The sequence below is a fragment of the Crinia signifera genome, chromosome 19 (genome assembly GCF_055691185.1).
Source record: "Crinia signifera chromosome 19, ASM5569118v1, whole genome shotgun sequence".
Lineage (NCBI taxonomy): Eukaryota > Metazoa > Chordata > Amphibia > Anura > Myobatrachidae > Crinia > Crinia signifera.
Window position 1 is genome coordinate 7,407,623 of NC_139226.1, and position 72,089 is coordinate 7,479,711.

General features: G+C 50.4%; 3 protein-coding genes across 3 annotated transcripts in view; 2 read left to right on the forward strand and 1 right to left on the reverse strand.

Moving 5' to 3' along the window:
• The first annotated feature begins 10,406 nt into the window (after positions 1 to 10,406).
• UBXN10 (UBX domain protein 10) lies at positions 10,407 to 13,679 on the forward strand. The gene is made up of 3 exons (XM_083161937.1): positions 10,407 to 10,565; positions 12,291 to 13,079; positions 13,462 to 13,679. Exon 2 carries the CDS (start codon positions 12,300 to 12,302, stop codon positions 13,053 to 13,055), a length of 756 nt encoding a protein of 251 aa, XP_083018063.1. The 5' UTR covers positions 10,407 to 10,565; positions 12,291 to 12,299; the 3' UTR covers positions 13,056 to 13,079; positions 13,462 to 13,679.
• A 945-nt stretch (positions 13,680 to 14,624) lies between these two features.
• Positions 14,625 to 28,893, reverse strand: LOC146042028 (ATP-dependent RNA helicase DDX19B). Its single transcript, XM_083161936.1, has 12 exons — positions 28,741 to 28,893; positions 26,658 to 26,715; positions 26,179 to 26,262; positions 22,642 to 22,777; positions 21,888 to 21,980; positions 21,557 to 21,659; positions 21,121 to 21,235; positions 20,143 to 20,320; positions 19,830 to 20,067; positions 19,579 to 19,741; positions 16,423 to 16,614; positions 14,625 to 15,827 (listed from the first exon to the last, which is right to left on the reverse strand). The coding sequence occupies exons 1-12, from the start codon at positions 28,795 to 28,797 to the stop codon at positions 15,766 to 15,768; spliced, it is 1,479 nt and encodes a 492-aa protein (XP_083018062.1). The 5' UTR covers positions 28,798 to 28,893; the 3' UTR covers positions 14,625 to 15,765.
• Positions 28,894 to 59,458: 30,565 nt separating this feature from the next.
• The window catches only part of VWA5B1 (von Willebrand factor A domain containing 5B1), a 125,550-nt gene continuing 112,919 nt past the window's right edge, over positions 59,459 to 72,089 (forward strand). Inside the window, exon 1 of the mRNA XM_083162406.1 lies at positions 59,459 to 59,597. Within this exon, the coding sequence (XP_083018532.1) occupies positions 59,596 to 59,597 (2 nt within the window). The 5' untranslated portion in view covers positions 59,459 to 59,595. The remainder of the gene's footprint in view (positions 59,598 to 72,089) is intronic.

Here is a 72,089-nt window from a genome sequence, read left to right on the forward strand (position 1 = left end):
CAGCAACTCAGCCTCCATATCACCACTCCCCAGCGGGTGTGGATCAGTTGGTCACAGACATTCATTAGGTCGACATATGTCTAGGTTGACATGCAGGAAGGGCGACATGAGTCTAGGTCGACATTGGTTAGGTCGACAGGGTCATTAGGTCGACAGGGTCATTAGGTTGACATGGGTAAGGTCGATAGTGAAAAAGTTTTTTATTAAGGCCCATACACACTAGACGACTTTCAGCTGAAAATCGCTCAAAACAGCCGTTTTGAGCGATTTTCACCTGAAAGTCGCCTGGTGTGTATGCCCCCCCGACTGCAGACTGGCGATGATGCGCGCTCCCGCATCATTGCCAGCAAGGTGGGCAGTCTGCTGGTTTTACCAGCACATCTAGCGATGATGGCTGGTTTTTCAGCCATCATCGCCAGGTGTGTACGCAGCGCGGGCTGAAAGATGGTACACTTTCAGCCCGGCTGACCGCCCCGCTCCCTCCCCCTACTCCCCCGCCAGATGCAGATCATACTCACCGCCGCTGAAGCACCGCCCCGCTCGTGTGCCCTGCTCTGCCCGGATCCATAGTTCTCCAGGCTGCAGCTGCTCCCGCCCGCCCCTCCAGGCTTCCATCCGCCCTGCTGCCTCCAACTTGCTCCACACGGAGCATACTCAGGGCCGCCAAGAGAAATCCTGGGCCCCGGTACAACAACTTCCTGGGGCCCCCACGGACGGAGCTCCCGCACACTCTGCGGACCCGTTGTTACGCCACTGCTTCCAAGGTGGATACACGTACAAAAATTTACACTGTAATGCCTATTACACCCATTACATATTATACCACATGCCATAATGCTCATTACACGCTATGCCACACACCAAAATGCTCATTGCATATTAAGGGGTTAACATTCTCTGCCAGGGATTAACCTGTCTGCCCTGATTTACATGCTCTGCTAGGGGTTAACATGCTCGTTGCAAAGGATTTACACATACCCTCCAACATGGCCCATTCCATTAGTTACAAAATGCTCTGTTCCTGGACTTCCCTGCCAGTGGCAGTTACAGATGTGAGCCTGCAGCACAGTCCAATATTCAAAAAGGGGGGGTCATACAGTATATACTGCCACCCCAAGCATCACTGTCCTGGACTCACTGGCAGTTGATGTGACTGCCCCTCTTTGAATTTTGGACTGTGCTGGAGTCCAACCTCTGTAACTACCACTGGCAGGGAAGTCCAGGATCAGAGTATTTTGTACCTAATGGAATTGGGGGTACTTGCCACCAAATAAAAAAAAACCTGTGTGTCCAGACCAGGGCCCCCCTGACAGGCCCGGACCCGGGTAAATTGTACCTGCTCCCCCCCTCTCTCGGCACCCCTGGGCATACTGTACACTGGCCACCAATGCTATTAGCCAGTAATATATACATTGCTGGCACAGGCCAGCAATGTATATATTACTGGCACCACTACCCACCAATGAATATTTATATATTGGCCAGTAATAATATATACATTGAGTGTGTATGGGCCTTTACCCTTATGTCTTAGAGCAGTGGTTCCCAACCTTTTTTCTCTCCCGTACCCCTTGATTCGGCTTTTCATTTATAAGTACCCCTCCTCTCAATTTTGAAATTTCCACAGTACTTATGAGTGGAAGTGAGCGGTATGCGTGTCCTAATATTAAGGAGTAGCCGTGGACTAGTATATGGTCAGGAATCAGGTCCGTCTTTGTCTGGCCGCTGGCTGTGTATTGTCTCCAGAGTTCCGCTAACGCCTGTAGGATTAATGCTTCTTCCACCCATGTCAGTGTGGGGCAGATGTTCACAGGTAGCTCTCAGTGAATTGCTGGTTGGGCAAAAGCACCCGGAGACACTGATGATGCTGCAGATGGAACTGGAAATGACACAACGTGGCTTGTTTCCATGTCAATGGTAGACTTCTTTTGCCATTGGGAGACTTTTTCTTCTTCCGCCATTACCAATATTATTTCCAAGTACCCCCAACTGGTCTGCAGAGTACCCCCAGGGGTACTAGTACCCCAGGTTGGGAACCACTGTGGTAGGGCATGAAATACCACCTGTCACCACATGTTGTGTCAACATGAACACCAAAACGTACCATCACGTCCCCCCGCATGGTTCGCTGCGCTCGGCACACTACTTTATCCTCCCACCACACCCTAGTGGATGGTAGGGCATGAAATACCGCCTGTCGGCACGTCGGCTCACAAAAAAAGGTAAAAAAAACCCTATGTCGACCTAATGACCTTGTCGACCGAATGACCCTGTCGACCTAACCCTTGTTGACCTAAAGTCTTGTTGACCTTACTACATGTCGACCTAAAGTCATGTTGACCTATGTGCATGTCGACCTAGTTATGTCGACCACTTGGTGGTGACCCAATGACCGTATCCCTCCCCAGCACCTCCATCTTGTCTACACCATGCCCCCACCCCCACACCTCACAGCTCGCTGCCTACATTGCCTCCAAATCACCACGGTTTCATTCCCAAATCAGTGGCATCTTCCCATGATACGCAACGCTCTGCAGTGTCTGCAATGTCACAGAGTATTACATCCCGTCTGCCAGCCAATTATGCCACAGAATGCTGCTTAACCCTTCAAATAACAAACTGAAATGAAAATAATTGGTCTTATATGTGACACTGAGTGAATATAAATCCTCCCAACTCGCTGTACGCACCGGATAGTGGTGGCGTTACTGCCATATATTGGGGGGTGAAGGTAACATATGGGGGGCCACATAAGTTTAATCACTTTGCAATAAGTGCCCGGTAGATGAAGGATTCTTAGGCCAAGTAGCTCCTGAGGCACCAAGATGATAAATGGTTTGTCGTTAGCGGTTTGGCTTCCTGTTTGCGCCCTTTGGGGACTGGCTGGCGTTGTGATATTGTGATGTGTACTGAGCGTTGTTTGTATGCTGCTTATAGCTGAGAGGGGAACAGAGGAGGGGACCTGTCTGACAGGTAGGTGCCGAAATCAGGAGCTTTGTACCTGGAGGGGTCCAGTATCACCCATCTATCTTCTTATACCGGGCAGATGCTGTGCGGGCAGGTACAACCCATACATTATACACCCAGGTGTCTCCCTAATTATAGTAAATGTGTAACAGAGGCATGGAATTGTAATACAGGTCAAAAGGTCGACATGGCTTTAGGATGACAGTGTCATTAGGTCGAAACAAGCATTAGGTCGATATGAGGAAGGTAGACAGCAAAATGTTGACATGGGGTTTTCACAGTTTTTCACAGAACTGCACATGCCATGCTTCGGGCACATGTCGGCTAAAAAAAAAAGTGAAAAACCCATGTCGACCTTTTGACTTTTGACCTTCCCCATGTCAACCAAATGCTTGTATCCAAACTAAAGCCATGTCGACCTTTTGAGGGTGTCGATGCTGTTGTCATGTCAAACTTTCAGTATTCTCTACCTTTTCATCCTGTTGACCAATTGGTGTCACCCTATTGGCTGTCTGTCTTTTACTGTCGATCTGGATGGAATCTTACAAATGAAACGGTGTGTGCTCAATAGATTGATCACTGTTGGTCGACAGCAGAAGGCTGACACGTGAAAAAGGTCATTGGGTCGACATGCATAAAGGTCGACATGTATTTTTCATGATTTTTTTCCTGTTTAAACCAACTTGTTCATACGTTACCATCCCAGTGGGCATAGAGTGGGAATATAATACTGTGCTGAGCGCAGCGAGCCGTGACGACACACTAACACCGTGTCCATGTCCACAGATGTCGACATAGACACCAAAAACCCAGAGAAACTCATATTGACCTTTTTCCATGTTGACCTTTTGCCTGTGTAGATCTTTCCCAATGTCGACCTAACATGTTAACCTTTTTATGTGTCGATCATCTGCCTGTCGACCAATAGTGATCGACCTATTGACTGTCAACACTCAATGAAACATTGCACACTATGAGGAGGGTGCAGTGCGTGCCATTGTCACAGTCACGTGGGGGATTGCCGGGCGTATTCGGGGCCTAACGTTCCCCCTTTGCTGCCCCCGGAGCACAAATGCAGCTTCTCTACAATTGTAGCTTTCATTGCGAATAAGTTGCCATTAGATGTTGATGAAAGTCAACAGCACCACCTACAGGAAATGTGAAGTACTGCGCCTAAAGGTAATCAGAAACTATTTGAATTGTCTCATTTCATAGGCTAGAACAGGGATCCTCAAAGTCAGTCCTCAGGACCCCACACACCCGGCAGGTGCACAGGTGCATTCACTTCTCACTGACACATTTTAAAAGATTTAAAAGACCCACGGGTGGAGCTAATTATTTCACTTGTGATTCTGCGAGGAGACCCGCAAAACATGCACTGTGTGGGGTCCTGAGGACCGAGTTTGAGAACCTGTGGGCTAGAACCATATCGTAGAAATCAGTCAATAGGGTCAAAAGGTCGACACAATAAAGATAGACACATGCAAAGGTTTTATATGAGTTTTTCAGGATATTCTTTTAAAACTGCCTTGAGCTTTCTTCACCATCCATGTCGGCACAGAGGGAGAACCTGTCGACCTTTTGGGGTAGGCCGATTGACTGTTGACCTAAACACAGCTCCGACCTGAGAATAATCCCGACTGGAGCTGCGGTGGAAAGTGGCCGGTCCCGGGTCTGACCCAGTTTGGAACTGAAATTGTTACCATATACCCTGTAGCAGTGGCAAATCCAGGGGGTGGGGGGAGGGAGCAGCACCGGCTGCTCATTACCATGAATTGTGCAGAAGAACAATGAGGAATATGGCCAGCGACATTATGTATTTTTACTGTTCCTTCATGGGCAGAAAAAAGAAAGCTGCCACTATGTGTCGCTGGGAGGATATTAACCTTCTCCGCCAAGCTTACAAACATTTAATTAAGTTCCTGATCTCTGCGAGGAGACGGAACACTGGATGACATTTTTGACATTTAAAAAGAACTTTGAGGTCTGAAAAGCTGAAGAACAAAAGGGTAAATATCAGATGATAAGAAATAGCAAAGAGAAGATCTCAGACATTATTCTATAATTGGCTCCTCTGCGGAGGGGCCGGGCCTTGGAAGTCTGCGAGCGGGCTGTTCTGGACACGGCAGAAGACGGTGGCCCTCCTCCCAGCTGTGCCCTTCTGTGTGGGTGGTGGGGTGAGAGCTATCATCTGGCCGATAAGTGTCCTTCATCATTATAATACCAAACACACAAAAAATAAAGCGGTTCTTCAAATAGACGCGATCACAAACAATATTGTATGATACTGTCCTTACACGGGAGGAACAGGGAGAAGAGGATAACACAATATATAATCACTCCGATATCTCTGTGTGTGAGGAGCGCTGAGGTTCTTAAGGCCCCCATACACTATGCGATTTTCGGCCGATTTCGGTCCTTTGGGCCGATAAATCGGGTGAAATTGGCCCAAAATCGCATGTGTTTGACATCTGATCTGATGCGCGGTCCCGCGCGCATCGAATCGGATCACGGCGTCGGACCTACAGAACATAAGATATATCGGAATCTGAGCCATCATGGGTGCTTTTTAGCACCCACGATGTTCAGATCCGATATATCTTTATATACAGCCCCCCTGTCTTACTAGCAGCGCCCCCCCCCCCCCGCATTGATGGCTCCCGGCGGAGGTAGTGCAGGCGGGGACCACAGGCGTCGCAGAGCAGAGACCGTCGGCGCGGCGGGAGAATAGGAAGAAATCCTATTCAAAAGACCGGGCGGCTGCTGATTGGCTGAGCTCTCAGCCAATCAGCGGCCGCCCAGTCTTTTGAATAAGATTTCTTTCTATTCTCCCGCCGCGCCAACGGTCTCTGCTCTGCGACGCCTGCTAGTAAGACGGGGGCGCTGCGGGGGACACAGATTTGGCAGTAACAGAATCGGGCAGGAAAAGCTGTCAGAGTGTCAGCAATGGAAAAAAAAAAGCCCATACAATGAATGTGTAGCCTGTGATTGGCTGAGCGCTCTCTCAGCCAGTCAGCAATTGGCTGAGAGAGCGCTCAGCCAATCACAGGCTGCCCATTCATTGTATGGGCTTTTTTTTGGTACTTGTGTACTTTCACGGCTCCAATCGCATGCCATATGTAGTGGCATGCGATGAGATGCGATTTTCCCGTGGTTTTATGCATTTTTATAAAATCGTATGCGATCGCATTGCATGCGATCGCATCGCATGCGATCGCATGCGATCTGATGCGATGTCATTTTTCACAGAAATTATGGACATGAGTTGACATCATGTAAAATGAACCCCAAATGTCATTTTTCACACTGTACCACCTCCACTATCAACGCCAACCCGAAGCGTGGCAAGCGCAGCGAGCCCGCGAGGGGCGGCGGTACGCGTCCTACGACCTTTTCATACCCCCACTATCCACGTAGGCGTGGAGTTGATAGTGTGGTGAGCGCAGCGAGCCATCGAGCCCGAAGCGTGGCAAGCGCAACGAGCCCCGCGAGGGGACGCGGATACCTTCACAGGTATCCGTGTCCCCTCGCGGGCTTCACAGGTATCCGTGTCCCCTCGCGGGCTTCACAGGTATCCGTGTCCCCTCGCGGGGCTCGCTCCACCAGTGTATGGTTATAGGCGAGTGACTGGGTCACTGCATGCCACCTCCAGTGTATGGTAACGGGCCAGTGACTGGGTCATTGCACGCTGCCTCCAGTGTAAGGTGGTGGGTGAGAGATTGGGTCATTGCACACCACCTCCAGTGTATGGTTATAGGCGAGTGACTGGGTCACTGCATGCCGCCTCCAGTGTATGGTAACGCGGGCGAGTGACTGGGTCATTACATGCCGCCTCCCGTGTATGGTAACGGGCGAGTGACTGGGTCATTACATGCTGCCTCCCGTGTATGGTGGTGGGTGAGTGACTGGGTCATTGCAAACCGCCTCCCGTGTATGGTGGTGGGTGACTGGGTCATTGCATGCCACCTCCAGTGTATGGTAACGGGCGAGTGACTGGGTCATTGCACGCTGCCTCCAGTGTATGGTAACGGGCGAGTGACTGGGTCATTGCACGCTGCCTCCAGTGTATGGTGGTGGGTGAGAGACTGGGTCATTGCACACCGCCTCCAGTGTATGGTTATAGGCGAGTGACTGGGTCACTGCACACCGCCTCCAGTGTATGGTAACCGAGTGACTGGGCCATTGCACGCTGCCTCCAGTGTATGGTTATAGCATACTTGCCTACTTCTGAAAAGTAGTTTCAGGGAGATTATGGTTGGTAGCAGAATTTTGCACAGCGCTCCATTGAGGGGCCGTGTCATGCTCCACCCAAAGGGCGTGACTACTTCCATATATGGAGAAATTGTGGAAAAAGATTGTGAACGTGGCACCTAGAAGCGTGGGTGTGTAATTTAAAATGACTTATATCCAAATGTAGATGAGCCCCACAGCAGTTAGTAAGAGCTACTATACTTGGTAAAGTGCTGTGAAATGGTGCAGATGATTTAATGTAAATGTAAAAATGTAACAGTGTAAAGGCCCCCATACATTAGGCCGACTTGTCCTAGGGACAAGTCGGACCCAATTTACCTGCGAGCCGCCCGGCAGCTCCCCGGGAGGCTCACATACAATTTGGCACTTGATGTGCCATTTTTTACATGGGATAAATCGCATGCGATTTATCCCATGTAAAAAAAAACCCCGGGGAGCTGCAGGGCGGTGAGGAGTAGTGGGGGCGGGCAGCGGCGACGGTGGTGGTGACGGCCAGCGGTGGTGGGGGTGGGCGGCGGGTGCGGTGAGCGCTGCTGACCTGGCCGGGCAGTGTACTTACACATAGCAGCAGCGGGGACGGGCAGCGCAGTGGCGGCTATTATATTTTTTAAATACTTGTCAAATGACCGGCCGCTCTCTGATTGGCTGAGAGCTTTCCGGCCAATCAGAGAGCGGCCGGTCATTTGACAAGTATTTTAAAAATATAATAGCCGCCACTGCGCTGCCCGTCCCCGCTGCTGCTATGTGTAAGTACACTGCCCGGCCAGGTCAGCAGCGCTCACCGCACCCGCCGACCGCCCCCACCACCGCCCGGCCAGGTCAGTCAGCAGCACTCGCCGGTGCTCAGGGACCCGCTGCCCCGGTGTCTGCATGCATATGCCTGTCAGGTGGCAGGCATATGCATACAGGGAGGTCGGACGTGATCGTATGTACAGACCGTCCGACCTCCCTGATCCGGTCCGATGCGCACGGGACCGCGCATCGGATCGGATCAGATATCACACACCTACGATTTTGGGCCGATTTCACCCGATTATCGGCACAAAGTGCCGAAATCGGATGAAATCGTCCCAAAATCGCATAGTGTATGGGGGCCTTAATGTGGGCTAGGTGATATGAGGGAGATTGCTAGACTAATGAGGGAGAGAGGGAGATTGCTGCTATGTCAGGGAGTCTCCCGCAGAATGCAGGAGGGGAGGTAACTATGATGTAACAGTGTAATGTGGGCTAGGTGATATGAGGGAGATTGCTAGACTAATGATGGAGAGAGAGAGATTACTGCTACTGTATGTCAGGGAGTCTCCCGCAGAATGCAGGAGGGGAGGTAACTATGATGTAACACAGTCTAATGTGGTCTAGGTGACATGAGGGAGATTTCTAGACTAATGAGGGAGAGGGAGATTGCTGCTATGTCAGGGAGTCTCCTGCAGAATACAGGAGGGGAGGTAACTATGATGTAACAGCATACCCTCCAACTGTACCGGATTTGCCGGTACAGTACCGTTTTTTAACGGTCTGTACCGGCAAATAAAACCTGTACCGAATGTACCGGTTTTTGTGCCCAAAGCCGACTCCCCCAGGCTGTCAGTGGTGCGCCAAGCACCCGACACACCCAGGCTTGCCAAGCACCCGTTCCAAAGGGTGCATTGCGGGTACCGACTCCCGGACCAGCATGTGCGGCGTCGGCATGATGTCATGACGCACACAGGGGACACAGAAGTGCAGCAGAGATAGCTGCTTTAGGCTGAGGACTCCCGGACCAGCGTGTGGCCGCGGCGCGTCATAACATCATGACGCGTCGCGCACAGGGGACAGGACCCAGGACCAGGACTCCCTGAGCGAAGAGAAAGCTGCTTCAATCAGCTATCACTGACTGCACACAGCGTGGAACACAGCGGCCGCGGGACCCGGGTCATCAGGTGCAGCCAGCGGCGGCCGGAGGCTGGAGCACATAGGTTAAACTTTTTTTTAAATTAATCTCTTCTTATTCTAGTTACGTGCTGCAGCTCAGTCCTATGACATGTGATGGCTGCTGACATATTAAATAATGCATTTATTTTCAATCTTCTGCCTACAATATTATGAATAATCTGAAATGTAAAAAAAAAGATTATTCATAAGGGTACTTATGTAGTAACTGGGCTGCCGATTTTTTGATTGTATGCCTTAAGTTAAGGCATACAATCAGATGCGATGCGATGCGATATCGCATCGCATCGCATCCGATATCGCATCCGATATCGGATGCGATGACCCGATTTTTCCATAGGAATCAATGTTAAAATGATTCCTATGGAAAAATGGGTCCTTTTCATACCCCTACTATCCAAGTGGGCATGGAGTTGGATATAAACCTGTGGCGAGCGTAGCGAGCCACCGAGCCCGAAGCGTGGCGAGCGAAGCGAGCCCCGCGAGGGGACGGTATTCGCCCCCTCGCGGGGCTCGCTTCGCTCGCCACGCTTCGGGCTCGGTGGCTCGCTACGCTCGCCACAGGTTTATATCCAACTCCATGCCCACTTGGATAGTAGGGGTATGAAAAGGACCCATTTTTCCCATTGAATTCCATGTTAAAATGGACTCAGTCCATTTTAACATTGATTCCTATGGAAAAATCGGGTCATCGCATCGCATCGCATCGCATCGAATCGCATGGTCGCATGCGATGCGATGCGATCTCCCGATCCGACCCGATTTAGAAATCGGCAGCCCAGTTACTACATAAGTACCTTCATAAGTTATTGTAGGCAGAACATTGAAAATAAATTCATTATTTAATATGCCAGCAGCCGTCACATGTCATAGGACTGAGCTGCAGCAAGTCACATTAAAGGAATTTAAGTGCTCCTAAAGTTAAGAGTATCCCCTTATTAAAAAAAAAAAAGCCCAGTACACATTTGGAATGGAGGCATGACCACACCCCCATTTACCCATGACCACGCCCCATTTACATGTGGCCACACCCCCTTTCTAAATGTGTACCGATTTCTACCCTTCAGATGTTGGAGGGTATGTAACAGTGTAATGTGGGTTAGGTGAAATGAGGGAGATTTCTAGACTAATGAGGGAGATTGCTGCTAATTCAGGGAGTCTCCTACAGAATGCAGGAGGGGAGGTACTGGGCGGTACTAGGCGAGTGACTGAGTCATTGCACACCGCCTCCAAAAACATGGCGGCGGCCGCCTCAGTAGTAGCGACACCTACAGCCAACACGTGACTGCGGAGCGTCGTACGTACGTTCCCTGAGACCAGAGGATGCTCTGCGTGTGACGCGCTGGTTGTCCCGGGTAACGGACGATTGTTTACTGGCCGGACTGAGAGATGGCGGCGCTGGGAGCGGCTGAGGAGAGGTAACCTGGGTCTCCGTAATAACGGATCATCGGTAGCTGAGGCTCCGGGCTGGGCGGGGGAGAGTGCGGGGATACCGGCTGTATGAGAATGGGGGCGCAGGGGGATAGTGCAGGGATACCAGGTGTATGAGAATGGGGGCGCTGGGGGATGGTGCAGGGATACCAGGTGTATGAGAATGGGGGCGCTGGGATACCAGGTGTATGAGAATGGGGTGCTGGGGGAGAATGCGGGGATACCGGGTGTATGAGAATGGGGGCGCTGGGTGAGTGTGCAGTGATACCAGGTGTATGAGAATGGGGGTGCTTGTGATACCAGGTGTATGAGAATGGGGGTGCTGGGGGAGAGTGCGGGGATACCGGGTGTATGAGAATCGTGGCGCTGGGGGACAGTGCGGTGATACTGGGTGTATGAGAAAGGGGGCACCGGGGGAGAGTGCGGGGATACCGGGTGTATGAGAATGGGGTGCTGGGGGATGGTGCTGGGATACCAGGTGTATGAGAATGGGGGAGCTGGGGGATAGTGTGGAGATACCAGGTGTAGGAGAATGGGGGAGCTGGGGGATAGTGTGGAGATACCGAGTGTATGAGAATGGGGCACTGGGGGATAGTGCGGTGATACTGGGTGTATGAGAAAGGGGGCACCGGGGGAGAGTGCGGGGATACCGGGTGTATGAGAATGGGGTGCTGGGGGATGGTGCTGGGATACCGGGTGTATGAGAATGGGGGAGCTGGGGGATAGTGTGGAGATATTGAGTGTATGAGAATGGGGTGGGGGTGCTGGGGGAGAGTGCGGGGATACCGGGTGTATGAGCATGGGGGCACTGGGGAGAGTGCGGGGATACCGGGTGTATGAGAATGGGGGCGCTGGGGGATAGTGCTGGGATACCAGGTGTATGAGAATGGGGGTGCTGGGGGATAGTGCTGGGATACCGAGTGTATGAGAATGGGGGTGCTGGGGGACAGTGCGGTGATACTGGGTGTATGAGAATGGGGTGCTGGGGGATGGTGCTGGGATACCAGGTGTATGAGAATGGGGGTGCTGGGGGATAGTGCTGGGATACCGGGTGTATGAGAATGGGGGTGCTGGGGGACAGTGCGGTGATACTGGGTGTATGAGAATGGGGGCACCGGGGGAGAGTGCGGGGATACCGGGTGTATGAGAATGGGGTGCTGGTGCTGGGATACCAGGTGTATGAGAATGGGGGTGCTGGGGGATAGTGCTGGGATACCGGGTGTATGAGAATGGGGGTGCTGGGGGACAGTGCGGTGATACTGGGTGTATGAGAAAGGGGGCACTGGGGGAGAGTGCGGGGATACCGGGTGTATGAGAATGGGGTGCTGGGGGATGGTGCTGGGATACCAGGTGTATGAGAATGAGGGAGCTGGGGGATAGTGTGGAGATATCGAGTGTATGAGAATGGGGGCGCTGGGGGACGGTGCTGGGATACCAGGTGTATGAGAATGAGGGAGCTGGGGGATAGTGTGGAGATATCGAGTGTATGAGAATGGGGGCGCTGGGGGACGGTGCTGGGATACCAGGTGTATGAGAATGGGGGCGTTGGGGGATGGTGCTGGGATACCGGGTGTATGAGAATGGGGGAGCTGGGGGGATAGTGCGCTGATCATTGGCTGTGTGAGAAGGGGGGTGCTGGGGTGTAGGAATACAGTTAGGGGTGCAGGGATTATGATAGTGGAGACTGATTTGGGGGATTCTCTCCACTCCAGGTGCAGCAAATGAACATGGCCTCAGCTCCAACTGGCCTAAATGCAGCTGGTGTAGGAGACCCCTTCCGGAGGATGCATGTAACTAGACCCAAGTCTGCCAAAGGTCGTACCAGGACCACCCCACAGAGCTTCCCTCACAGTGTCCAGGAGCCTTACCCATGCAGAACTTCGCCCCCTCCAAGAGTGTCGACTGTAAAGTCCTCGACCTCTCCTAGGTTAGGACAGGATGATATACAAGAGATTCTGAACCAGCTTCCCGGCAGACCGCCATCTTCCAGCCTGAACCGTTACAGAGTGCTTCCGTCCATTGGTGCATCTGGGGGTGGGAACTGTACAGAGATAGATCTGGTTACCAAAACCAGTTCCATGAAGCTGTCCCCCGAGCGACAAACCAAGTCTCTATACCGAGAGCAGAGCCAGCCTGCGTCTAGAGGGGGAGACCTCGGTTCTGGTGACAGGCCGGTCAGAACGGAGGATGCCTTATTACCTGCACAGCTGCAGGAGCCCTCTGACCAAGAGCCCAGGCTCCTTCTGGCCATCAGATGCCACTGTGGTAAGAGGTTCGAACAATCCTTTAGGCCCTCGGACACGCTGCACACCGTCCTTGCTGCTGCCGAGGAGAAGACAGGGGTACCGTATAAAGACTGCAGTGTCGAGACAATGGAAGTGCCTAGGAGGAGGTTCCCCGACCTCAATCAGACCCTACAGCAGTGCGGGATCCCTAACAAGTCAGTTCTGTGTATCCACCAGGTGGACAGAGACTGATTCGGCCATAAGGTCCTGTTGCAGGTAATACCTGTGTATCACCAGCAGTTGCTGATTGGGGAGTACAATGTATCCAGATGCTTACTATACGCCAATGCATATTACCCTGTATGATAATTAACTATATTAAAAAGGAGTTTTACATTTTGAGGTGACCATGAATCAGTAGGTTCTAGTCCCAGCAAATGGTATTAATCAGATGAGCACGTATGTGTGTTTCCTCACATTATCTTGTCCTTTGGATCCTGCATGAGACCTGGGTGTCCGATGAAATCATTAATTTGTACAGTGTTAATTACATTTATACTACGACTTTCCAGTTGCTGTCAGTGCCTAGTACAAACGTTCCCAGCGCTCACATCTCAGTATTTAGCAGTAAACCTCCCATCTACGCTTTTCCCCAAAGGTACGGACCCCCAGCCCTATACTGACATAGCACGGCGAGGGACCCATGGCTACCAGTGTCTATGTAAGAGACCAACGTCACAGATCTTCCACCCAGGGGCCCCGGTTGGGATGGTTGCTGCTTCATGTTCAGCTTTTGGAATTGGTGTGCTGTGAGATCATTTGTGTGAACTAGGAAAATAAGTTGCACTTAAATAAAAAGACTGCTTGGAAGATCAATGCTTTGTTGTACATCGTGCGTGCTGTAATCTTAGGTCCTGCCTCACAGCACAGGGGGGCGCCAGTCTGCAAGCTGCCTATATAGGAGATCCTTATCCTGGCCGCTGTGATTCTGGAGGGCAGGAATGAGCAGCAGCCTTGATTTCATCATTTGCCAGCTCTTTAGCTATTGTGGCCTTCATATCCTACTCCCCCTGTACATACACAGAACCAGCACTGACATCTTTGTGTTCTAGAACACAGCCACACTCCAGTTGGGCCATTCGGAACAATCTAGTGGTCCTCAAGGATGGATAAGAGGTTCTGAATACTGTAATCCTGCTACACACGGGGCACAGGCTGGCCTACAAACCACCAGTCCTATATCCTTAAGAAGAGCGTCTGTCCATGCACCCTTCCCACCCTGGTGACCGAATCAATAGTCACACAGGAAAATGGAAAGCTACTTTATACAATCCTACACATAAGAAGCTTTTATGGACCCAGGCCAACCTAGTGCACACTCCCTTCTGACAGCGAGGAGGACACTAAGTGGGCAAACACATGCGGCGGTGTGTGCTTCACGATGTAGGGTAGATATCCTGGTGTACAGATCACCCATACACACATGGCATTCTGTGCCAAGCAGTGCACTTGCTGGGTAATACAACTAGATTAGCCTGCATGCGCTAGAGATCTGAGCGGGCGATATCGGGCACCTGGGACCACAGAACACAATCGTTATGACCTGTACATAGAAGTTGAGCAGAAATCACTAAGCTATTTAGACAGATCACTTAGAAAACAGACAAACATCACCCTGTGTGTATGCCCCTTTAGTATAAAAGTCTATCAAGCTCCCCTGTTCAGTCCCCTAGGTAACGACATTCTGTGGAACATGCAGTGGCGCACATTTGTCATTCCCCAAATACCATCAAGAACATTAGAGAGCACATGAGGCTAATCGCACATTAAACAGTCTTTATTCCAAACAGAAGTATAGAGAGTCGAGCAGCAATCCAATCCTCAGAGAGAAAGCCTCCGCGTGGACTTCTACATTTAAGCTAATTAAATCATTCATTTTCCTAAAATTTTAGGTTCATTTTTTTTTTTTACTTGGTAAAAGAATTGGTGCTTCTGTCCTGAAACAGATTTCAACCCAAAGATTAAAATATCAAACGGGATCATTACGAAAGAATTTAGGGTGCAGTTATGTCCCAACAGCAGGTCAGGGGCCCTTGTCCAGCGAGAGATCGGTACAGCAACTAGCCCACTACCCCCCACACCCACACAGGGGAGGAAGTCGCCAGGACAGAAAGTGGAAATTTATATACACTCCCGTTTTAGAAAATTATTGGCAAATCATCTATTCATAGAAAACACAGCATGATGAGTCAACATATAAGTAGGGGGCAGTCTACCCAAAAGCAAGCGATGGACAAGGCCATCTCTGCATGTTTGTCCCATTCAGGAATACAGGGCCACAGTGTGCTAAGAATGTAAGAGCCAGCTTGAGGGTGATGCAGAGAAATGCTACAACCTTTGTTTTAAATGTTCCCGTTTAAAGATTGCGGTTTGCAGATATAATTTCTTCAAAAATCAAATGCGGGAGTGAGGCGTAGTATGAAATAAATGGTTATAAAATGCAAGGTAAGTGTATAAACTAGGCTAAATAAAAATAAATAACTCAGAATAAAATCTAGATGCACAGAACGGCAGCTTGCCATAGGGTTGGCACTAGCCCCACTCTGAATGGCCGCTATCGAGCAACAGTCCGAGAAAAACTCAATATTTATAGGTAGGAAACGTGAAGCGGGTTAAAAGCAGGACTCGGTAGAATTCCAGGTCCTGAGGCAGAAACGTGCAGTCAGTTGGTGCCCCATTACTGCACTCTAGCAGAGCCCCGGCTGCATTCAAGGGGGTGGGTGGGTGACACAGGGTCCTCATTAAAAAAAATCATCTCAAATGTCCATCAAGCCTCCTCCCCAGGGACCCGTGGGAGGTGAACGAGGTAAATTTCCACGCCTGGTAAGACATCTGTTGCAGAACACGACAGGTAAGCGTCTGGCGTAGAAGGAAGTGGGATGACGTCACTGCGGCAGCTCGATCAGTTGGTTATTTTCTCAATCTCGTCAATGTCATTGGAATCTAGCTTCTCAATCTTCTTATCTAAGAGGAGGGAGGGAACGAGGGAGTTCAGCAAAACCAGCTGCTGCATCATTTACATAATAAATTAAATCCCTATTTATTCTGAGACTTTCAACATTCTAAACAGGACAAATGTTCACCATTATATGCAACGAAAACCAGTGTTTTCAGTGGAACGATTAATAGGCACCCAAAACTGAATTCTGCAGCTCGACGTCCATTGATTATCAGGGCACCCAAGACAATTCAATTACCCCATATTAATGTACATTCAGAGAGGGCTGGGGGGGGGGGATCAATAACTGTAAAAGCTGTAGAGCAATTTGGCCTGAAATTGCTCTTTAATAGACTGGGCTAAGAAAAATCAGGTAAATTACATGCATTTTAGATTAGCTCCAACCACAAGACTGCGCATCGGATCGGAGCCCCTAGATCGCCGGTGCTGTGCCCAGGATCTGTTAGCACTTGTTGGGATCGCATATGATAGATCACATGTAAAAGGATCGCATGCGGACCGCTGAGAGAATTTGCAGCAGCGTATGGCCACTCTAACCCTCCCCCGAAGTAGGCCTGGGACCCCTGTCACAAGTAACCGGGTCTGGACAGCAAGACTTACTGAAGTGCTGCTGGATTTGAGTCAGGATGTTCATACTGTGTTTGCTGTCCACCATATTGATAGCCATGCCCCTCTTGCCGAAACGCCCAGTGCGGCCTATCCTGTGGAGATAGGTCTCGTTATCTGGATTCCCATCTTTGTCCACGGGGAGGTCAAAGTTTATCACCACGGAGACTTGCTCAACATCAATACCTGGCGGAGGATGAACAGGTTTATACAGGAAGGTCCTAGGTAAAATGCTTTTCCATTATACAGTCTAGTAATGCTACAAGGAGGGAACTGGAGGAATATACAAACCCCGCACAGTTAGGGACATGGTGGGCATTGAACCCATGACCTCAGGTGACTTTAACATCCCCTTGGATAACCCCGCTGATCCTGGCACCTCCAAACTCCTCTCTCTCTGCTCCTCTCTTGGCCTATCTCAGTGACTCCCACCCACATCCAAGGACACTCCCTCGATCTCGTCTTCTCTCGCTCTTGTTCCCTTACTGACTACACTATCTCAGCTTTTCCTCTTTCTGACCATCACCTCATCTCCTTCTCCCTCACTGCTTCCCCCTCTCCCACCCCCCCTCCAAAGCGCATTGTCTCACGGCATAACGTCAACACACTTGATCTTGCTGCCTTCTCAAACACGCTGTGTCCTCTTCTCGCCCCAATCGCCCTCATGTCCTGCCCGAACCTCGCTGCCTCCCTCTATAATGACACCCTATCTTCGGCATTGGACTCTGCCTGCCCTACCTCCTCTATCCCCCTTCGATGCTCCAACCCTCAACCGTGGCACTCACCTATCACCCGATTCCTTAAAAAGTGCTCTCGCACTGCTGAGCGCTTCTGGAAGAAATCACGCTCCCTTGCGGATTATCTCCATTTCAAATTCATTCTTTCCTCCTTCAGCTCTGCCCTTGCTCTGGCCAAGGAATCCTACTTTAAGTCCCTCATCCTTTCCCAATCATCCAATCCCCGCAGGCTCTTCGCCACCTTCAACTCCTTGCTCTCCCCCCCTCCTCCAGCTCTTCCGTCCTCCATCGTAGCCGCTGATTTTGCTACCTACTTTTCAACCAAAATCTCCTCTCTCAGGACTGCCATCACTGCTGCCATGACCTCACCCTCTCCCTCCTCCCACATCTCCACTCCCCTCCTTCCAACCCCTGTCCTCATTTTACCCCACCACTGCTGCTGAAGTCCACTCTATCCTTCAATCCGCTTCTCCCTCCACCTGCCCGCTTGATCCTATCCCCTCCAATATTATCCGTCGTCTCAGTCCATCAGTCTGCTCTCACCTGGCTCACCTCTTTAATCTTTCCCTATCCTCTGGGATCTTCCCTTCCTCCTTCAAACACGCTCTTGTCTCCCCAATTCTCAAAAAAACAAATCTGGACCCCAACTCTCCATCCAACTACAGGCCCATCTCCCTCCTCCCTTTTGCCTCCAAACTCCTAGAACGTCTGACCTATAATCGTCTCCTAAGCCACCTTACTGCTAACTCCATTCTAGACCCCCTCCAATCCGGGTTCCGCCCTTTACATTCCACTGAAACTGCCCTGACCAAAGTCACTAACGATCTACTATCGGCTAAATCCAAAGGCCTCTTCTCTATCCTCATCCAGCTTGATCTGTCGGCTGCCTTTGACACTGTTGACCACCCTCTCCTGCTCAACACCCTCCGCTCCTTTGGCATCACTGGCACGGTCTTCTCCTGGTTCACCTCATACCTCTCCGATCGCTCCTTCTCCGTCTCCACTCCGAGCTCCTCCTCTCCTACTACCCCCCAGCCAGTCGGTGTTCCCCAAGGGTCAGTCCTTGGCCCTCTCCTCTTCTCCCTCTACACCACCTCTCTGGGCACCCTATGGTTTTCATTACCACCTTTATGCTGATGATACCCTAATCTATCTCTCCTCCCCCGACTTATCCCCATCACTTCTGTCCAAGGTCTCCGAATGCCTCACGGCCATCTCAGCCTGGATGACCCAACGCTTCCTGAAACTAAACATGGCTAAAACTGAACTTCTAATCTTCCATCCCCCGAACATCCCCTCTTCTCCCACTATCTCCATCAGCATTGGTGAAACCGAGATCACGTCCACCGACCAAACGCGCTGCCTCGGTGTCATCATTGACTCCTCCCTCTTTCACCCCCCACATTCGTGCTCTCTCACAGTCTTGCCGCTTTCACCTACGCAACATCTCACGCATCAGACCATTCCTCTCCACTGACGCGACCAAAATTCTCATTCACTCTCTTGTCATCTCCCGCCTTGACTACTGCAACATCCTTCTCTCTGGGCTACCTCTCACCCGCCTCGCACCTCTCCAATCCATTCTTAACGCTGCTGCTAGGCTCATCTTCCTCTCCCGCCGCTCTACCTCCGCCTCCCCCCTCTGTTTATCTCTTCACTGGCTCCCCATTCCTTTCCGAGTTCTCTTTAAACTCCTCACCACCACCTACAAGGCTCTCTCCTCCTCCACAGCTCCCTACCTCTCTTCACTGATCTCTATCCACACTCCCTCCCTGACCGCCGACTGACCTCTCACCTAATCACCTCCTCCCACTCCCGTGTCCAAGATTTCTCTCGCGCTGCCCCCCTGCACTGGAACAACCTCCCGCCACCCATCAGGCTATCCGATTCCCTTACCTCCTTCAAGCGCTCCCTCAAAACCCACTTTTTTCGACTAGCCTATCCCTCCTCCTAACCTCTTTTGATCCTCCTATCCTGCCTCCGTTCCCCTCCGTTCCTACTTATCCTATTGTATTTCGTTCGTTCACCCACCTATTTTTAGTATGTTAACTCTTATGAGCAGGGCCCTCCTTCCTCACGTACTCACCCTACCTCATTACCTCACCTGTGCTCCTGTCCTGTTCTTCCCTTCCTCTACTTCATCTTCAGTCTCCTTGACAATTTTGACACCTACTTCTGAACTGATGCTGATTTTAGTTCTACCAGCTATACCCCTATTTATGCTGTATTTTATCAACACACCCTGTACGTTACCTTGTAATTTGTTTTTTTGTTTGCTATGTACGGCGCTGCGGACACTTTGCGGCGCCTTATAAATAAACGTACTACTACTACTACTACTACTACTCAGCGCTGTGAGGCCACAATGCTAACCATCTGTGCTGCCCAAACCTATCGGCAACAATGAGCTCACCTCTGGCGCATACATTGGTGGTCACCAACACCTTCTCTTTTCCCTCTCTGAATCGGTCAATGACTGCCGCCCTCTGCTCCACCATCATCTCTCCGCTGAGCAGCGCCACCTGGTGACCCTCCTTAGACAGCTCTCCTGCCAACCAAGATGCAGTCTTGCGAGTCTGCAGAACACAAACACATTTATATATTTGGCCAAGAAAAAGAAGAAGGATTCCAATTCGCAAAGCCAACGCCAGGTTATCAACTCACATGGCAGAAGATCATTGCTTGGGCGATGGTTATAACGCCATAGATGTTACACAGGGCATGGAACTTCTCTTCCCGACTGTTGCAGAGCACATAGTACTGCTTAATCGTGTCCAGCGTCTCCTCTTCTCGCTTCAGCTTGATGATGTTGGGCTCGGGGACCACTTTCTGAGCGAATCTCCACACTGAGTCCTCGAAGGTAGCCGAGAACAGCAGCATCTGGCAGTCGTTCGGCAACATCCTACAACACAACATCTTCCATCAGGTTCCACCCAAACCCACCACACAGCATGCTGTGCCGTGTTCCACCACTTACTTCTGGATACGGATGCTCTGGTCCTGATGCCCCTGCGTTGCAATCATAACATCCGCCTCATCCAGCACAAACACCTTCATCTTCCTGGGATCAATGAACTTCAGCTTGGAGCACCAGTCCAGCACTGTACCGGGTGTTCCGATAACAATCTGTTCGGGAATCTTGTAACCACGTTCCACTGGGGACACAGCACAGAAGGTTACACAAGACAGAAGGTGACAGCAGATGAGAACCACTTGGCCCATTTAAACTTCCCCTTCTATATCCTTTAGATAACTTAATGTTTGATCCTTAGGGCCTTATTCGAGTTCACTCTGACAAAATCCTTCTTAGATGGACAAAACCATGTGCACTGCAGGGGGGGGGGAAGATGTAACATGTGCATAGAAATAGATTTGGTGATTTTTTTTTGTGATTCTGTGCAGGGTAAATACTGGCTGCTTTATTTTAACACTGCAATATAGATCTCACTTTGAAGTAAAACCCCACCCAAATCTAATTCTCTCTGCACAAGTTACATCTGCCCCACCTGCAGTGCACATGGTTTTGTCTATCTAAGAAGGATTTTGTCAGAAAGAGTGAACTCGAATAAGGCCCTTAGTGCCTTGTATGTATAATCTGACACCTATCCCCTGAATGTTTAAATTGCTCTACCACCTGTGATGGGAGGCTACTCCACATCCACTACCCTTTCTGCAGTAAGTTTGCTTTCCTTATATTTCCCCAGAACCCCTACCCACATGTCCTTGTGTTCCAATACATCTCTTCCTATGAAGCAGGTCTCCTGCTTGGACCTTGGTGAACCCCTTAGTGTATGTGAAAGTTCATAGATCAATGCACCATGCATATATTGGGACATTTTAACATTCTGCAACAACGTTACACCCTTGTATTGTTTTAAAGGGGATACACAAGCTCCGTCACAACGCACCGATACAGCATTGCGCAAACATCCCGCGATAACCAGACATTACTTACACTTGTTTCCTCTCACAGCGTAGGCCAGTTTTAGCTCTGGATAGAACTGCCCCATCTGCTCAATGACTTTTCCAGTCTGCAATGCCAATTCGTAGGTGGGCGAGAGGCACAGGCACTGCAGGGAAATGGTTACCGATCAGTGACAACTACACCACGTTGGCTTTTTATGGGTTAACCCAGGGGTTCCCAAACTTCAGAATCACGCCACCACAGATTGCCACGGCACACAGTTAGGAAACCACTGGGCTAACCCAATCATGTTAGTTACGGCATGCATGGTCCAGTACAAAGGCTCACACCTACGTGCAACTATGGCAACCAACAACTACATTACATCGTCTTGGTCATGACAGACAGTGAAAGAAAGTGCACCAATCCTCTGCAAAACCTGCAATACTAAAGGCGCCCCTCCTTTGAGACCCCAAACGTGCCTTACCTGTGGGTACCTATTTGCAGGATTCACGCGAGACAGCATAGCTAGAACAAAGGCAGCCGTTTTCCCTGTGCCGGACTGGGACTGAGCGATTAGGTTCTGGGGCCTAAGAAAAGACGACACGAAAGCACATGACTAAGTGTCCAGCATCTGCACTACGGGATTAATCCTTTGAGTGCCAACGTTGCTGTGACGATCTGGAGTCTATTAATTGAAGATTAGCGCAGTTGCTGCTAAAAAAAAAAAAAAAAAAAAAAAAAACTGCGCTAATATTCAATTAATAGACACTACAAAGGGGTGAGACTCACCCACAACTATAGCACGGAATACTTACGGCTCTGCCAGCATCATTGGCAAGGCGTTCTCCTGGATTTTAGATGGTCGGTTGAACCCCATTGCGTAGACGCCCTCCAAGAGCTGCGGCTTTCTGAAATCACAGGACAAGGGGAGAAAAAAGGATTAAGACTTTACAGGATGGGTCACGGAATAGGAATTTATTAAAAACACTGCAGCAATATTTATTCCGCTGATCATTTGGAGCAGCAGGTTGTTCATAGAGTAACAGCAGTTGGCGCAGACATAGACCATAATTGTTCTTACAGTACTCGGGCCGCCGGTCAGGAGAGCGGGGAATAATCTACTCAACACAGACGGATATAGCTTTGTGCAGATGAGGCTTCTTCCAGCCAGTTGCCGTGGAGACACAGGCGAGAGATTTGGCTCGGTAATGTAATTATCACTGTTCTCTTGCAGCGACTGCACTTTATCAGGAAGGCAGCGGTCTCACTGTAGCAGTCAGAGAACAGCCAATAAATACATAACGTGTCACGGCAAGGACTGATACGAAGCGTATTATTGATCTGAGGAGGTCAAACCGCTACTGCACCTGCAGATTACCAGGTGGAGCAGAATAAGTTGCATCTAAAAACCATGAAGACCTACAGATCCGAGGACGTCCCTGATGGCCGGTTAACAGCCCATATAGTGTGGTACTGCAGATCACAGGCATGAAGTTCCCATGGGGTCAGAGTAATGTATGGGGGAAGATGGGGGGGGGGAGGTCAGTTACAGAGAGGGCTAGCACTTACAGCCTCAGCTCCTCAAAGGATTTGACCGAATACAGAGGAGAGTTTGGATCCCGCTGCAGAACCTCCACTTGGTTTGTTGTGTTAACCAGGTTGTTCCGTATAAGTTTGTTGAGCAGCGACTGTGTAGCTTTGTCCTCTAGAGAAAAAATATAAAAATGTTAAAAACACACACACACACACACACACACACACACACACAGATTACTTCTAGCAGCACTAATGTCACCACACTTCTTTGTATGGTTTCCCATCGTTAGGGCACGGATCACAGACATCAGGCTGATGCAGAGGTGAACGCAAAGCACAACTGTGCGCATGAAGCTAAAAGCACATGTTCACCTGTACGCAAGCCTTAACCTATCTCTATGACGGGAGCACCATACTCGCACCAGGGCTGTGCAGTCTATTTCATATATAGCAATAATATAGTAACATGGCAGCACAAGGCACGGACATAAATAAGGCCGCTTACACTGAACAAAATATACAATTATATGATAAAAATTTCTAAGGAAATAAAAATGGTGCTAATGCCCTATCACAAGTCGGATTGATTACCCCCTATATACACAATGAACAGAAAGGTTAAACAGAAACATGGCATCTTACACCTAAAGCATACATAAGACAAAGGTCATGAAGTATTCTCCAATAACCAATGCTGCTAAATCCACCCCTCTACCACCAACACCGCTAGCCCTCCTCTTCCCTTGTACTGCTTCACCACCAAGGCAGCTAGTCCTCCTCCTCCCCTGTACTGCTTCACCACCAACACCGCTAGCCCTCCTCCTCCCCTGCTTCACCACCAACACCGCTAGCCCTCCTCCTCCCCTGTACTGCTTCACCACCAACACCGCTAGCCCTCCTCCCCTGTACTGCTTCACCACCAAGGCAGCTAGCCCTCCTCCCCTGTACTGCTTCACCACCAAGGCAGCTAGCCCTCCTCCCCTGTACTGCTTCACCACCAACACCGCTAGCCCTGCTCACCTGTACTGCTTCACCACCAACACCGCTAGCCCTCCTCCCCTGTACTGCTCCCCCACCAACACCGCTAGTCCTCCTCCCCTGTACTGCTTCACCACCAACACCGCTAGCCCTCCTCCCCTGTATTGCTTCACCACCAAGGCAGCTAGCCCTCCTCCCCTGTACTGCTCCCCCACCAACGCAGCTAGCCCTCCTCCCCTGTACTGCTCCCCCACCAACACCGCTAGCCCTCCTCCCCTGTACTGCTCCCCCACCAACACCGCTAGCCCTCCTCCCCTGTACTGCTCCCCCACCAACACCGCTAGCCCTCCTCCCCTGTACTGCTTCACCACCAAGGCAGCTAGCCCTCCTCCCCTGTACTGCTTCACCACCAACCCCGCTAGCCCTCAACCCCTGTACTGCTCCCCCACCAACACCGCTAGCCCTCTTCCTCTGTACTGCTTCACCACCAAGGCAGCTATAGCCCTCCTCCCCTGTACTGCTTCACCACCAACACCGCTAGCCCTCCTCCCCTGTACTGCTCCACCACCAAGGCAGCTAGCCCTCCTCCCCTGTACTGCTTCACCACCAACACCACTAGCCCTCCTCCCCTGTACTGCTTCACCACCAACACCGCTAGCCCTCCTCCCCTGTACTGCTCACCCACCAACACCGCTAGCCCTCCTCCCCTGTACTGCTCCCCCACCAACACCGCTAGCCCTCCTCCCCTGTACTGCTCCCCCACCAAAACCGCTAGTCCTCCTCCCCTGTACTGCTCCCCTACCAACACCGCTAGCCCTCCTCCCCTGTACTGCTCCCCCACCACCACCAGCCCTCCGCCCCTCCCTCCAACACTGTACCGCTCCACCACCACTAGCCCTCCGCCCCTCCCTCCAGCACTGTACCGCTCCACCACCACTAAACCCTCCGCCCCTCCCTCCAGCACTGTACCACTCCACCACCACTAGCCCTCCGTCCCTGCCTCTGACGTAGCGTGGCCACAAGTGCAGCAGCCAGATTAACAAGTACCAGCACATACACCACCCCATGCTAGATGCAATAGATGTGATACAGACATGCCATTTGAATCACAGGGGTTTAATACTAGGAGATCTATTGCAGATGTGATGTTGCCCATAGCAACCAATCAGAATCTACTTATTAAGCATCTTCTAGAAGAGATAGAAATTGATTGGTTGCCCAAAGCAACATCCCATTTTAGCAAATAAACCCCTCAGGCAAGTACAGCGATCTGGCACATGGCGTTCCCATAAGACTTTGTGCGTTCACACAGTAACAGCCCACAAATACCCAAGAACAGTGCAATCCAGACGTGCACAAAGCTGACCAGCCACACGTGTATCCCCCGCACCCGATGTGTGGTGTGGTCCGTGACTGCCCTATTGTGCAGCGTGCTAATTAACACATAAACGTCCGCAGGTTATTGGCGTCTCCCTCTGAGGTTTGTTTCTATTCGGCAAGAAGACAATCAGGCTTCGGTGTACAGAGACGCACAAGTCTGATCTACAGGGGAGCCTGGGAATGGGGAGCAATGGGTCTCTCCGTGTGAATGCACTGAGTGGCTTCCCCCCAGCAATGAACGCGATCATTTCTGTCCATACACGCTGGGCATAGTCACCCAGTGTGTATAGACCTACACCCTATCCCTGGTACAAGGTGTCTGAGAGCAGTCAGATCACATGACTGCGTATCGCACAAGTTTTATTGACAGCCTGCACAATAGCACCCACGCTGCCCTCTCCGTCACATGTACAAGACTGGCCAATAGTTGTGTATGTATGATTCCAGGACAAAACCTTACGCTTCACTTACAAACCTGCATTTAACCCTGCTGTGTCGCACCGAAGCCACTCAATGGCATGAGAGACTCCCATCAAGTCTCCACCATTTTGTATTATAGGGTTAATGGATGGAACACTTAAGGTGCGTACACACGGGCTATAATCGCTGTCAATATGGTCGCTAAGCGACTATATTGCCAGTGATGGGAGTGTGCCCTGGCGATAAATCGCCAGGTGCGCGCTCCCGTTTTTAGCCCCCTTATGATCGCTGGTCGCAGCTCCTGCGACCAGCTGATTCCCTCCTGCAGAGGTTCCCTTTCATCAGCGACCATCTGTGGTCGCCGATGAAAAGGAGACACTGAGCAATATATCGCCCCCCGTGTGTACACACCTTTAGTGATATAACCCATATAGCACTGCCTCACGGGATCAGTATAAAATCCCAGCAGTCAGAATCCAGACGGTTGAAATACCTAAGCCGGAATCTCGGCTGCAGCAATGCCGACAAGGCCCTTGCAGGCTCCCCACGCAGTAGGCCCAGTGCCTCACTACGCTCGGCATACTATTTTATTCTCCCTCTATGGGTGTCGTAGACACCCATAGGAGGGACAAAGGCGGTCGGGATTCTGGCGTCGGTATTTTCACCGTCTGATGCCGACTGCATCCCCTGCCTCACCAACCACCACAAGAGGAAGGAACCAGTCTTTATGCCCCCATACAGGGTATAGCCCACCAGATAAGGGACCACACACTGCAATACAGTCCTGCTCACCTTTATCGTCCTCCTCGGATTTCTCCTCCCCGTCTCCATTGCTCGCTTTCTGTGCGCCATCACCACCAGCTGCCGAGTCTGTACCTGGAACAATGAACAGAAAGGTGATCAGCTGCAGCTGGCCAGGACTGCATGCTAAGACACGACTACTGTGTGTGCCATAGACTAGGGCAGGGGTGCGCAATAAGCCACCCTGCAGCTGTTTATGAACTACACATCCCATCATGCCTTGCCTTAGTTTTGTGCATGCTAAAACTGATGCAGGGCATACTGGGAAGTATAGTTCACCAACAGCTAGAGGGCAGCTTGGACTAGGGCCTAGTCCACCCGCAGAGCTACCACCGTTACCTCTGTTTAGTACCCACACGTACATACTACAGACGCCCAGAGTATCTTCCTAGCAGCAGTCACACAGACCATATACAGGCCAGGTACTATTACAAGGAGAGGTATTATTACTACACAGGCTAGTTACTCACCGTTACTCTCAGGTTTAGGGATTGGTTCCTTGTCTTCTTTCAGTTGCAGCTTGTTGAACTACAGAGAGCAGTAACAGAGCACTGGATTAGGGATGCTACAGTCAGGGAAAGGCATTTCATGCATCTATTTATTCCCACAGACCCACCAGCCACAGTGACACCTGGAGCCAACATCAGTGCCAGGTGCCACAATTCATTGCTGCTGATAGAGATTAAGACCTCTTAATCCTTTTGCAGGAACGGTGGCCACATACCGCCTACTTCCCCAATAAGGAGTACGGGTCCCAAAAAGAAATGCTCCAGAGTGTCCCCGTCATAGCCTCATGAGGAACAAGCAATTAGTGCAGTTGTTCCCAAACTCAATTAACTCTAAAGTTGGGTACATGTCAGACTATGTGCTAATGACAATGTCGCCAACAGTTTACCTTAAACCCCAGACAAACAATGAAGTGCGCACACCCCCACTGTGCGATCTTACAAACTGCCTCACAGTACATAATGCAGTGTTTGCTATATCAGGTACATACGTAGGTAGTCTGTGCACAATAAACAATGTGATGAAAATAGTTAGCGATAATCGGACGGAGCGCTTGAGATAGTTCACGTTATCGGGGTAGACACCATTGTAAAGTTCTGATCTATTGGAATCAGTCACATCATTAAAAATCTAAAGCGCACCCAGCTTAAGAGTCAAGGTTTAAAGTATATCAATTCTTAAGCACAGGTACTTAAAAAGCAAGCGACTGCATTCCAATTCACAAGCTGAACAGCCTAACCATGGGGAATGGAGAGTATATAGAGCTTGTGATTTCTGTCACATCTAATATACATACATAATAGTTGTCACTGGACGCGATGCTCCAAGTGCCTGGTAACCCACACAGAGCAGTCCTGAGCAGGCTATAACCCACATCACTTATGACACTGGCATTATATCAGCTGAACAGGGACGGCAGTGTGAGCACATGTGGAAGGAGTACAGGTATTCACTGGAGCCCATGCATACAATCACCCGACTGTTCATCACACCACGCAGGGATAAAAGGGATGGAGGCAGGTATAAGCACGCTATACGCATCCATATGAAATGCGGTTCTTCACAAAGAGCTTGTGTACAGTGTCACAGACCAGGAAGAAGACTAAGCCACTACAGAGGGTGACATCTGCAAATGTCTTTTAAAAAACACCAGGAGAAGCCATGATGTCATGTACCAAGACACGGAGTAACAGCCAGATGTTAAGCGGCTCTCCAAACTGCGGCCCCCGTACACTGAGTAACTCAGGTTAATGGATAAAGCCGCATCCATTGCCCATATACTACCGAGGGCAAGCTGGACTTCTCCCCTGCTCTGGCCAACAGCTTATTCCTAGTAAAACGGGGCACCAAAGGGGATGGTGCATAGGACATAGACCAAACTCAACAAAAGGGTAACAAAAGGGAAAGAACCTCCCCCCCCACCCCCAAGAGGCCTCAAGGCGGACACCACAATACAAAGCAACAAGGGGGGCAGAGCACAGAGACTACCCCAAACTCTGTTAGCAGTGGTTAGGTCGACAGGATTAAGGTCAACATGGATTGGGTTGACCATTGAAGGTAGACATAGTTTTTTTTGAGCCGACATGTGCCAACAGGCAGAATTTCATGCCCTACCATCCACTATAGGGTGGAGGTAGAACAAAATAGTGTGCCAGGCGTAGCAAGGCACCAAGGACAAATCCGCGAGGGGACGCGGTGCACTTTTTTAGTGTTGATGTCAACTGTGTCGACATTCAGGACAAAACCCCCATGTCAACCTAGCTTGGGCTACAGAGCGGAGGGGGAGAGCACAGGACTCCCTCCGAGCGTTATAGGTGGGTGGGTGTGTATGGAGTCTGGTCTATAGGGTACTGGTAGATGCTACATTGTAGTGGGCTAAACGACCTTCCACGCCCCGGGGGAGGAGCAAGGCTATATGGTACCCGGGGGTGACGGTCTGTCGGGGGTACAGGACAGAGCTGTGGGGGTGGGAAGCACCGGCCAACACATAAGAGGATGCCGGGGCACCGGGGGAGGGCCTGGAGTACGCTGGGTCCCAGCTCTCACCGTCTCGGCCGCCGCCTCCTGCTCATCCACAGCCAAAGCCCAGGAATCAGTCGCCATCGTGCTGCAAACTCACCACCGGAAGTCGCCTGTACCAGCACCGCCCCGCTCGGTGCAGCCAAATAGAAGCCCGGCCGGAAGCTTATGCGGCGAACTTCCGTTCCGTGTCACCCCTGCCCCGCCCCCTCACCGTGACGTCGCCGGTCGCTCAGACCGCTGTGGCGATGGTGCTGATAACAGAAAGCAGTCACTTGTCTTCCACTTCCTCAGAACGTGGGGCCCCCTGGGGTAGCGGAACTGTAGTGCCTCAGAACGTAGGGCCCCCTTGGGTAGCGGAACTGTAGTGCCTCAGAACGTAGGGCCCCCTGGGGTAGCGGAACTGTAGTGTCTCAGAACGTGGGGCCCCCTGGGGTAGCAGAACTTTAGTGCCGCAGATTAACGTGGGGCCCCCTGGGGTAGCAGAACTGTGGTGCCTCAGATTAATGTGTGCCCGCCTGGTGTAGCGGAACTGTAGTGCCTCAGATTAACGTGGGCCTGTCTGGACTATCGGAACTGTAGTGCCTCAGATTAACGTGGGCCCGCCTGGAGTAGCAGAACTGTAGTGCCTCACATTAACGTGGGGCCCCCTGGGGTAGCGGAACTGTAGTGCCTCAGATTAACGTGGGCCCGCCTGGGGTATCTGAACTGTAGTGCCTCAGCTTAACGTGGGACCCGCTGGGGTAGCGGAACTGTAGTGTCTCAGAATGTGGGGCCCCATGGGGTAGAAGAACTGTAGTGCCGCAGATTAACATGAGGCCCCCTGGTGTAGAAGAACTGTAGTGCCGCAGATTAACGTGGAGCCCCCTGGGGTAGCGGAACTGTAGTGCCTCAGATTAACTTGGGCCCGCCTGGGGTATTGGAACTGTAGTGCCTCAGAACGTGGGGCCCCTGGGGTAGCGGAACTGTGGGGCCCCCTGTGGTAGTGGAACTGTAGTGCCTCAGAACGTGGGGCCCACTGGGATAGTGGAACTGTAGTGCCTCAGAACGTGGGCCCGGCTGGGGTAGCAGAACTGTAGTGCCTCAGAACGTGGGGCCCCCTGGGGTAGTGGAACTGTAGTGCCTCAGAACGTGGGGCCCCCTGGGGTAGTGGAACTGTAGAGCCTCAGAACGTGGGCTCTCCTGGGGTAGCGGAACTTTAGTGCGTGCGTGCGTGTTTCCTTACAGGGCCCTCCTACCCCTGTGTTGGTTATTACTTAAGGTGCGTACACACGGATAGATTTGGCAAAAGATCTGGGCGTTCCCGACCGATTGAAGCGACCAATCGTTTAAATCGTTCCGGGTGTATGAACGATATAGATGACGATGCGCGTTCCCGCCGGTCGTTGGTAGAGGTCGATGATCTTTCCTGCTGGTCTTTAGCGATGTGAACCAATCATTTTACGTGTAGGCATGATGAACGATTGGTAAAGCTGATTGACTGGCTCCCTCTCCCGCCACCATGGTTAAAGATCAATCGTTCATGTGTAATCATTTGTACAATCGTTCACTCTTTGACACCAAATCGTTTGTCCGGGAATTCTGAGGAAATTGTTAATGAGATTGGATCGCTTGGTAAATCTTTCCCTGTGTATGCGCATTTAATCTTGTTTAATTGCTGTTTGTTCCCAATTGTAAAGGGCAATGGAATATGCTTTATAATCAACTTACTTATAATTAGAAATGAGCGCCGGGGCTGAAGATTTGGATTTGTCAAACAGTGGTGAAAGGCTTTGGATTGGATTTGTTTTTTTCCAAAATTGTTCAAAAAAGCCCAAATCGCGTAATTTTTGCATTTTTTTTTTTGTCCCTAGAGTAATATTGACCTCAATAGCATTAATTTCCAGCCCTTTCCAGACAATTTTGACTACTTTGCAGCTCACAATGTTGTTTTCATTTAATTTAGGCCAAGGTCTGCAGCAGGCTGGCTGGTTATTAACTCACAGAACTTCTGACAGTATCAGTATGGTGTATTGGGGTGCAGTACACACAGAACCTCTGACAGTATCGGTATGGTGTATTGGGTGCAGTACACACAGAACTTCTGACAGTATCGGTATGGTGTATTGGGGTGCAGTACACACAGAACTTCTTACAGTATCGGTATGGTGTATTGGGGTGCAGTACACACAGAACTTCTGACAGTATCGGTATGGTGTATTGGGGTGCAGTACACACAGAACTTCTGACAGTATCGGTATGGTGTATTGGGGTGCAGTACACACAGAACCTCTGACAGTATCGGTATGGTGTATTGGGGTGCAGTACACACAGAACTTCTGACAGTATCGGTATGGTGTATTGGGGTGCAGTACACACAGAACTTCTGACAGTATCGGTATGGTGAATTGGGGTGCAGTACACACAGAACTTCTGACAGTATCGGTATGGTGTATTGGGGTGCAGTACACACAGAACTTCTGACAGTATCGGTATGGTGTATTGGGGTGCAGTACACACAGAACCACTGACAGTATCAGTATGGTGTATTGGGGTGCAGTACACACAGAACCTCTGACAGTATCAGTATGGTGTATTGGGGTGCAGTACACACAGAACCTCTGACAGTATCAGTATGGTGTATTGGGGTGCAGTACACACAGAACTTCTGACAGTATCAGTATGGTGTATTGGGGTGCAGTACACACAGAACTTCTGACAGTATCAGTATGGTGTAGTGGGGTGCAGTACACACAAAGAATAAATAAAGTAGAGAAAAATTGATTTGGATTTTTTTACTTTAATTAATTAAATTTGTTTTTAATGCACAGCTTGTATAACGCTTCGTGGACGCAGAACAATGACACCCGGAACTTGTAGTGTATACTATTGGTGTGTAGTATACAGCAAAAAAAAAAAGAACAGCAACATTTATTTTTATAATGTATTTATTTTTAATTTTTTTTATGGACGGGCCTTGGATAACACTGCGTGGACCGTGGAGGCAGAACAATCACACACGGAACTTGTTCTGCTTCTGACAGTAGTATATATGTTTGGTGTATTGGATTGCAGTGCAGCACAACACAGTGACCACACACCACAATGAAAAAAATATTTACAATGAAAAGCTGACTGACAGCCTGCCTATGTACCCCACTACACTGACTGACAGCCTGCCTATGTACCCCACTACAGTGACAGCCTGCCTAACACATGACCATTATAATTACTACAATATAAGTATATTAACCCAGCGCACAAACCCCTCTGCTGAGTCTTCATTGCACTGCCACAAACCCCTCTGCAGTGCACTGCACAGAACCCCTCTACACAATGCACAAACCCCTCTAATCTGCACTGCAAAACACCTCTCTGCACTGCACAACACAACACCCCTCTGAGTCTGCACAGCACAAACCCCTCTGCAGTCTGCACTGCATAACACCCCTCTGAGTCTGCACAGCACAAACCCCTCTGCAGTCTGCACTGCACAACACCCCTCTGTCTGCACTGCACAGCACCCCTCTGCATACTAATGATTGATGACAAGTTAGTGATTGATGACAAGTTCACCACATGCACACCGCCCAGACCCGCCACGAGCAGAGCTGTGCGCAGCTGGAAGCGTGACTGAAATGGCACCGAATCGGGACACCAAGCTTTTATAGACTTGGCTTCTCGCGAGAGTCCGACGCAGGATTTCCGCGTTCGGCCGTGCTCGGGTTTCCGAACAAAACTGGAAACTCGCGACGTCGGGCCGCCGATGTTTGGAGCGGTTCAGATTCCGTGGAATCCAAATCGCTCATCTCTACTGATGATTATGGGAATGTTGCGGGAGTGTCACTGAAGTGGTTGCTGAATCCGGTGCAGAACGCTCACATACTCTGACGATGATTCTGTGTCTGCAGTACCTGGGGTTGGTGCAACTGATGGCTGAGTCTGACGCACCAAGCGGTGTTTGAATGTAATAAGATACTTAAAGCGGACGTCTCAGTCCTGGCTCATGCATGGGCGTGGTCTTACCCCATCGAAAGAGCGATGTTAGCAGAGAGGCACAGCAGCACCACCGGCTAAGGCCCCACTGTGTTCTTATAAATAGGCGCCTCCTTTGAATCCTTGTAATGATTTAACTTATTGCTAGGGCTAACCACTGACGGATTGAAACCATTGGCTAGACACCATTCATGGCTTAACTGTGCGCATAAGCAGACCGCGCTCATTCTTATGCAGCAGTCAGTAACCATCGAGTTCTGCAGCGCATATGCACCATCATCGATGGTAAGACTAGTCACCATCATTATCATCAGAGCAGTAGCATCTACATCCCTTGTCCTGCCTCCCTCTTCCTCCCATCGCTATCTCTACCCCCTCACCTACCATCTCTTCCCCCATCTTGCCAGATGTATGCGCACTGGGATCACAAGATCCTGGGTGAAGACATCTGTGGGAGGTGCGTAGAGATGGCTGCTTTGGAAGCCCAGATTTCTGATCTAAAACAGACCATCGAAACGCTGAGGGACATTGCCAAATTAGAAGAAAGCTTCCGCCTCACGGTGGAAACTTTGGAGGATCAGGGGGTATTAGCAACAGATGAGGTGGGCATATTCAGTTGCGCTTTACAATTGGAGACAATAGTGATTAAACAAACTGGGTAGATACAAACCGACATGGAGGTAGGAGGGCCCTGCTCGCAAGCTTACAATCTATAGGGATAATAGGAGGGATACATAAGGATAGAATTCCATAGCATGGCAGTCCCACCAGATTACAAGACAGTCCTGAGGGGATGCAATTAGATATGAATCCTACTGGAGTTTGTGTGGGGTCCTGAATATGATAGGCTTGCCTGAAGAGGTGAGTTTTCAGGTAACGCTTGAAAGTTTGGAGGTTAGAGGAGAGTCTTAGTGTGCGTGGAAGGGCATTCCATAGGGTGGGAGCTGCCCGACAAAAATCCTGCAAGTGTAAGTGGGAGCGAGTAATGAGTGTGGATGAGAGACGCAGATCTTGTGCAGAGCGGAGAGGTCGGGTGATGAGAGACGCAGATTTTGTGTAGAGCGGAGAGGTCTGGTGATGAGTCGCAGATCTTGTGCAGAGCGGAGAGGTCGGGTGATGAGAGACGCAGATCTTGTGCAGAGCGGAGAGGTCGGGTGATGAGAGTCGCAGATCTTGTGCAGAGCGGAGAGGTCGGGTGATGAGAGACGCAGATCTTGTGCAGAGCGGAGAGGTCGGTGGGGATATAATGTGAGATAAGCGAATAGATATAAGTCGGTGTAGTCAGAGTAATGGCTTTGTCTCTAAGTATAAATATTTTATTATTAATGCGGTAATATACAGGCAACCAATGGAGGGACTGGCAGAGTGGATCAGCAGACGATGAGCGTCTTGCTAGGAAGATCAGTCTCGCAGCTGCATTCAAAGTAGATTGTAATGGTGAGAGTCTTTTCTTAGGAAGACCTGTAAGTGCATGGATTAGAGTTTTTGCCCTTGTTCTGCAGAGGGGGAGATTGTGGTCGGCATAAGGAAACCCCCCTCTAGGAACCCTGCATTTGAGACTCCAATATAGACTGTTCCGTATTAGGGACCTTAAACACTATTCAGAGGGCATGCACTCCCAATTTCGTCTGCAAGGACATCATATGGGGAGGGGAAAGCATGGACTTTATCCAATGTAGCAGCTGGAGTTTTCTCTTGTAGCCCAGAGTGAGTAAGAGAGACATTAGGACGTCTCCTCTGATCTCTGTCTAATTACTCCTTCAGTCCTCGCGGCACTTCCATCGCACATTCACCAGTTTGACATTTTTGAATCTCTTAATTGTTGCAAAAAAAGAGATGAGCGTCGCGGAGATCGTCCAGGGAGCCGACTCAGTAATAATGAGCGTCACGTGGAATGTCTTTATCCCCTTCAGACGGAGCAATGATTCCCTCGTCCAGAGGAGAAGGGTTAATCCGCCTCGTGAGATGATACAACCAGCCAGACCTCCGCTTTCACCCTCTTATAAGGGTCTACCAGTGTGGTGTAGGGGTCTGAGTCTGACGTGCGCAAATGCAATAGTGCGACATTATACTAATACATATACATATCATCTAACTTGCCTACATCTCTCTATATATACATATATATATATCTTATATATTTAGCCAGATCTGTCACTCATCCCCTGTGTGTGTAACGTTCTCCCCCAGCGTTCTACACAAACCCGCCCCCACCCCCCCCCTAGGGAAAAGATACTCATCCCCTGTGTGTATAACGTTCCCGTCCAGCGTTCTACACAAACCCGCCCCCCCCCTAGGGAAAATACCAGTGTGATACACACCACCACCCTATTGACATCACCTCCCCCCGCCCAGCCAGGGCTACAGTACACATCCAACATTACTCCACAGCCACCAAGTGACACCACCCCACCCCCCGCTACCCCCCCTCCCACAATTCGCAGGCCCTTCCGCGATTCACGGCACATTCCACCCGCCCCCCCCCCCCCCGCGCGATTCACAGCACCCCCCCTACCCGCGATTCAGGGGGCCCGCCGCGATTAACAGCAACCCCCTCCCACGATTCGCGGACCCCAGCGACCCCCCCTCCAGCGATTTGCGCCCCACCCCTCCCTCGATTCACAGACCCCCAAAACCCCCCCTCCCACAATTCGTGGACCCCCGGACCCCGGCCCCCCCTTCCCATGATTCAGGGCCCCCCCGCGATTCACGGCACCCCCGCGCCCTCCCCACCTCCCGTGATTCGCGCCCCCTCTCCCGCGATTTACGGACCACCGCGACCCTCCCTTCCCACAATTCACGCCCCCCCCCTCAATGCTAACGTTCTGAGTATATCAAGTACTGTCTGTCCTGATGAAAAGGTCTTAGGACCTTGAAATTTCAATAGATGGCTATGTACTTGGAATTCCTACTACTAAAGATTTTTTCATACAAGCTCGATGATTGCCGCCGCTTCCTTTCTCTTACACTTTGGGTGTATATAAAGAATCTCATATATATATATATATATATATATATATATATATATATATATATATATATATATATATATATATATATATATATATATATATATATATATATATATATATATAAACAAGGTTTTCAAAACGGCACTCAAGGTAAGTTCTTATCGCATCTGTGGTGCAGGGTCCAATTGAATTTAAATAGAGTTTAGAACTTACCCAACTTTGCAGGAGGGAAGAAGACAGACCAGCACTCGTTTTAGTAGTAAGAAAAGATAAATGTACATTTATCTTTTCTTACTACTAAAACGAGTGCTGGTCTGTCTTCTTCCCTCCTGCAAAGTTGGGTAAGTTCTAAACTCTATATATATATATATATATATATATATATATATATATATATATATATCCAGGAGATGGGACGACACTCACTATTAAAGTACATAAATGCTGGGGTGCACACTCAAAAATAAGCTTCCATGGAGGAAGTATTTGATATAATTGTGGGTACAGAAGGATCACACGATGCTGATATGCGCTAACAGCTCGTGGTGCAGCGTTCTGGACACTCCATGAAGTCTTTTATTACTGGATGTATTGTCTGACATGGCTGTCTTACACGTCTTGAAAAAGGCCCTAATTCGGGTCGAAACGTTGACCATATGTGATGGCAGCGTAAATAAAATGAAATGAAATAAAAGGAATCATTTTTAACTCCAGTCTGGCGAGTGTCCTCCTTCTGTACCCACAATTATATATATATATATATACTAGGTGATTCACACCGGCGTAAGGGGCTGCGCCCCCTTAATTTGTGAACATTTGTATATGAGAAATATGGTTAGAATTGTATGAAAGATGCCTGTATTGCAACTTGAGTTATAGGTGAAATGTGTGAAATAGAGAGCATATGATTTGGAAGGGGGGGGTGTATTGTTTTGTTTAATTAAAAAGCGGTTGTTTAGGTGTGTGTGTGTGCAATAGTATAGCGTGGGTCGCGGGGGGTGCCGTGAATCGCGGGAGGGGGGTCGCGGGGGGAGCCGCGAATCGCGGGAGGGAGAGCAGGGTGTTTTGCCGCGAATCGCGGGAGGGGGCGTTTTGACGCGAGTCGCAGGAGAGGGGGTGGGGGGGGTGCCCGCGAATCTTGGGGGGGGGGGGCGCGAATCGCGGGAGGGGGGCGCTCACCTGGTGGCTGTGGAGTAGGTTCCTGGGCAACATGGGGAGGCAGAGAGTGTCTGGCACTGTGGGCTCACTGGACTGGTTCTCTGTCATGTGAGTCAGTCATGTGAGTCAGAGGCTCCACCCAGCGTTACAGACACACTCACACACTTTGAGTGACAGATGTAGCCAAATATATAAGATATATATATATATATATATATATATATATATATATATATATATATATATATATACATGTCCAGGATCCCTAACAAAATAGGGAAGGAGCACTCACCAAAAAGAAAAATTCAATGATAGAAAATGTTTAGAACACAACAAATGGAAGGTAATAAACCTGTAAACACCATCCACTGTTTCAGTCCCCATGTGAGGACATTTGTCAAGGAAAAGACATCAAAAGCATCAAGGACATTGGAGATAATAAACTCAGCAAGCCAACAAACCACGGCTCGTCCGTTTGTACAAACTGCCATTAGAAGTCTCGTTAAAGCAGATTTTCCCACATGGGGGTTCTCAAGGCACCCCAACGTTCCATGATTTGCATGTATCCATGGCTCAGCACAGATGGTTAAATCAAATTGACTGAGACACTAGTTAAGTCACCTGTGGCCAAGCATGCCCCATTACTATATAAGTTTGGGCCAGTCCTTCCCTTCATCCACTCCTCCTCCCCTCTCTCCCTTCTCCTCGTTATTGCATTTGTTTGTTTTTCCATCCGTGCCCCCTCTTGAACTTCTTATCTTTGTAACCATCACTTGTGTTTGATTAAAATACTTTGAAAAGATAAGATTTTCCTGTTGTTAATAACATAATCTTCCATTTACAAATGTATCTTTGTGCTTCTTTCATTGTGATAATTAACGTATTTAATTAGTGCAACTTCCACTCATGCTAATTATTGCATTACCTTCCAAAAGCCTTTACCTTGCTGCCGGCTGCCGTTAATTGCTAGAGATGTAAAAACAACCAAGGTGCGCTGACCGTTTATCTGCAGCAGATGCTAATTGGACCGAACTCAGAGAGAGCAGCAAAGTCATTGAAATGGTAATTAATTGCCACATTCGGCAGCAGATTCTTGGCTGCCGGACAGTTCTGAAATTGTATGGAAAATAGAAGTATTAGTTATTCATGCGAACAGTCCCACCAGTATGAGTAATGCAATATGGATATGAGGCAATTTAGTGTTCCAAACAGGGAACCAATATGGCCGTCAATCTTGCAGCGGCTAGTGGTGGCCCCCGGTGGTCAGGTTTAGAAGTACACCTAAACACAGATGCAGAAACCATTTTATACTGAGGTCATCAGCACCCTAGGCAAGTGGTTACCAAACGGTGTGCCGTGGTGCCTTGGGACACTTGCAGGGGTGCCTCAGGTTGGTGGTCCAGGAGTAATACAAATTGGTCAGTATAATAACTAAAACTATTGTTTGTGGATTCAGATTATAAAATATGTGGACAAACAGAAGCTAATGCAACCCTTCACCACAATCAAATATTGATACTTTAGGGTGCCGTGATTGAAAAAAGTTTGGGAACCAGTACCCACTTTCCAATTTCTTAACATACACTCCAACTGTACCGATTTAGCAAGTACAGTACCATTTTTTTTTTTACGGTATGTACTGGCTAAAAGAAAGCATAGCGATTGTACCAGGGTTCAGACGGCTCCTTCTCAGCTTGATAGGCATTGATGATCGATCTGGCCCAGCGGCTGATCTGGTTCTTACAATGGTTCTGCAACCGTTCCCAGGGGTGCATTTCCCTGAAGGCCTCCCTTTGCCACCCACAACAAGGAGGAGGAGGGCAGCAAAGTAAGGAAGTATGGAGGTGAGGTCTTAGAGGTTCCACAGCCACCACCAACATTCAGCACACCAAGGATCCTCATAGACATCCTTTATGATAGGCAGACTTGGTGGTGCCCCCCCCCCCCCCAGATCCCGGCGCCCTAGGCAGGTGCCTAATGGTAGAGCCGGCCCTGCATGTCATATCCGGAAGCTATGATCCAATGATACATTTGTGGCACTTCAGGTCATCGGTTCTTAGTACAATGGAGATGTCGACGCCAGAAGCCCGACGGCCGGCATCTCGATCCCATGGGTGTGGATTATTAGGTCGACAGTCAATTGGTCTACCACTATCGGTCAACAGACAATAGGTCGACCCATGAAAAAGGTTGACATGGTCTAGGTCGACATTGACAAAAGATCATCACTAGCCAAATGCTGACATCAGAATGTTGATGTGGGGTTTGGGTCTATGTCGACATTTGTTGACATGGACACCGTATTAGTGCCCCGCGTCCCCTGGCATGGCTCGCCGCGCTCACCACACTATTATATTCTCCCTCCATGCCCACTTTACTTGTGAATTGTGAATAAGTTGGTTTAAAAAAAAAAATAATCAAAAAAGTGTGTCGACCATTTATGTGTGGGGCATGGCCTCATTAGGAGGGGGCATGGTCTTACTGCCTGGCCCCTGTGTGGCTACAACTGCTGGCTCCTACACAGTGACAGGAGCCAAATGCAGCACATAATGAAACAGCTGCAGCACTCAGCTCCTATCACTGAGCAGGATCCGGCATTTTGGTGTCACTATTCGGCAGGTGACACCCAGGTGCGTCTACACCAGTGTCTACAGTGTCTGCACAATGTCGACATGGAAAATTGTTGACATAAGGAAAAGGTCAACATGAAAAGGATTGATATATGACAATGACGACATGAGGTTTTGGGGTGTCAATTCTGTTCTTGTAGCACATGGACCAATTAGTGTACCAAATTGCTTTGCATGGCTCGCAACGCTTCGGGGAGATAAGTGTTCCGCTAGCCCTGTGCGCAGCACACTTTACCGTTCCTGTGAATAGTAAATTGAATGTTAAACCTATGCTTTGTTGACCTATGAACCATGCTGACCAATAGTGGCCAAGCTTTGACTGTTGACCTAATCGGTAAAGTCCAGAACCGCTACATCCTCCTTCTGTGACCTAAGAACACGCCCGGTATAATGATGGCGCCCCGTTACCCGCGCGCCTTATTGTTACTACAGAGCTGCAGATGGAATGTGATGAACAATGATCTGCGTGCAATGAATAGGCAGCAATGAGTGAGATCACATTACTGCTCTTTTCATAGCCTGACGCGCACCGTGGAAGCGATCGCTAGGATTTAATAGCCGGCGTGATTCAGCGCTGTTCAGTTCTCAGCGAGAGGAACAATGGAGGCGCATGAATGCGGACAATGAGCGCAGCATTTATATCTCGTAGCCTGAACTTGAACGACATGAAAAGATTTGTTAACAAAATTCTGGCACTCTCCGCAGATCAGGCTGTGAAGGGAACAGCGCTGAGCGATCCAACTCGCTTTTGTGTTTATTATATACACTCTGCGCGCCAGGTGCCGGCGACCTTCACCGCTGCTCGCAGAGTGTTCAGTAACTCAGGGTCACTTGCTGGAGAGGAATTTACTCTGCGAACGCGCTGCTTCTGGCAAATAATAACTCACTGACACACAGTACATGGCGGGGATTGCTCTGCTAGCAGGCAGACCAAGGAACTGGGAGATCACAGCCTGGCGACACATCTTGTCAGAGAATGGAAATGACGACATTGGCGGCCTGCTTCCATAGTTATTATTATTTATTAACAGTTTCTTATATAGCGCACACATATTCCACAGCACTGTACAGAGAATATTATTACCAGTTATATTATATAGCGCACACATATTCCGCAGCGCTTTACAGAGAATATTATTACCAGTTATTATATAGCGCACACATATTCCGCAGCGCTGTGCAGAGACTATTATTACCAGTTATTATATAGCGCACACATATTCCACAGCGCTGTACAGAGACTATTATTACCAGTTATTATATAGCGCACACATATTCCGCAGCGCTGTGCAGAGACTATTATTACCAGTTATTATATAGCGCACACATATTCCGCAGCGCTGTACAGAGAATATTTTTACCAGCTATTTATATAGCGCATACATATTCCACAGCGCTGTACAGAGAATATTATTACCAGTTATTATATAGCGCACACATATTCCACAGTGCTGTACAGAGAATATTATTACCAGTTATTATATAGCGCACACATATTCCGCAGCGTTGTACAGAGAATATTATTACCAGTTATTATATAGCGCACACATATTCCGCAGCGTTGTACAGAGAATATTATTACCAGTTATTATATAGCGCACACATATTCCGCAGCGCTGTACAGATTATTATTACCAGTTATTATATAGCGCACACATATTCCGCAGCGCTGTACAGAGACTATTATTACCAGTCATTATATAGCGCACACATATTCCACAGTGCTGTACAGAGAATATTATTACCAGTTATTATATAGCGCACACATATTCCGCAGCGTTGTACAGAGAATATTATTACCAGTTATTATATAGCGCACACATATTCCGCAGCGTTGTACAGAGAATATTATTACCAGTTATTATATAGCGCACACATATTCCGCAGCGCTGTACAGAGAATATTATTACCAGTTATTATATAGCGCACACATATTCCACAGCGCTGTTAGAGAGAATATTATTACCAGTTATTATATAGCGCACACATATTCCGCAGCGCTGTAGAGAGAATATTATTACCAGTTATTATATAGCGCACACATATTCCGCAGTGCTGTACAGAGACTATTATTACCAGTTATTATATAGCACACACATATTCCACAGCGCTGTACAGAGAATATTATTACCAGTTATTATAAAGCGCACACATATTCCGCAGCGCTGTAGAGAGAATATTATTACCAGTTATTATATAGCGCACACATATTCCGCAGCGCTGTACAGAGACTATTATTACCAGTTATTATATAGCGCACACATATTCCACAGCGCTGTACAGAGAATATTATTACCAGTTATTATATAGCGCACACATATTCCACAGCGCTGTAGAGAGAATATTATTACCAGTTATTATATAGCGCACACATATTCCGCAGTGCTGTACAGAGACTATTATTACCAGTTATTATATAGCGCACACATATTCCACAGCGCTGTACAGAGAATATTATTACCAGTTATTATATAGCGCACACATATTCCGCAGCGCTGTAGAGAGAATATTATTACCAGTTATTATATAGCGCACACATATTCCGCAGTGCTGTACAGAGTATAGTAGAACATTCACATCAGTCCCTGCCTCAGTGGAGTTTACAATCTATATTCCCTACCACATGTACACGCACACACAGACATTCTAGGGTAATTTTGTTGGGAGCAAATTAACCTACCAGTATATTTTTGGATTGTGGGAGGAAACCGGAGTACCCGGAGGAAACTCACGCAGGCACGGGGAGAATATACAAACTCCACACAGTTAGGGCCATGGTGGGAATGGAACCCATGACCTCAGCGCTGTGAAGTGGTAATGCTAACCATTACAGAACATCACAAGCCCGGTGAGGGGCTGTATCCAGTGCCAGAGCGTTAACACACAGCCTAACGATCAGGTCTGAATGAGGCCCATTGTACATGATTTAGCTCAACTTAGAGCTAATATTCTTTGCCTTGAATAAAGAAAATTCTATTGGAAATAGGAACTTGATCATTGTGTATGTGGATGACTGTCCTTACCTAACGTGGAACAAAAGGAGAAGGTAAACCAAGGCCAAACGTAGGCCAACGACAGCCCATCGTAGTCAGCGTAGTGTCCCCGCTGCAGCTCTGCGTAGTCAGCGTAGTGTCCCCGCGGCAGCCCTGTGTAGTCAGCGTAGTGTCCCTGTCAGGCAGCGTAGTCACCATACTGCAGGGTTGCCGACTTTTACCTCTCCGGAAGAAGCCCGGAGAGGATACTTTCCTTACCCGATCGGAGGGCGGGGCTTGACAGTGACGTCATTAAGCCCCGCCACCATTACGGGAAATAGTAGAAATGACTGATATCCATGGAGGGGGCGGGGCTAAAATGACGCGATTGTGCAATTTTAGCTCCGCCCCCTCCTCTGAGACCCGCGGATTGCGGCATTTACATGCCGCGATTCGGGGTGCTCAGGGGGGTCCCCCAGATTCCGGGAGGGTTGCCCACCCTTCCGGGGGACCGGGAGGGGGACCTGATTTTCGGGAGACTCCCGGGAATTCCGGGAGGGTCGGCAACACTGCCATACTGTCCCCGAGAGCTGCAGCTCTGTCCCTGGCGTCCCTGGCAAGCCTAGTGAGCACCTCTCACACAGCGCCGGTAACCACCAGATCCCCTGCACTGGCGGATGCCGGCGGAGAGGCGATCATGTGGCCGGTGGAGAGGTGATCATGTGGCCGGTGGAGAGGCGATCATGTGGCCGGTGGAGAGGTGCTCCATCTGCCTGAGACGCACAAGTGTCTCATATGCTTGTGCGTCTCAGTAATTCTTGCTGCAGGGTGCCCGTGTCCGCTTCAGGGAGATGGAAAGGGTTAGGGGTTTAGTAGCGCGTATGTCTCCTGCACAAAGGGGGGGGGGGGGGGGGTGTGCGGTGCGGTGGGACGTTGCCCATAGCTACCAATTACGATTCTGTCTATTATCTTCTAGAAGGTGCAAAATAAATAAGAATAATCTGATTAGTTACTATGGGCAACATCCCATCTTCAGTAGAACTCTATTCTTAGTCAATTTAGGGGAGGTGTGCTAATGGGGTGTTGTAGCCCGTGGTCAGTTAATTGATAGCATATGATATTTAGGGGATCAATTCATAATACTGACATTTGCAATATCAAAGGGGTTAGGCTGCTTGAGGGGAGGGGTTAGGCTGCAGGAGGGGAGGGGTTAGGCTGCAGGAGGGGAGGGTTTAGACTGCAGGAGGGGAGGGGTTAGGTGGCAGGAGGGGAGGGGTTAGGCTGCAGGAGGGGAGGGGTTAGGCTGCAGGAGATGAGTTTAGGGTTAGGCTGCAGGGGGGAGGGTTAGGCTGCAGGAGGGGAGGGGTTACACTGCAGGAGGGGAGGGGTTAGGCTGCAGGAGATGAGGTTAAGGTTAGGCTGCAGGGGGGAGGGTTAGGCTGCAGGAGATGAGTTTAGGGTTAGGCTGCAGGGGAAGGGTTAGGCTGCAGGAGGGGAGGGGTTACACTGCGGGAGGGGAGGGGTTAGGCTGCAGGAGATGAGGTTAGGGTTAGGCTGCAGCAGGGGAGGGGTTAGGCTGCAGGAGAGGATGGTTAGGCTGCAGGGGTGGAGGGGTTAGGCTGCAGGAGGGGAGGCGTTAGGGTGCAGGGGGGGATTTAGGATGCAGGAGCGGCTGCGGAGGTTATGGTTAGGCTGCAGGAGAGAATGGTTAGGCTGCAGAAGGGGATTGGTTAGGCTGGAGGAGAGAAGGGGTTAGGTTGCAGGACAGGAGGGGTTATGCTGCAGGAGAGAAGGGTTATACTGCAGGAGGGGAGGGATCAGGGTGCAGTAGGGGAGGTTAGGGTTAGGCTGCAGGAGTGGAGGTTAGGGTTAGGATGCAGGAGGGGATTGGTTAGGCTGCAGGTGGGGAGGGGTCAGGGTGCAGGAGATGAGGTTAAGGTTAGGCTGCAGGAGAGGAGGGTTAGGCTGCAGGTGGGGAGGGGTTAGGCTGCAGGAGAGGAGGGTTAGGCTGCAAGTGGAGAGGGGTCAGGGCGCAGGAGATGAGGTTAGGGTTAGGCTGCAGGAGGGGATTGGTTAGGCTGCAGGAGAGGAGGGTTAGGCTGCAGGAGGGGATTGGTTTGGCTGCAGGAGAGGAGGGTTAGGCTGCAGAAGGGGAGAAGTTAGGGTGCAAGGGGAGTTAGGCTGCAGGAGGGGATTGGTTAGGCTGCAGGAGAGGAGGGTTAGACTGCAGGAGGGGAGGGGTCAGGGTGCAAGGGGAGTTAGGCTGCATGAGGGGATTGGTTAGGCTGCAGGAGGAGATTGGTTAGGCTGCAGGAGTGGAGGGTTAGTCTGCAGGAGGGGAGGGGAGGGGAGGGGTCAGGGTGCAGAAGATGAGGTTAGGGTTAGGCTGCAGGAGGGGATTGGTTAGGCAGCAGGAGAGGAGGGTTAGGCTGCAGGAGGGGAGGAGTTAGGGTGCAAGGGGAGTTAGGCTGCATGAGGGGATTGGTTAGGCTGCAGGAGGAGAGGGGCTAAGCTGCAGGAGGGGAGGGGTTATGCTGATGGACAGGAGGGTTAGGCTGCAGGGGAGGGGGTTAGGCTGCAGGAGATGAGGTTAAGGTTAGGCTGCAAGAGAGGTAGAGTATGGCCAGTCTAAAAACCTGAGTACGTCGACCCCCCAATTAGTGTACTGCATACCCTCAAACTTTGCAGAGTGCAGCGGCAGTGGAGAAGCACCTGGCCCGCGAGCCACGCGAGGGAACGCGGTACAGTAATCCTCGTCCACGTGGAACGCGGTACAGTAATCCTCGTCCACGTGGATGGTAAAGGTATACAAAAGCAAGAAAAAATCATGAAAAACTTATGTCGAACTTTCATAGCCTCGTTGAAACTTTCATGTGTCGACCATAGTCACATTGTCATTTTGATTGTGTCAACATGTTGCATATGTCGACTTTCTGCGTGTCGAGGCTACGGCATTGACTTGTCATCCGGATCCCCTTCCCATAAACAGACCACAATTGAGCAGGCTCGCACCAGGATAAATGCGCTGTATAATGGCTTTATTTCGCAGACGCGCCGCTCTCCCCTGACTGATAAAACAGAGATGTAGAGAGCGCTGAATAAACATTCGCTGAACTCCTTAAACAAGAAGGAGCCGAGGGAGGAACTGAGCCGCCACTTGGTCAAACACTAAAAGGCTATTTACCCCTGCCGAGGCCATGCCAGTAATATGTACAATATCCGGACCATGGGGTAATTCAGACACGCTCTTTGCGGGCCAAATTCGCTCCCGTTTCCGATGGTCATGCACGAACATGACGTCAGTGCCCGCCCCCTTTTCGGCCATCTCTGTCCAGAATAAAAGTAAATCTAGACTCACTTTTATCCACAAATGGTGAAAAAAATCATTCGATGTTGAGCGACCATCAAATAATTTTCCATTCGTGCGGCTGCATGCGAGTGGATGTGGAAGCGTAAATATCCGCAGCCGATATCCCCGCCATATATCAGCGCTGAGTAACACAGCATCTGTATCGGGAATCACACGAGTCTATAATCCCGCACTCTGATACTCGCGGTCTCGAGGGGAGATAAAGAAAATAAAACGGAGATCTGACTTATCCTTTTAATCGCTGACACGCGCCAGTGCCAGATTCTGCCGCTAATTAAATACAGGGACGGCGCACGCTTAATCCCATCAGCCCCCAAATGTAACGTGTGAGTTGAAGTAATTTAATTGCTGGTCGTCCTCGCCCGACCGCTGGTAACCCGTCCAGACGCACCTGGTGCCTCGGCTAACATGGCAACCACCCAGGGAGCAGAAATCTGATTGGGAAAAGATCTGCAGTGTTTGCAGAAGACGGCAGCGCTCGGCTGTGTCGCTAAGTAACGGATGTGGAATGTTTTGTCGACATTTATAAGGCTGACCTTGTCATAGGGGTGCATTCAATGCGGCCGGCGAGGGGGTTAAATGGCGGTGATTGCAAAAAAACAAGCGATCCTCGCTGTTTAACCCCCGCGCCGTCCGCTTACCCTATTCAACGCGGCAGGGAAATCCTGGCTGTCAGAGGACAGTGAGGATTCCTCCAAACAGGGAGCCCGCTGCATTTAGCCACGAGCCTCTCTGATTTAGCGGACGCACACACCGTTTCCCCGTAGCTACAAAAACCTAGGGGGGGGGGGGGGGGGGGGCGGGGCGCGTGTGCAGGGGGGTCAGATGAATACTGACCCTCTGGACTGTGACATCCCTGCTCGCTGTCACAGTTTACAGAAAGCATTGGATACACCCTATAATGTCGACATGCTTGGCAGGTTAATGATGTTGACCATGTGACATTGATGAAATATCAACATGATTAGAATATTGAAAAGATAGCTGGTGGTCTAGTGGTGACTTGTATGATCCCAGCGTGGTCCTCGGGGTCTGGGGATTACATCCTGTTGATCAGATCCTGGGCGGTTCCAGCAGTATCACCAAACTTTAACCTCTAACCTCTAACCCTTTCTTCTACCCCTAACCTCTTACCCTAACCTCTAACTCTAACATCTAACCCTAACCTCCCCCTCCTACAGTCTAACCCTAACCTCCCCCTCCCACAGTCTAACCCTAACCTCCCCTACCACAGCCTAATCCCCCTCTCCTGCAGTTTAACCCTAACCTCCCCTACCACAGCCTAATCCCCCTCTCCTGCAGCCTAATCCTAACATCCCCTCCTACAGCCTAACCATAACCTCCCCTCCCGCAGTCTAAGCCTAACCTCCCCTCCTGCAGCCTAACCCTAACCTCCCCTCCCACAGCCTAACCCACATCTCCTGCAACCTAACCCTAACCTCCCCTCCTGCAGCCTAACCCTAACCTCCCCTACTGCAGCCTAACCCTAACCCTCCCCTCCTGCAGCTTAACACTAACCTCCCCTCCCTTAGTCTAACCCTAACCTCCTGCAGCCTAACCCTAACCTCCCCTCCTGCAGCCTAACCCTAACCTCCCCTGCTTCAGCCTAACCCTAACCCTCCCCTCCTGCAGCCTAACCCTAACCTCCCCTCCTGCAGCCTAACCCTAACCTCCCCTCCTGCAGCCTAACCCTAACCCTCCCCTCCTACAGCCTAACCCTGACTTCCCCTCCTGCAGCCTAACCCTGACCTCCCCTGCTTCAGCCTAACCCTAACCTCCCCTCCTGCAGCCTAACCCTAACCTCCCCTCCTGCAGCCTAACCCTAACCTCCCCTGCTTCAGCCTAACCCTAACCTCCCCTCCTGCAGCCTAACCCTAACCTCCCCTCCTGCAGCCTAACCCTAACCTCCCCTGCTTCAGCCTAACCCTAACCTCCCCTCCTGCAGCCTAACCCTAACCTCCCCTCCTGCAGCCTAACCATAACCTCCCCTCCCACAGCCTAACCCTATCCTCCCCTCCTGCAGCCTAACACTAACCCCCTCCTGCAGCCTATGCCTAACCTCCCCTCCTGCGGCCTAACCTCCCCTCCTGCAGCCTAACCCTAACCTCCCCTCCTGCAGCCTAACCCTGACCTCCCCTCCTGCAGCCTAACCATAACCTCCCCTCCTACAGCCTAACCCTAACCTCCCCTCCTGCAGCCTAACCCTAACCTCCCCTCCTACAGTCTAACCCTGACTTACCCTCATGCAGCCTAACACTAAACTCCCTTCCCGCAACCTATCCCTAACCCTCCCGCAGCCTAACCCTAACCTCCTGCAGCCTAACCCTAACCTCCTCTCCTGCAGCCTAACCCTAACCTTCCCTCCTGCAGCCTAACCCTAACCTCCCCTCCTGCAGCCTAACCCTAACCTCCCCTGCTTCAGCCTAACCCTAACCTCCCCTCCTGCAGCCTAACCCTAACCTCCCCTCCTGCAGCCTAACCATAACCTCCCCTCCCGCAGCCTAACCCTAACCTCCCCTCCCGCAGCCTAACCCTAACCTTCCCTCCTGCAGCCTAACCCTAACCTCCCCTCCTGCAGCCTAACCCTAACCTCCCCTGCTTCAGCCTAACCCTAACCTCCCCTCCTGCAGCCTAACCCTAACCTCCCCTCCTGCAGCCTAACCATAACCTCCCCTGCTTCAGCCTAACCCTAACCTCCCCTCTCGCAGCCTAACCCTAACCTCCCCTCCTGCAGCCTAACCCTAACCTCCCACAGCCTAACCCTAACCTCCCCTCCAGCACCCTAACCTCCCCTCCTGCAGCCTAACCCTAACCTCCCCTCCTGCAGCCTAACCCTAACCTCCCCTCCTGCAGCCTAACCCTAACCTCCTGAAGCCTAACCCTAACCTCCTCTCCTGCAGCCTAATCCTAACCTCCCCTCCTGCAGCCTAACTCTAACCTCCCCTCCTGCAGCCTAACCCTAACCTCCCCTCCTGCAGCCTAACCTTAACCTCCCCTCCTGCGGCCTAACCCTAACCTCCCCTCCTGCAGCCTAACCCTAACCCTCCCCTCCTAAAGTCTAACCCTGACTTCCCCTCATGCAGCCTAACCCTAACCTCCCCTCCTGCAGCCTAACCTCCCCTCCTGCAGCCTAACCCTAACCTCCCCTCCCACAGCCTAACCCTAACCTCCCCTCCCACAGCCTAACCCTAACCTCCCCTCCTACAGCCTAACCCTAACCTCCCCTCCTGCAGCTTAACCCTAACCTCCCCTCCTACAGCCTATCCCTAACCCTCCTGCAGCCTGACCCTTATCTCCCCTGCTGCAGCCTAACCCTAACCCTCCCCTCCTAAAGTCTAACCCTGACTTCCTCTCATGCAGCCTAACCCTACCCTCCCCTTCTGCAGCCTAACCCTAATCTCCCCTTTTACAGCCTAACCCTAACCTCCCCTCCCGCAGCCTATCCCTAACCCTCCTGCAGCCTATCCCTAACCCTCCTGCAGCCTATCCCTAACCCTCCTGCAGCCTGACCCTTACCTCCCCTGCTGCAGCCTAACCATAACGTCTCCCTTAGATTTGGGTGAGGTGTGTTCAAATGGAGATCTTAGAGTAGCTATAAAGCAGCCAGTATTTACCCTGCACAGCAAAAAATAATTCACCAAAATCAGCCATCAGCCCCCTGCAACGCAGCATGGTTTTGCCCCATTAGAGACACATATGCTGTGTGATCAACTTTGAATTCTCTATCACACAGAAGGGGCCGCACTGCAATAATGTCACCTATACAGATTATACCAGTACTCCAAGCGGAGTCGCTGTGTCAGGTGACCTCTCATTTCCCAGACATCATAAATCATCAATCTCAGGAAATGAACAGCGCAGAGACAGCCCAGATCTTGTCTGTGCCCTGTGACTCCAACACAAATCCCAGCTTTAATGTTCTCTTATCACCGACGAACAGTTCCAATCTCATGTGGACGGCAATGTCTGCTAGAGCCTTCTGCACTTGCGCTCGGTTGAGGAACACTGACGTGCATTCCCCTCACCGGACAGCGATCCACTGGAGATTCGGTAGGGATGGCCATCGACCATCGATGATTGGAACTCATTGATGCTTTATGGTCGATGTCGAATACTTTTGCCATTGATGGCAGAGAACCGTATGGTTTCCTTCCATTGATGACACAGCTAATCTGACATTTTGCTTTTGCTGGCACACGGACCATAGCCGTGTTTTGATTGGCCCACAGTCCAATCAGTCAAAAGATGACCATCAATAGGTAAAAATATCGCATAGTTTATCACTATCGATTCGTAAACACAGAGGCATGCTGAGCCAGTGGCTGTGTCCTTGGAGCAGAGGTTGCCCTGCGCAGTCCCCGTGCATGCCCCTCCTCCCAGCTGCTGACGCAGGTGAGTAGACTCCAGGGAGATAAGACCGCTGGCAGGTGCCCATTGTGACATTTTTACATTGCCGATGCAGGATTTCTAAGACCAAAATGTTTTACAAGAGTGCAGTGTGGGCAATGTGGGCACTATGTACCCATTATATATATGCCACTGGTAATATCGCCAGAAAGGATGATGAGTGTGAGGTTCTATAGCACACGCAATGCCGATGTTCACATATAGTGTGCGCACAAAAAAGCGCTGCTGCAATAGGGACACATGGTAGCAGAAATGTGGCAGAAAAGTGTTGGGCGTTCCAGTTCTGTTGGTGTCATGGACGCGTCGGTGCTACTGGAGGCGTAGGAGGCATAGTCAGATGGAGAAACTGCACAGTCCCCAGTCTGGTGGTCTCACTGATGGCCTGTGATGTAAAGCAGGTCCTTTACTTCCTCCTCTATTACACCTATGTATCCGGGCAGCCTCTGTCACTAGGGAGGCGTACGCAGCACACCTACGTATCCGAGCAGCCTCTGTCACTAGGGAGGCGTACGCAGCACACCTACGTATCCAGACAGCCTCTGTCACTAGGGAGAGGTACACAGCACACCTACGTATCCAGGCAGCCTCTGTCACTAGGGAGAAGTATGCAGCACACCTATGTATCCGGGCAGCCTCTGTCACTAGGGAGAGGTACACACCACCCCTACGTATCCGGGCAGCCTCTGTCACTAGGGAGAGGTACACAGCACACCTACGTATCCGGGCAGCCTCTGTCACTAGGGAGAGGTACACAGCACACCTACGTATCCGGGCAGCCTCTGTCACTAGGGAGGGGTACGCAGCACACCTACGTATCCGGGCAGCCTCTGTCACTAGGGAGGGGTACGCAGCACACCTACCTATCCGGGCAGCCTCTGTCACTAGGCAGGGGTACACAGCACACCTACCTATCCGGGCAGCCTCTGTCACTAGGGAGAGGTACACAGCACACCTACCTATCCGGGCAGCCTCTGTCACTAGGGAGGGGTACACAGCACACCTATGTATCCGGGCAGCCTCTGTCACTAGGGAAAGGTACGCAGCACAGCTACCTACCCGGGCAGCCTCTGTCACTAGGGAGAGGTACACAGCACACCTATGTATCCGGGCAGCCTCTGTCCCTAGGGAGAGGCACACAGCACACCTACGTATCCGGGAGCCTCTGTCACTATTGAGAGGTACACAGCACACCTACGTATCCGGGCAGTCTCTGTCACTAGGGAGAGGTACACAGCACACCTACGTATCCGGGCAGCCTCTGTCACTAGGGAGAGGTACACAGCACACCTACGTATCCGGGCAGCCTCTGTCACTAGGGAGGGGTACATAGCACACCTACCTATCCGGGCAGCCTCTGTCACTAGGGAGAGGTACACAGCACACCTACGTATCCGGGAGCCTCTGTCACTAGGGAGGGGTACACAGCACACCTACCTATCCGGGCAGCCTCTGTCACTAGGGAGGGGTACACAGCACACCTACGTATCCGGGCAGCCTCTGTCACTAGGGAGAGGTACACAGCACACCTATGTATCCGGGCAGCCTCTGTCACTAGGGAGAGGTACGCAGCACACCTACCTATCCGGGCAGCATATGTCAATAGGGAGGGGTACGCAGCACACCTACCTATCTGGGCAGCCTCTGTCACTAGGGAGGGGTACACAGCACACCTATGTATCCGGGCAGCCTCTGTCACTAGGGAGGGGTACACAGCACACCTATGTATCCGGGCAGCCTCTGTCACTAGGGAGAGGTACGCAGCACACCTACGTATCCGGGCAGCCTCTGTCACTAGGGAGGGGTACGCAGCACACCTACCTATCGGGGCAGCCTCTGTCACTAGGGAGAAGGACGCAGCACACCTACGTATCCGGGCAGCCTCTGTCACTAGGGAGGGGTACGCAGCACACCTACCTATCCGGGCAGCCTCTGTCACTAGGGAGGGGTACACAGCACACCTACGTATCCGGGCAGCCTCTGTCACTAGGGAGAGGTACGCAGCACACCTACGTATCCGGGCAGCCTCTGTCACTAGGGAGGGGTACGCAGCACACCTACCTATCCGGGCAGCCTCTGTCACTAGGGAGGGGTACACAGCACACCTACGTATCCGGTCAGCCTCTGTCACTAGGGAGGGGTACGCAGCACACCTACCTATCGGGGCAGCCTCTGTCACTAGGGAGAAGGACGCAGCACACCTACGTATCCGGGCAGCCTCTGTCACTAGGGAGGGGTACACAGCACACCTACGTATCCGGGCAGCCTCTGTCACTAGGGAGGGGTACACAGCACACCTACGTATCCGGGCAGCCTCTGTCACTAGGGAGAGGTACACAGCACACCTATGTATCCGGGCAGCCTCTGTCACTAGGGAGAGGTACACAGCACACCTATGTATCCGGGCAGCCTCTGTCACTAGGGAGAGGTACACAGCACACCTACGTATCCGGGCAGCCTCTGTCACTAGGGAGGGGTACACAGCACACCTACGTATCCGGGAGCCTCTGTCACTAGGGAGAGGTACACAGCACACCTACGTATCCGGGCAGCATCTGTCACTAGGGAGAGGTACACAGCACACCTACGTATCCGGGCAGCATCTGTCACTAGGGAGAGGTACGCAGCACACCTACCTATCCGGGCAGCCTCTGTCACTAGGGAGAGGTACACAGCACACCTATGTATCCGGGCAGCCTGTATCACTAGGGAGGGGTACACAGCACACCTACCTATCCGGGCAGCCTCTGTCACTAGGGAGGGGTACACAGCACATCTACCTACCCGGGCAGCCTCTGTCACTAGGGAGGGGTACACAGCACACCTACCTATCCGGGCAGCCTCTGTCACTAGGGAGGGGTACACAGCACAGCTACCTATCTGGGCAGCCTCTGTCACTAGGGAGGGGTACACAGCACACCTACCTATCCAGGCAGCCTCTGTCACCAGGGAGAGGTACGCAGCACACCTACGTATCCGGGCAGCCTCTGTCACTAGGGAGAGGTACACAGCACACCTACCTATCCGGGAGCCTCTGTCACTAGGGAGAGGTACGCAGCACACCTACGTATCCGGGAGCCTCTGTCACTAGGGAGGGGTACACAGCACACCTACCTATCCAGGCAGCCTCTGTCACCAGGGAGAGGTACACAGCACACCTACGTATCCGGGCAGCCTCTGTCACTAGGGAGAGGTACACAGCACACCTATGTATCCGGGCAGCCTCTGTCACTAGGGAGAGGTACGCAGCACACCTACCTATCCGGGCAGCCTCTGTCACTAGGGAGGGGTACACAGCACACCTACGTATCCGGGCAGCATATGTCAATAGGGAGGGGTACGCAGCACACCTACCTATCTGGGCAGCCTCTGTCACTAGGGAGGGGTACACAGCACACCTATGTATCCGGGCAGCCTCTGTCACTAGGGAGGGGTACACAGCACACCTATGTATCCGGGCAGCCTCTGTCACTAGGGAGAGGTACGCAGCACACCTACGTATCCGGGCAGCCTCTGTCACTAGGGAGGGGTACGCAGCACACCTACCTATCGGGGCAGCCTCTGTCACTAGGGAGAAGGACGCAGCACACCTACGTATCCGGGCAGCCTCTGTCACTAGGGAGGGGTACGCAGCACACCTACCTATCCGGGCAGCCTCTGTCACTAGGGAGGGGTACACAGCACACCTACGTATCCGGGCAGCCTCTGTCACTAGGGAGAGGTACGCAGCACACCTACGTATCCGGGCAGCCTCTGTCACTAGGGAGGGGTACGCAGCACACCTACCTATCCGGGCAGCCTCTGTCACTAGGGAGGGGTACACAGCACACCTACGTATCCGGTCAGCCTCTGTCACTAGGGAGGGGTACGCAGCACACCTACCTATCGGGGCAGCCTCTGTCACTAGGGAGAAGGACGCAGCACACCTACGTATCCGGGCAGCCTCTGTCACTAGGGAGGGGTACACAGCACACCTACGTATCCGGGCAGCCTCTGTCACTAGGGAGGGGTACACAGCACACCTACGTATCCGGGCAGCCTCTGTCACTAGGGAGAGGTACACAGCACACCTTTGTATCCGGGCAGCCTCTGTCACTAGGGAGAGGTACACAGCACACCTATGTATCCGGGCAGCCTCTGTCACTAGGGAGAGGTACACAGCACACCTACGTATCCGGGCAGCCTCTGTCACTAGGGAGGGGTACACAGCACACCTACGTATCCGGGAGCCTCTGTCACTAGGGAGAGGTACACAGCACACCTACGTATCCGGGCAGCATCTGTCACTAGGGAGAGGTACACAGCACACCTACGTATCCGGGCAGCATCTGTCACTAGGGAGGGGTACACAGCACACCTACGTATCCGGGCAGCCTCTGTCACTAGGGAGAGGTACGCAGCACACCTACCTATCCGGGCAGCCTCTGTCACTAGGGAGAGGTACACAGCACACCTATGTATCCGGGCAGCCTGTGTCACTAGGGAGGGGTACACAGCACACCTACCTATCCGGGCAGCCTCTGTCACTAGGGAGGGGTACACAGCACATCTACCTTCCCGGGCAGCCTCTGTCACTAGGGAGGGGTACACAGCACACCTACCTATCCGGGCAGCCTATGTCACTAGGGAGGGGTACACAGCACAGCTACCTATCTGGGCAGCCTCTGTCACTAGGGAGGGGTACACAGCACACCTACCTATCCAGGCAGCCTCTGTCACCAGGGAGAGGTACGCAGCACACCTACGTATCCGGGCAGCCTCTGTCACTAGGGAGAGGTACACAGCACACCTACCTATCCGGGAGCCTCTGTCACTAGGGAGAGGTACGCAGCACACCTACGTATCCGGGAGCCTCTGTCACTAGGGAGGGGTACACAGCACACCTACCTATCCGGCAGCCTCTGTCACTAGGGAGGGGTACACAGCACACCTACGTATCCGGGCAGCCTCTGTCACTAGGGAGAAGGACGCAGCACACCTACGTATCCGGGCAGCCTCTGTCACTAGGGAGGGGTACACAGCACACCTACCTACCCGGGCAGCCTCTGTCACTACGGAGGGGTACACAGCACACCTATGTATCCGGCAGCCTCTGTCACTAGGGAGAGGTACGCAGCACACCTATGTATCCGGGCAGCCTCTGTCACTAGGGAGGGGTACACAGCACACCTACCTATCCGGGCAGCCTCTGTCACTAGGGAGAGGTACACAGCACACCTACGTATCCGGGCAGCCTCTGTCACTAGGGAGGGGTACACAGCACACCTACCTACCCGGGCAGCCTCTGTCACTACGGAGGGGTACACAGCACACCTATGTATCCGGGCAGCCTCTGTCACTAGGGAGGGGTACACAGCACACCTACCTATCGGGGCAGCCTCTGTCACTAGGGAGGGGTACACAGCACACCTACCTATCCGGGCAGTCTCTGTCACTAGGGAGAGGTACGCAGCACACCTACGTATCCGGGCAGCCTCTGTCACTAGGGAGGGGTACACAGCTCACCTACCTATCCGGCAGCCTCTGTCACTAGGGAGAGGTACGCAGCACACCTACGTATCCGGGAAGCCTCTGTCACTAGGGAGGGGTACACAGCACACCTACGTATCCGGGAGCCTCTGTCACTAGGGAGGGGTACACAGCACACCTACCTATCCGGGCAGCCTCTGTCACTAGGGAGGGGTACACAGCACACCTATGTATCCGGGCAGCCTCTGTCACTAGGGAGGGGTTCACAGCACACCTACGTATCCGGGCAGCCTCTGTCACTAGGGAGGGGTACACAGCACACCTACGTATCCGGGCAGCCTCTGTCACTAGGGAGGGGTACGCAGCACATCTACGTATCCGGGCAGCCTCTGTCACTAGGGAGGGGTACACAGCACACCTACCTATCCGGGCAGCCTCTGTCACTAGGGAGGGGTACACAGCACACCTACGTATCCGGGAGCCTCTGTCACTAGGGAGGGGTACACAGCACACCTACGTATCCGGGCAGCCTCTGTCACTAGGGAGAGGTGCACAGCACACCTACGTATCCGGGCAGCCTCTGTCACTAGGGAGAGGTACACAGCACACCTACGTATCCGGGCAGCCTCTGTCACTAGGGAGGGGTACACAGCACACCTACCTATCCGGGCAGCCTCTGTCACTAGGGAGGGGTACACAGCACACCTATGTATCCGGGCTGCCTCTGTCACTAGGGAGGGGTACACAGCACACCTACCTATCCGGGCAGCCTCTGTCACTAGGGAGGGGTACACAGCACACCTACGTATCCGGGCAGCCTCTGTCACTAGGGAGGGGTACGCAGCACACCTACGTATCTGGGCAGCATCTGTCACTAGGGAGGGGTACACAGCACACCTACCTATCCGGGCAGCCTCTGTCACTAGGGAGGGGTACACAGCACACCTACCTATCTGGACAGCCTCTGTCACTAGGGAGAGGTATACAGCACACCTACCTATCCGGGCAGCCTCTGTCACTAGGGAGGGGTACACAGCACACCTATGTATCCGGGCAGCCTCTGTTACTAGGGAGGGGTACACAGCACACCTACGTATCTGGGCAGCATCTGTCACTAGGGAGGGGTACACAGCACACCTACCTATCCGGGCAGCCTCTGTGACTAGGGAGGGGTACACAGCACACCTACCTATCCGGACAGCCTCTGTCACTAGGGAGAGGTATACAGCACACCTACCTATCCGGGCAGCCTCTGTCACTAGGGAGGGGTACACAGCACACCTACCTATCGGGACATCCCTCTATTATCATCCACTAGGCAATAATACAGTACATTATATATCAGAGCCTGTAAATAGCACACATAATATAACACACACACCCTTGTCTCGGTGAGTCTGTATTATCACCCTCCCACCATTTGTTGAGGCCAGGCAGGAGGTTCTGCAGAATCTATACTGAGGGACATTTCTTCGCCTGATCCTATGAGTTTCTCCCAATCCTTATCGACTCCCTGTCGGCAGCGACGGCCTGTTGCGTGTAACTTAATTATTTGTTATGACTTGTTATTGACTGTCAGATGTCAGCGGATGTCTAATTGCCTTTCCCAGTGCAGGGTGGGGGGTTGGTGGAATTGGGAGGGGGTGCTTGGCGAGAAGAGCAGTCTGTATACTAGGAGTTTCTATGGTAACCTATCTGACTACGGTGTCTCTGTGCAATGATGGTCACCCAGCCCGCAATAGCAATGAGTACAGTGGGCTTCCAGGAGCAGAGCCCACCCTGGTGATCAGGGAAGGGGGGGTTGACTCCCCTCTCCTCCCAGCTGCTGCTTCTCTCGCAGACACATGTTGCTGATGCCTCCATGCAGAACACTTGTGAGACTAGACGACACCCTGGATTGATGCTGGCAGATTCTGGGGGGGTGGGGGACCTCAGAGTTCATTAGGGTCCATTTGCTGGGTCCAGCTCTCCTGGTTGTGTCACCTGCACTTGTGCCCTTCACTGTAGACTCACATCTTCCTATAACAGCAATCAGAGGACCTGTGGAGAAGTGCACCTGTATCCTGCCATCTCTCCTATCCAGGACCCTCTCGGAGGTGTTTGGGGGGTGGGCACTTGTTGCAACCGTCCCCTCTGCAGACAAGGTCCAGTTTGCTCCTCAGAAGACAGGAGATCCCTTCTTCCCATTCTAGCAAGTCTGGTGCCCCTGCTGCACTGAGACCTCCGATAGCCCGCCGGTGTGACAGTAGCCAAGGTGAGTGGCCCCTGGTAGGTGTAGACCCTCCATTGGGCTCTGTCTGTCCTCTGCTTTCTCTTCTGCTGCTGTTACTATGTATAATTGCCTTTTGCATGTGTTCCCTAAAATGTGCGTTGGCTCTGATCCTCTGAATGGTGTTACCTGAGCAGCATCAGGGGACCAGAGTGGGAGGCCCCAGTGATGTGTAAGGGGTTCATAATGTTGTGTAATTCAGGTTCCTCTTGCCCTTGTTCTGGGTTATGGTCTCAGACTCTATGGTCTGCTGCAGCTGTTGGGAACTCTCCGAGGTGCTGAATTCAACCCCATTCATTACTAGCACCAACCTTAATGGCTCTTTCATATCTGCACATTGATTTCCTGTACTTTAAATCACACCCTTGAATTAAGATAATTAAAAGGCGGCTGTTCCAGTAGCAAAGTGCTTCAGGGTCTTAAGTAACTCCGACGTCTTACCAGGAATCCAGCTGCTGGTAGAAGATGGGGTCACCTGGAAATTCCTTGTATTGTGTTTTTTCTGTATAAATAGGGATGGCTATATGTAACTGTCAGGTAGCGCTGCCTTATGGACTGGCAGAGCAGGCTGGGATTTGTAGTGTCACAATGGCTAGATAATTGCTGACTGCTGGTGACTTAATGGGGCCTTACACTAAATGGAATGTGTTTGTTTTTGTGTGATAGTTAATGTCTTATGGATTGTACCTGGATCTTCAGAGTATACTGTAGGTGCACCCAGAACAGCATTGCCTGAGGTGTAAAGTAGCATCATCATTATCAGTAAGAGTTCCTTCTGTGTTATCTGCTGCCTTCCAAATAGTGTCATTACATCCATCTATCTATCTATATATCTATCTATCTATCTATCTATCTGTCTATCTGTCTGTCTGTCTGTCTGTCATCTGTCTATCTATCTATCTATCTATCTATCTATCTATCTATCTATCTATCTATCTATCTATCTACATATCTATCTATCTATCTATCTATCTATCTATCTATCAACAGATCTATCTATCTACCAACAGATCTATCTATCTATCAACAGATCTATTGATCTATCTGTCTGTCTATCTGTTTATCTATCTATCTATCTATCTACCTATCTACCTATCTATCAATCAACAGATCTATCTATCTATCTATCTATCTATCTATCTACATATCTATCTACATATCTATCTACATATCTATCTATCAACAGATCTATCTATCTATGCAGGGGCGGATTGGCCATTGTATCTACCGGGAACTTTCCCGGGAGGCCGACACTACAGAGAGGCCGCCGCTGCTGAAAGGTGCGCATGCGCACACTCACAGTCACGAATTTAGAGTGACAGCCTGGGACTGAGGCCGGGGCTGCTCAGCCGCTCAGTCTGCGGCAGGAGGCTTCGCCCACGGTGTGGGCCGACATCCTCATTGGTGGGTGGCTGCCGTCCGTCATAGATAGTGGCCCGCCTCCCCCCCCCCCCCCCCCCCCCCGCCCGATATATCGAATGCTGTTTCCGATGGCCGCGAGTAACAGAGCAGAGTAACAGTGTGCTGTGCAGCTGCATTGAGCTGCAGATACAGCCACTGACAGGCAGGGGGAGCACCTCTCAGACTGATGACGTCAGCCTGAGAGTGGAGAGAGACGAAGAGCAGCAGCGCTGTGGCCGGGGTGCAGCATTCGGAAAGAATCATGTAAGTCACACTGTGGGCGCTGGGGATGCCAACACTGGTTGGCAACCCTGTTAGGGAATGATCAAAGTACACTGGTGGTGGGGGCCGCCGGGGGTGGGGGGGCAGGGAGGGAGGGGAGAGAGATTCTGTGTATATGTGCCATGCCTGCATATGGGAGGAAGGGGGGTCTGTGACTCCCTGCTGTCTGCATTAGGGCAGACAGACTCACTGTGATAACTCAGATCCCCCTCCAGCTCAGCCCCCCCCATAGGCAGACATGTGACATATTCAGACCCCCCCCCCCATAGGCATATCAGACATAAAAATGTGTGCCTATGGGGTGGGGGGAGAATGAGCTGTGCTGGAGGGATGTGACATGTCTGTCTATAGGGGCTGTGCTGGAGGGGTATGTGACATGTCTGCCTATGGGGTGGGGGTGGGGGCTGTGCTGGAGGGCCTGTGGCATGTGAATATGTGTCTGCATATTTGTGGGGGGCTGTGCTGGAGGGGGATCTGATTATGTGACATGTCTGCCTATGAGGGTGAGGGATGTACTCAGGCCCGGCAACAGGCACGGTCCAAGGGTACAGCTGACCCAGGCCCCTGCGTTCTCAGGGGCCCCAAAGCATGGCTGCGGCGATGATGCACTCAGCCGCCTACACAGCACCCTACTCAGCCGACCGCCCACTCAACCCTCCTACCGTGCAAGTTCCTTCACCCACAACCCAGCTACACTGTGGGCATTACATGTATAGGCGTCATTACTACTGCGGGCATTATGTGTATAAGTAGTGTTACTACTGCGGGCGTTATGTGTATAAGTATCGTTACTACTGTGGGCGTTATGTGTATAAGTAGTGTTACTACTGCGGGCGTTATGTGTATAAGTATCGTTACTACTGTGGGCATTATGTGTATAAGTATCATTACTACTGCTGGCATTATGTGTATAAGTATCGTTACTACTGCTGCCGTTATGTGTATAAGTATCGTTACTACTGTGGGCATTACGTGTATAAGTATCGTTACTACTGCGGGCGTTATGTGTATAAATATCGTTACTACTGCTGGCGTTATGTGTATAAGTATCGTTACTACTGTGGGCGTTATGTGTACAAGCGTCGTTACTACTGTGGGCATTATGTGTATAAGTATCGTTACTACTGTGGGCATTACGTGTATAAGTATTGTTACTACTGTAGGCGTTATGTGTATAAGTATCGTTACTACTGCGGGTGTTATGTGTATAAGTATCGTTACTACTGTGGGCGTTATGTGTATAAGTATCGTTATTACTGCTGGCGTTATGTGTATAAGCATTGTTACTACTGCTGGCGTTATGTGTATATGCATTGTTACTACTGCTGGCGTTATGTGTATAAGCGTAGTTTCTACTGTGGGCATTATGTGTATAAGTATCGTTACTACTGCGGGTGTTATGTGTATAAGCGTTGTTACTACTGTGTGCGTTACGTGTATAAGTATATGCCCAAATGTTATTTCATATTATTTATTGTTACACAATAAATTGTATATTGGACATTTATTCTGCTCAATATTTTTTTTCATTGGTCTGTAACCAATTATTTGGAAACCCCCCTTTTAAAATCCTGTTTGCCACTGCCTATACCTTGTTAGTAAGCAGCGCTGCAGCAGTACACAGCATCAGTGTCTGCTCTGATGCACTGCAGCACTAAATTAGTTATAATAAATAAGTGTGCTGTACGCCCCAATATTTTTATTTAATTTATTTACCATTTTTTAAATACGTTCTTGGAAGTGGCATATTCAATAATATGGGACGAGGAACTTTTGTCACTCAAGCTGTTGTTGAAATACACTTAACAACATGTCAGTTTTGCTATTAAAACTGTTGCAAGGCATGCTGGAATGTGTAGTTCAACAACAGCTGGAGTGCCAAAGGTTCCTCACTCATACTGTATATTCCAAAATGTTTTCCTTTGATAGGGCCTGGGCCAATTATCATTACTGTGGGTGTTAGAGTCAGAGGAGAGTGCAAAATACCTATATGCCCTATATATCCTGTCTCTGCAGATGGGGGCCCCTTCAAAACCTTGCTATGGGGCCCTAAAAAGTTCTGGTTACGGCCTTGAGCTGCCCCTTCCAAAAATGTCTGCTGGTCATAGAGGAGGGCTGCAGCGTATGGCGAGCCGCACCAACTTCTACTCCCATGTGCCTTTGTGGAGTCAGTCTGTCTTCAGGCACTGAGCAACAGCCACCACCCTCCTATATCCAGTCTCCACCGCAGAACACCAAGCTCAGACCCCAGAGCTGTAATCCCCCTGGGCAACAAGCATGTAACACCCCCCCCCCCCCATGGCAAGGAGTATAAATCCCCTGACATCAATCATGTAATCCACTGGGAATGAGGATGTATATCCTGGCAACAAGCATGCAACCCCTGACATTGCATATGTAGCCCCTAATATTGGGCATGTAGGTAAGTGGCCCTTATGTGGCATAATATGTGATGAGCATTACAGTGTATGGTATAATGTGTAATGGGCATTATGGCATGTTGTATCGTATGTAAGGGGCATTTTTGTGTGTGGTATAATGTGTAATAGCATTACAGTGTGCAGTGTAATGTGTAATGGGAATCATGGTGTGTGAATGTGTAATGAGCATTACAGTGTGTGAATGTATAATGGGCACTAGTGTGTAATGGGCTTTAAATTTGAAGTAAACAAAACAAGCCACAATGTGTTTTTTTTTGTGTGTGTTAGGGGGCCCAAACCATATTTTTGAACCTGGGCCTACAACTCGCTTGTTCCGCCTCTGTGGGGACCAGTGCAGTGGATAGCGCTGCTGCATGCGGCGTGGACGGCTGCTGATCGGCAATGGCCGGGGACTCATTTTTATTTTATTTTATATAACATACATGGCCTGGAGAGGAGGCAGGACAGTAGCCGCTTGGAGAGAGGCCGCATCCAGTAGCAGGCAGGGCACTGTTCGCCGGGGAGTGCACTGGGAGGAGGCGGGGCAGCGGACTCTGGAGTGAAAGTCTCACTCTGAGTCTGTGATTGTATGTGTGTTGGGACGTCATGACGTCACCGCGCACATTACAAGAGGCGCAAACTGTGCTGGGGCAGGGTGGGAGGATCAGAACGGAAGAAGCCTGTGTTGCACAGCAGTTGGAGTCCTCAGTTGTGGCTCCTGCTCCCCTGAGTCCGCTCACAGCAGCAGAAGACTGCTCTCAGCAGTCCAATGGCTGTGGCATCAACTAACTGTGCACTAGCATGAGAGAGGGATGGGATCAATAGGAACAGTGTATGCATGCATGTATGTATGTATGAGAGTTGCGGTGTTGTATGTAAGACAGCGGTTTATGTATGAGATTGGTGTGTGTGTAAGAGAGTGGCAGTGTATGTATTAGAACGGTGTATGTATGTATGAGAGTTGCGGTTTGGTATGTAAGACAGCGTTGTATGTATGAGATTGGTGTGTGTATGAGAGTGGCAGTGTATGTATTAGAACGGTGTATGTATGTATGAGAGTTGCGGTGTTGTATGTAAGACTGCGGTGTATGTATGAGATTGGTGTGTGTGTATGAGAGTCGCAGTGTATGTATTAGAACGGTGTATGTATGTATGTAGAAGAGTTGCGGTGTTGTATGTAAGACAGCGGTGTATGTATGAGATTGGTGTGTGTATGAGAGTGGCAGTGTATGTATTAGAACTATGTATGTATGAGAGTGGCGGTGTTGTATGTAAGACATCGGTGTATGTATGAGATTGGTGTGTGTGTGTATGAGAGTGGCAGTGTATGTATTAGAACGGTGTATGTATGTAGGAGAGTTGCGGTGTTGTATGTAAGACAGCGGTGTATGTATAAGATTGGTGTGTGTATGAGAGTGGCAGTGTATGCATGTATGTATGTATGTATGTATGTATGAGAGTTGCGGTGTTGTATGTAAGACAGCGGTGTATTATGAGATTGGTGTGTGTATGAGAGTGGCAGTGTATGTATTAGAACGGTGTATGTATGTAGGAGAGTTGCGGTGTTGTATGTAAGACAGCGGTTTATGTATGAGATTGGTGTGTGTATGAGAGTGGCAGTGTATGCATGCATGTATGTATGTAGGAGAGTTGCGGTGTTGTATGTAAGACAGCGGTGTATGTATGAGATTGGTGTGTGTATGAGAGTGGCAGTGTATGTATTAGAACGGTGTATGTATGTATGAGAGTTGCGGTGTTGTATGTAAGACAGCGGTTTATGTATGAGATTGGTGTGTGTATGAGAGTGGCAGTGTATGTATTAGAACGGTGTACTGTATGTATGAGAGTGGCGGTGTTGTATGTAAGACATCGGTGTATTATGAGATTGGTGTGTGTATGAGAGTGGCAGTGTATGTATTAGAACGATGTATGTATGCATGTATGTATGAGAGTTGCGGTGTTGTATGTAAGACATCGGTGTATGTATGAGATTGGTGTGTGTATAAGCGTGGCAGTGTATGCATGTATGTATGTATGAGAGTTGCGGTGTTGTATGTAAGACAGCGGTTTATGTATGAGATTGGTGTGTGTATGACAGTGGCGGTGTATGTATGTATGTATGTATGAGAGTGGTGGTGTATGTATGTATTTATGTATGAGAGTGGCGGTGTATGTATGAGAGTGGCGGTGTATGTATGTATGGTCAAGAGTGGCGGAGTATGTATGAGAGCGATTTATGTTTTAATACAGGATTACGGTTAAAAAAAAGTCTGCAGTAAGTTGCTTTGTGGACTAGCATGAAAATCATAGGTAACACTATCAACGGTTCTTGTACGGCATTAGCCATAGTGCCGTAGTGTAGTTGTTAGTTGGGGGGTCTGGGGGCCTGGCACCAGCAAGCCTGGCAGGCCATTGTTGCATGTGGTATACTATGTAATGGGTGTGTGACGTGTCATAGGCATTATGGTGTGATTTTTTGGGGGAGCGCCTGCGGCGCGCACTATCCCAGTTATCCCTGCTTTACAAAAATGAGTAAAGCCCTGACATGATGTGTAATGTGCATTACGGGGTGTGGCATTCGTTTTGCCTGTCAACAATTTATCTAAGTATAGTGATGTAATAATCCCGCCTGATGTAATGTTGGCTCCACCCCTTATTGATTTGTTGCCGCCCACATGAGGCCACTTTCAGAAATTTTCCAGGGCCACTTTTAGTTCCCAATCCGCCCCTGTATCTATCTATCTATCTATCTATCTATCTATCAATCAATCAACAGATCTATCTATTTATCTATCTATCTATCTATCTATCTAGCTATCTATCAACAGATCTATCTATCTTATCTATCTATCTATCTATCTATCTATCTATCTATCTATCTATCTACATATCTATCTATCAACAGATCTATCTATCTATCTATCTATCTATCTATCTATCTATCTATCAACAGATCTATCTATTTATCTATCTATCTATCTAGCTATCTATCAACAGATCTATCTATCTTATCTATCTATCTATCTACATATCTATCTACATATCTATCTATCTATCAACAGATCTATCTATCTATCAACAGATCTATCTATCTATCTATCTATCTATCTATCTATCTATCTATCTATCTATCTATCAACAGATCTATCTATCTATCTACATATCTATCTACCAACAGATCTATCTATCTATCTATATATCTATCTATCTATCAACAGATCTATCTGTCTATCGATCGGTATCTCTATCTATCGCTCTATCTATCCGTATCTCTCTCTCTCTTATATATATATATATATATATATATATATATATATGTATGTCTATCTATCTATTTTTATCTATCTTTCTATTTGTATCTATCTATCTATCTATCTATCTATCTATCTATCCATCCATCTCTCTCTCTCTCTCTCTCTCTCTCTCTCTCTATCTATCTATATTCCACTGAGGGGCATGGAGCACTTTTGGGTGAATTCCGTCCACCGTAAGGTGCAGCCATTGCCGCCATGACTCGTACCCATGAGATCATTGCGTCTTATTGGACCAGCCCCCCATGTATGGAGAAGGAGGGGGAGAGTTTACCCCATAACAGCAATTTGCAAATGTATTCAAAGTATTTACTTTTTGCAACCTGAAGATGACAGAGGTGTAATTAGAATGTTCCGTTGGAAGAATCTGCGGTTTATAATAGTTACATCGGAGAGATAGAAGACGACGTTTCCCCGATATATATTATACAGCCTCAGGTCTTAACAATCTCCTAAATATTTTACCAAATAAAGTTATTCTGTACAATGCGCCTTCTCCCATGATGCAATGTTGTTACCAGCCAGATTGCCAATGCTGGAAATAACACCCTATAAAATTCACTTTGCCGCCTAATTGCTCCCTAGTAATTTGCTCCCACCCCTCCTGTGCCTTTGACGTAAATGCTACTCAAACGCACTTAAACTTCCTGTGAAATTGCTCAGCGTGCAGCGGCGTCTTAAACTCCCAAATTTAATATGTCCTCTGGCGACGAGATCACCGAACGACAGATCTCGTACTGCAGGAAACGTCCCCAGTTTTATAGCTGTTGTCCCTTGTAGTGGCGGAGAGGGGGAGGGGGGAGGCTGGGGAAATTTCCGTGACACATCACCTGTTTGTTTATGTCTCAGTTAAACGGTTTCTCTTCTCAATTCTTTTCTTTCCTGCGATAAAGTCTACGCTGTGTATACTTTGTCTATGATCTGTATACGACACCTGTGTATTAGGTACAAAAGACCGAACATTGAAAGTAATTCATTTGCTGTGTTCTTAGCTTGGGGATTGTTCTGGGGATTTTCTTGCATCATAAAACAATAAAGTCTTCACGTCTTGTGCTAGGGGAACTGACATTTTGCCCTCCCCATCTTATTACCTTATTGCCATATTGCCCCAGTGGGCCTTGAGAACCTCTGTAGAGTTCCATGTCCAATGTATTACGGTAGATTAATGAGCCTGTTCCCAGTGACGCAGGTGTCAGCCTCAGGAAATAATAGAGCGCAGGATTCTCATGTCGGTCCCCTAGGTGCATTAACCCGTCTCACCGCAGGTGGGTCATAGTACTGGATCCATGCTTCTCTGTGGGTCAGCAGGCTCCAGACCTCCCCACAGTACAACCTGCCAGGTTTAGGTATGATTAACGGAATCTCATTCTGCATTATACCCAGACCACATCCTATATCTGGTTATCGCACACTTCAGGTGCGTGATTCAATCATCTCCCAGAAGCTATTACCTCCTCTAATGGGAATATGATTATAATTTACATGGTAACTGCTGGATTTATGCCATAGAACTACATAAATAATTCTCCCCAAGTATTCTGATTCAATATTCATAAAGGCGCAGCCCACGATATATAAGGACACAGCTATGAGGTATGAGGCACTCGGTGCCTCTATGCGGTTACAATTTCCTAGTTAATTGATGGACTGTAGTCTCGTGTATTCACTCTAATTGGAAGCCCTCACTGTGGCCCTTATTCTGATTGCGTCGAACGGCTGCGTGTGCGGACGGCCGGCCGATGTATTGTGGTTGCACATGTGCAGAGGCGTTTCTGCGCATGTACGAACGCCGCGCACGTCCGAACACGGCGTGAATTCCGTGCAGAAAAGGATCGTACGGACCCATCTGAGCAGGGGGTGGAGAGGGGCGTGAAGGGCTGTTTGGGCTCATTACCATATGCGTTCCCATGAAAACGCTGGGCGTACGTATGGTAATGCGGCTGTGACGCACGTGTGGGGGGGCGGACATGTGACATAGCCGGATGCCAGCTGCCCGCTCATATCCCTGTTTTCATACGGAGAAATGTCTGAGTGGTCTGGAGCACTCGGTGCTGTCTGACCGCTCGGTCCATCATTCCATGGTCGGCGACCATCAGAGGATGGGGGAGGTTCCCACAGATGGGGGAGGTGTTCACATGAAACATCCACTCGCGGTCCATTCGCTCTGCGTCTTACTGCATTCGGACGGTGTGAGCGATCCGTATGGTAGGCAGGGCTAAGAACACTCGGTTCCTGTCTGAAATACGCATCCGTCCGAGTCAACTAGAATAAGGGCCAGTGTGTGACGTACTGTACACAATTCTATATATTGTCATAAATGGTTGTAATGTGACTACAAGATACAAGGAATCACAAACAGTTTACAGCAGGCGCCTGGAGGCAAAATAGGAGGTGGTGTGCCATGGTGGCTCCGGCTTGCAAAGCAAATGGCAAATGGCACACCTGGGAGAATAAACGTTCCTAATTGCAGCTAATTATGGCGATAAGGAATCTTTATTTTTAGGTGCTATCTGCAAATGATAATTAATAGAGCATTGAGGGGTTTTTTTTATATACAACTCGAAGAGAGATACATTTGTGTGAGATAAATTACTAGCCAATCAGCTTCCGTCTTACAAGTTACAAGCTGTGTTTGAAAAAGGACCATAAGGAGCACATGGATTGGTACATTCTCTCTCACAATTTTATCTCTCTCTCCAATTGTATCTCTCTTTCTCTATCCCTAAAAGTTGTATTAAATTAATTAGTGTATATCCTTAAAACAACTTCCACTCTCCTTCCTTTAAGACACAACAGCAGAGCTGTGCTACATAAACACTACGATCTGTTTTCACCATTCTGAGTCTCTTCAGCTGAAGGACTCTGCAAAGGGGGTTTGTGTGCCCGCAGTAACTCTAGCAAATCTCTGTGAAATGATTGGAGACAGATATGTCCTAGTTTATCAGCCTGCTTTCTTGGGGCCCCTTTGACAGCAGGAGCCCAGCGGCCACTACCTCCAATGTCTCTGGGAGCGCAACAGTACTGTAGCATGTTACATTTGATAACATGAGGGGAGTCTCCAAGCAACCACAGTACCTGCACCCAGGGTACATACGCCACTGCCTGACACCAATATGACTACAACACTCCTGCCATCGATAGCCACCCCCCGAGTCACCACTAAGGTATTTCATGCCCTACCATCCACTAGGGCAGGTGTGGGGAACCTGTTTGGTGCCAAGGGCAGTTTGTAATGGGGGAAAATGCTTCGGGGGCATATATGAAAAATAAAAAAAATCCACTTACAAATTGCCATGCGGCAGCCGACCCACTCTCCGGCGGCTGCCGCTGAATAGCACTCCCACTCTCCGGCGGCTGCCGCTGAATAGCACTCCTAGTGTCGGGCGGCTGCCGCTGAATAGCACTCCCAGTGTCCGGCCGCTGAATAGCACTCCCAGTGTCCGGCGGCTGCCGCTGAATAGCACTCCCAGTGTCCGGCGGCTGTCGCTGAATAGCACTCCCAGTGTCCGGCGGCCGCCGCCGAATAGTGCTCCCAGTGTCGGGCGGCTGCTGCTGAATAGGGCTGGTTTGACACACTCCGGCTCCTGCCGGACGGTGAAATCCTGCACGGCCAGGGAGCCGTGCCGCACACACTAGTTTATCATGGAAGGGATGGCCACAGCCCGGCAGCTGTCCCTTCCAGTGGTGGGATCCGGCTGCAACCGAGCGGCCGGGTCGTGGCCGTCCCGTGTGAATGGACACAATAGTGAATAGCCGCTAAATAGCACTCCCAGTGTCTGGTGGCTGAATAGCACTCCCAGTGTCCGGCGGCTGCCGCTGAATAGCGCTCCCAGTGTCCGGCGGCTGCCGCTGAATAGCGCTCCCAGTGTCCGGCGGCTGCCGCTGAATTGCGCTCCCATTGTCCGGCGGCTGCCGCTGAATAGCGCTCCCAGTGTCCGGCGGCTGCCGCTGAATTGCGCTCCCATTGTCCGGTGGCTGCCGCTGAATAGCACTCCCAGTGTCTGGCCGCTGCCGCTGAATAGTGCTCCCAGTTTCCGGTGGCTGCCGCTGAATAGCGCTCCCAGTGTCCGGCCGCTGAATAGCGCTCCCAGTGTCCGGCTGCTGCCGCTGAATAGCACTCCCAGTGACCGGCGGCTGCCGCTGAATAGCGCTCCCAGTGTCCGGCCGCTGAATAGCGCTCCCACTCTCTGGCGGCTGCCGCTGAATAGCACTCCCAGTGTCCGGCCGCTGCACAGACCGGCTACAGGGGCCATATACGGGCCGCGGGCTGGTGGTTCCCCACCACTGCACTAGGGCGTGGTGGGAGAATAAAGTAGAGGCTGAAGCATGGTGAGCACAGCATGCCATGCGAGGGGATTTGGTACTACTGTTCAGTGCCCATATCGACTGTGTCGACATCCAGGACAAAAAAATGTGGAAAACCCCATGTCGACTTTTTGACTGTCGACCTTCCCCAGTCGACCTAATGCTTCTGTCGAACTAATGACCCTGTTGACCTAACCCATGTCGACCTAATGCTTGTAGACCTAGTTGCTGTCTGTCCAATGATCCCATTCCCCTGCACTCGATATCGTAGAAGGAACCATTTCACCTTGTATCGGCTGTGGGGCGTCTACGCGATCAGGTATCATTGTCGCTGGATCATAGTAATTGTGCCGCATTATTCAGAATCGCAGTGTAACGTATGGCAAACATTTGTTAGAGTCTGGTGACAGCCGCGCAGGATGAGATGACATTAGGAAAGGTATTTACAGAAATTGTCTGTGATGTTGTATCGAGCACAGGAAACACAACACTGCATTAGTGTAGGCGTGTGATGTGTCACAGGATGCACACAATACCTGACACAGTACTGTGGCTGCTAGTCAGGGAGCAGCCAGCAGGGGGTGCAAGGGAGCTGAACCTGCTGACACACCAATAAAACTAATGGTCGACATAACCAAGGGTGACATAAACAAAAGGTCAATACTAGCTCGTGGTCGACATGAATACGGTCGACATGCGGTTTTCTCATTTTTTTCCTATGTTGACATATGTCGACATGGAGACTATAACAGTGTATAGCGGCCCCTTGATTCTCCCTCTATGGCCACTTGGATAGTATGGAAAATCGCCTTATTTTGAGCCCCCCCGAATAACTCATGTCGACCTTATTCATTCCATGTCCACCATAAGCTGGTATAAACCCTTTGTCAGTGTCAAACATTAGTGGTCAACTAGACATTATCTACCTTTTGTACCGTCCGTAACCAACCCACTGACCATCAGTTTTAATGGTGTTTCAGCGGGTTCGGCTCCTTTGCACCATTGTCTACCCAGTAACTGTGCGAGCAGACCTTCAGGTGAAACCATCGCAGGCCGTCCGCAGGGTGAGGAACACCCTGCAGGCGTTTGGCGGCGGAAACGCATAGTTTTCCGGGAGTAAAGATTTACTTGCCGCAGCGATGGTGAGCCTTGTACTGTGTGCATTCGCAGCCGCACACAGGGGCGGGGCATCGGTGCTGCAGCACGGTGGCGGTTACATGATCTTTGGGCTCCAAAATCTTGCAGCCCCGTGACCAGGTCTGAATCGGGTGACTAGAAATGTTGTGCCCCCTGGCAAAATGTTTCTGGTGCCCCCCTTCTCCCCAATACAAGAATAAGAATTTTTTAACATGCTCATTGCCAGGGGTTTTATTTTTCATTTCCAGGGGTTACATGCATGTTGCCAGCGGTTATATGCTTATTGCCAGGGGTTTCATGCTCATTTCCAGGCGTTACATGCTTATTGCCAGGGGTTATATGCTTATTGCCAGGGGTTTCATGCTCATTTCCAGGGGTTACATGCTTATTGCCAGGGGTTACATGCATGTTGCCAGGGGTTATATGCTTATTGCCAGGGGTTACATGCTCATTGCCAGGGGTTACATGCTCATTGCCAGGGGTTTCATGCTCATTGCCAGGGGTTACATGCTTATTGCCAGGGGTTACATTCTTATTGCCAGGGATTACATGCTTGTTAATAGGGATTACAGAGGTGCTAGGGGTTTCTTGCTCATTGTCAGGGGTTACATGTTCATTGCCAGGGATTACATGCTTATTGGTGCTCCAGGAATCCGGCATCTCCAGGTATCATTGCACCTGACAGACGTAGAGGTCCTTTTGGACCTCTAGCATCTGTCTCCTCCAAGGCTGCGCCCATTTTGCAGACTCCCTGCGGACGGCACTTAAAACACTGACACAGTGGGAGGTCACTATACTATACTAGGTGATTCATCGCGCCCTACGGGCGCTCTTCACACCGGCGTAAGGGGCTGCGCCCCCTTAATTTGTGAATGTTTGTATTGTGAGAAATATGGTTAGAATTGTAGGAAAGATGCCTGTATTGCAACTTGAGTTATAGGTGAAATGTGTTAAATAGAGAGCATATGATGTGGAAGGGGGTGTGTATTGTTTTGTTTAATTAAAAAGCGGTTACAGAGTAAGATGTACATTGATAGTGTGGATGGTACAGTGACATTTGTTGGTGAGGGGGGGGCTGTGTGTGCATGTTGTTTAGGTGTGTGTGTGTGTGCAATAGTATAGTAGGGTATTTTTGAGTCAGCTGCTCCCCACTGGCGGAGGTCACGACATAGGAAAACAGGAGGCTGGGTAGTGATAGGGGTGTGAGGGCATAAGGGGGACCAGGGCCGGTGCTAGGGGGTTTGGCGCCCTCCTGCAAACTATAAATTTGCGCCCACCCAAACTTTACAAAGGGACAGCGC

Excerpts from the sequence above, each read along its gene's own strand:
- UBXN10 (XM_083161937.1), top strand. The coding sequence starts at position 12,300 with ATGAACATGGCCTCAGCTCCAACTGGCCTAAATGCAGCTGGTGTAGGA.
- LOC146042028 (XM_083161936.1), bottom strand. The coding sequence starts at position 28,797 with ATGGCGACTGATTCCTGGGCTTTGGCTGTGGATGAGCAGGAGGCGGCG. Across the intron at positions 21,660-21,887 it reads CCAATGATGCTGGCAGAGCC|GCCCCAGAACCTAATCGCTC; the intron begins GTAAGTATTCCG and ends GTCTTTTCTTAG. Across the intron at positions 16,615-19,578 it reads CACCAATGTATGCGCCAGAG|GTATTGATGTTGAGCAAGTC; the intron begins GTGAGCTCATTG and ends ATCCTCCGCCAG.